The sequence below is a fragment of the Panthera leo genome, chromosome A2 (assembly GCF_018350215.1).
Source record: "Panthera leo isolate Ple1 chromosome A2, P.leo_Ple1_pat1.1, whole genome shotgun sequence".
NCBI lineage: Eukaryota > Metazoa > Chordata > Mammalia > Carnivora > Felidae > Panthera > Panthera leo.
Genome location: NC_056680.1, coordinates 10955773 through 11027861, shown reverse-complemented (window position 1 = coordinate 11027861; position 72089 = coordinate 10955773). Strand labels below are relative to the sequence as shown.

Here is a 72089-nt window from a genome sequence, read left to right as displayed (position 1 = left end):
GTAAGAGCGTAAGTTTGTGTCTTTTGAGCCTCAAGTGTGTTATTTGTTAGAGCAGAAATAAGAATGTAATATAGATATTCATGTAATAAAATTGTTTTGGAGGAAAGTGAATTTCATTCTCTCAGTTAATTCATTTTTCTTCTCTTGGGTGAGGGAATTTTGTGTTGAAATCCAACCTTAACTGGAGGGGAAAAAAGTCAATTTGGAGCTTCTGCTTCATTGCTTAAATGGAATGGAAAAAGTGAACTCCCCATTGCTAAAATATAAACATGACTCACTCACACATTCACTCACTCACTCACTCACTCACTCACTCCTTCACTCTATCTATCCATGCATCTATTTATTTATTTTAAACATAATTTCTATGCCCAATGTGATGTTTGAACTCATGACCCTGAGATAAGGAGTCACATGCTCAAGGCACCAAGTTGACTCATCCATGAATCACGTGACTCTTGATCTCAAAGTTGTGAGATCAAGCCTCACGTTGTGTGTAGAGATTACTTAAAAATAAAATCTTATAAAAACGAGGTACATATCCCACTAACTGAACCAACCAGGCACCCCTCGACTTTAGTCTTAAATATGAATTCTCACTTTGAGACCTTTGTGCTTTAAGATAAGAAAAAGTAATTCATTACTAAAGTTCATCCATTCTACTTAAAATTTTATTTTAATGTTTATTTATTTTCAAGAGAGAGAGAGCGAGCAAGTATGGTCAGGGGAGGGGCAGAGGGAGAGAGGGAGACACAGAATCTGAAGCAGGCTCCAGGTTTGGAGCTGACAGCACAGAGCCCGATGTGGGGCTCGAACCCATGAACTGTGAGATCATGACCTGAGCTGAAGTCAGACTCTTAACCGACTGAGCCACCCAGATACCCCTCACCCATCTACTTTAAATTTTGTCTAAATTTCTACATTGTTTTAATTCCATGCTAATTCAAACATTCACTGTTTTGATTTCTATCCTCTCCAAATGTCCTGTCAATATAAAAGATAGGGTTATTGTGTCTGTGTCATATATACATGTGTAAGAGTGTATTTGTATGAAGTAATGTACAAATGCATACATATGTACAGGTACATACACTCCCTACCTATGAAAGACTTGTTGGACGCACCAAATATTTCCAGACACTTATTTATTACTAACAACATCTACTTGAATTAGGTTTATAAACCCACATCACCATCAGAAAGAAGAAAACAGAGGTTTCAGGTTGATTACAGTCTTTACAATTATGTAACAGAGCTTTAAACGTTTGGGCACTTTCTTAAATTATATTTAAAAGGACTTATTCAGTATGTACTCTTAATTTTTGTATGATTCCTTTAATTCAGAAAATTTTGCATTTAGTTATTATTTTTTTTATGCTAAAAATGTTTACATTTTAGTTTTAAAGAGAGAGAGCAGGGGAGGGGCAAAGAGAGGAGACAGAAGATTTCAAGCAGGCTCTGTGCTAACAGCACAGAGCCCAATGTTAGGCTCGATCCCATGACCATGAGATCATGACCTGAGCCAAAATCAACAGCTGGTTACTTAACTGACTGAGCCACCTAGGTGTCCCCAGAAATTGCTGCATTTAAGTATGTTTAATTTATTGTATGTCATTGTATTTCAACAAATTATGAGAAAAAATCTGTTATAACCAATAAATGAATTCAGCAGGGCACAAAGTCAACATACAAAAATTGGTTGCATTTCTGTACACTAATAACAAATGACCAGAAAGAGAAATTAAGAAAACAATGCCATTTACTACTGCATCCACAAGAATAAAATATCTAAGAATAAACTTAACCAAGGAGGGAAAACACCTGTACACTGAAAAGTATACGACATTGCTGAAAGAAATTAAAGAAGACACACATAAATGAAAGGATAGGCCCTGCTCATTGATTGGAAAACTTACTACTGTTAAAATGTCCATATACCCACATTCATCTGTGGATTCGGTACAACCCCTGTCAAAATTCCAACATCACTTTTTAGAGAAATAGGACAAACACTTGTAAAATTTGTATGGAATCACGAAAGACCCCTAATATCGAAGCAAACTTGAAACAGAAGGGCAAAGCTGGAGGCATCATGGTCCCTGATTTCAAACTATATTACAAAGCTATGGTAACCAAAACAGAATGATATTGGCATAAAAAACACAGATCAGTGGAATAGAATAGAGACCCCAGAAACAAACCCACATATATATCATTAATTTGTTTACGACAAAGTAGGCAAGAATATTCAATAAGGAAAGAATAGGCTCTTCAGCAAATGGTGTTGAATAAACTGGAGAGCCTCAAGCAAAAGAACGAAACTGGACCACTGTCTTACATCACAGGCAAAAAGTAACTCAAAATGGACTGAGGACTTAAATGTAAGACCTGAAGCCATAAGGCTCCTAGAAGAAAACATATTGGTCTTGGTAATGATTTTTAGGATTTGACATCAAAAGCAAGAGAACAAAAGCAAGAATAAACAGGGTCTACATCAAACTAAAAACTTGTGCTGGCACAGGAAACCATCACAAAATGGAAAGAAAACCTCCTGAATGGCAGAGAATATTTGCAAATCATATATCTGATAAGAGGTAACTATCCCAAGTATATAAAGAACTCAATAGCAAAGAACAAACAGGGAGCCTGGCTCAGCAAGATGGCACCACCCATGCTGTTGTGTCCCTTCTCCAAGTTGCTGGATCTGGTCAGGCTCTTAAATGGCTCTTTAATACCATCAAAGTTCTATGTTCAGGAGCTGCCACAGGACAGACCTGACTGGCTGAAAGTTGGACTGACCTTGGGCACCTCCACCTCTTGTGGATCTATCTGATCAAACAACATAATAAAGATGGTTTAGAATATAAAAGAAGATGTAGGTTGGAATAAGTGATTGAAACACTAAAACAATATACTCCGTATAGTGATGGCACCAGTCCTTTTGGATTCACCAACCTGTTGAGTTGTGAACATGAGAGAAAATGTTGCATGTGGATGAATATCCAATTAGCATTTGTGAATGAAGAATAATGAAGTGAAAAAATAAAAACAAAAACAAACAACCTGATTAAAAAATGGGGAGAAGATCTGAATAGAAATTTTTCCTATGAAGACATACAGATGGCCAACAGGTACGTGAAAAGATGCTGAACATCACTAATCCTAACCTATACAGGATGCATCAGCCAGATCTATTATAGGTACATGAAAAGATGCTGAGCATCACTAATCCCCAGGGAAATAAAAATCAAAACTACAATGAGATATCAACCTCATGCCTCTTAGCATGGATAGTATCAAAAAAAACAAGAAACAACAAGTGTTGTTGCGGCTGTGGAGAAGAGGAATCTCTCATGCACTGTTGGTGGGAATGTAAACTGGTGCAGCCACTCTGGAAAACAGTGTGGAGTTTCCTTGAAAACTTAAAAATAGAACTACCATGTGATTGAGCAATTCTACTTCTGAGCATTTATCTGAAGAAAACAAAAACACAAATTTGAAAAGATATACACACCCCCATTTCACTGCAGCATGGTTTACAATAGCCACGACATGGAAACAAGCTAGATGTTCATTGGTGGATGAATGGATAAAGAAAGTGTGCGGTACTGGGTAATGTATGGAAGTGTCACTATACTGTATGCCTGAAAATAATATAACACTCTGTTAACTATGCTGGAATTAAAATAAGAAAGAAAATAGAATAGAAATTGTGATACACACACACACATATTTTTCAGCCATAAAAATTAGTGAAATCTTGGACAACTGATGGACCTTGAGGGTATTATGCTAAGTGAAATAAGTCAGACAGAGGAAGATAAATACCATATGATCTCACTTACATGTGGAATCTTAAAAATAAGACAAAACCAAATCAAGCTTATGGATACACAGAACCCATTGGTAGTAGCCTGAGGTGGGTAGTATCCTGGGGAGTGGATGAAAAGGGCACAAGAGTCACAAGGTACAAATTTCTAGGTATAAAATGAATAAGTCAAGGGGATGTCATGTACAACCTGGTGACTATAGTCAACAAACTATTATATATTTGACAGTAGCTAGAAGAGGGGATCTTGAAAATGCTCATGATGAAAATAAGTTTGTAAGTAAATACTGTGATAGATGTTAACTGAGTTTATTGTGATCACTTTGCAATGTATACAAATATTGAATGATTACATTGTACACCTGCAACTAATACAATGTGATGTCAATTACACTTTAACAAGATCAACAACAACAACAATGATGATGATGAGAGACAGTGCATCCATAACATTGGCGCAGGTATGAATCACAAGTATCATGGACCCAGATGTGTACTGCGGGCATTCTTAGCCTGTGGCATCATTGTCAATACATTGAGGCTTACGGGGACAATGATAAAATCAACGTTATCAGGAAGAGTGGTTAAGGAGTAAACAAGACTGATGACAGAGCCAAAGTGAAAATCGTGACTTCCTATTTTCCTCTATGGCAAAATTACATAAACGGCCTTAGATGCCAAGTGTAGTTTTATCCATCTGAATAAAACAACTCAGGATTGATTATTCCTTCAGGAAGTCTAGACAAATTGTACTTGGCATGATATATGTCATTTATGAAGTAACCGTTTTTCAGAAATCAAAGTTGTCCTGTAAAAGACACGGAAATTTTCAAATATGTCCGATCCAAAGTCAGAAAGAACTGTGGGAAGGTATGAAAATGGACCAAGGGAAAAACTTGTATGTGTCTTAGAGCAGAAAGCTTAGTAAACTGAGTTTTCTGAAATTGTATAGAGAAGCTGACTTCTAAGAAATGGAAATTTCAGGAAATACATAAGAGCAAATTCTGTGTCACAATGATCAAAGAATCATGGCTTTGACCCTGCAATCAAGGGCACTTCTTCACCAGCAGGACGATGGTCCCTTTTGTCCCTGCCATCCCGAAGGATCTCCTCAGAGCCCCCTTTATGTCTTTGTTCCTCAGGCTGTAGATGAAGGGGTTCAGCATGGGCGTGACCACCGTGTACATCACTGAGGCTGTTGCACTTGAGTGGGAGTTCTGGGTAGCAGAGGAGATAAGGTACCCTTCCAGGACCGTGCAATAAAATAAGGAGACAACTGAGAGGTGAGACGCACAGGTGGAAAATGCTTTATACTTGCCCTGAGCTGATGGGATTCTACGTAGAGAGGAAATAATCTTAGAGTAAGAGTAAAGGATCCCAGCAAGGGGACCACCGGCCAGCAACACCGTTGAAATATACATCACTGTGTCATTCAGAAAGGTATCAGAACAGGCAAGCTGGGTCATCTGATTGAGTTCACAGAAAAAGTGAGGGATTTCTGAGTTTGTACAGAAGGACAATCGCAGCACCATTAAGCTTTGTAACAAGGAATTCAGGACACTCGTGATCCAGGACACCAGAGCCAGCAGTCCACAGAGCCAGGGGTTCATGATGACCGTGTAGTGCAGGGGGTGACAGATGGCCACGAAGCGGTCATAGGCCATCACGGCCAGGAGAAAGTTGTCCCAGCCTGCAAAGAGTGTAGAAAAATAGATCTGGCTGATGCATCCTGTATAGGTTATAATTTTAGTCTGTGTCTGTATATTTACCAACATCTTTGGGATGATGGTAGAGGTGATACAAATGTCCACAAAGGACAGGATGGAGAGAAAGAAATACATAGGCGTGTGGAGGTGGGAGGCAGAGCTGACAGCCAGGATGATGAGCAGGTTTCCAAAGACACTGATCAAGTACATGGAGAAGAAAAGTCCAAATATGAGGGGCTGTAATTCTGGTTCATTTGATAATCCCAGAAGAAAAAATTCTGAAATTTGGCTGTCATTGCCTGGTCCCATGTGGTGGTGGTGGTGGTGGTGGTGACTAGAAATCAGGGAAAAAAGATTAATGTTAGCACAACCAGACACTAGTAACAGGGCAAAAAGGCTATAAATACAATGACATGTGGGAAAACAATCAGGCATAAAAGAAAGCGATGGGGTGTTTTCTTTACAGGGAGTTCAGAAAGATCTACGCACAAGGTGACATTTGAAGAGAGACCTCATTGAGAGAGACCATGTGGTTATCAGGCTTTTCCCACCTCCAGCTACAGTATTTAGGAAAGAAAGGGTATTAGTGAGGCTCTCGACATCAAGTTATCATTACCCTAAAGAAGATAGAAAAATATCCAAATTCCAATTGGTAAGATTCCTATGAACGTGTAAATGTGGCGTTCTATTTTAATATGACCATTCTGTCCTGAATTTAGAGAAGTATAAAAAAGCTCAAAAGGAGACAGAGGAAAGGAAGAGGGGGCAGAGAGATCTCATAAGCCCAGGTGGTCCCTGAGAGATCGTGATGACGAGAAATCTTCCTTGGTTCTCGCTGCTTTGTAATGCTATCAATAGCCACTTGATGTCCAAGATAACTAATAAAGCAGCAAAAACCAATTTCTCTCAAAGAGAGATGAGTGATATACTGATGGTGTCAAGACACCTTTACGTATGAACATCCACTTGAAATTTGAGTAAAAGGAATAAATCCCCAATGGACAATAGGAAATATACAGCATACAAATTAGTGGGGATTTATCAAGGTGAAATGGTGACAAACTTTCCTAAGTGATATTAGATGCACAATTTTGGAATCGGTAAATGAGCTTTGAATCTTGGATCTACCACGTTGGATTCAAACGTTAGCTGTTTGAATTTGGGAAGACGACTAGTTCATTCTAAAATGTTGATATTCTCACTGAAATAGTGGGAGTACTGGTATCTGTCCTCTTAACGTGGTTGACAGATTGAGTGACTATAAATAAAAAGTTCAGCATAGATCTTTCCTGTTAGCATATGAATGGTTATTCTCTTTGTTCAGTTGTGTGTGTATGCATGCATGTGTGTGTGTGTTTGTGTGTGTGTGCATCCACATGGATTTGCATGTTTGCATGTGCACACGTTTGATCATAATTCAAAGGCATGTCTATTGTGGACACTAACAAAAAATGGAATCCACTGCTATAATGGGAAAAATAGTTTTAGTAGAAGGCCATTGTCTGCTCATGTGGGAAAAAAGCAGTGTGAATGGAGAGTCCATTATAGGAGCCAGGTTGTCGAGAGAAAATGTAGTGAGTGTGGGTGCTGATGTTAAGTCAGACTCCAGGGAGCCCGGGCTGATGACTCCACTTGCCTCGTCATGGTATCCACCTCGGGCCCCTGACCTGATTGTTATTAATGTACCTATTCCCTGTCTATTTGACCACGCTTGTTTTTATGTGTCCCAACAGTGGATGTGGCTGGCCCTTTCCTCACTTTCCTTGGTGGTATTCTTTCCTTTGTTATCTTGGGATAACAACAATAAAACAACAATAAAAACACTCAGATCCCGGTACAGAAAAGCAACATACTTGCCAAAAAATTTGCATATAGGAAGTAAGTAGCTAACAAAGTCTAAAATCTATTCAGCCTCCTTGGTAATAAAATAATGGCTAAAATGTTCCTTGGCATAGCCCTTCATGCGTAGTAAGTCTATATATTTTTTTCTGTTGAATATCAATGGGAGAGTTGATACTGTGATTATATGTCTCACAACCTGCTGTCACAAGGGAGTATTTACCTTCAGGAGTGCATATCCTTCTGATAAATTCAGAACAAGCCAAATGCACCCCAAATGAAAAAAATTGTAAAATGCTCCCACTCCACTGCTCGTATCTCCAAGCCTATAGTCCGTTTTGCTACCTCCGTAGCTACAAAACTCCTTGGATATGTTTTCATTTCACTGGAACCACTTTATACCCCTCCCCCCATTCCTTCCTCAGTCTCATCCAACTGGACTTCCACTCTCACCACTCATTGTCAACAATGATCCTTGTATTGCTGAGTCCAATGAACACTTATTTTAAAAAATCTTTTAAGTATAAAAAATAAAAAGTAAAAATACAACAAAAATGAAAAAAGGGGGCTCCTGGGTGGCTCAGTTGGTTGAGTGCCCAACTCTTGGTTTCAGCTCAGATCATCAACTCACGGTTTGTGAGTCAAGTCCTGTGGTGGGAATTTTCTCTCTCTCTCTGCCCCTCCCTGGCTCACTCTCTCTGTCTTTATCTCAAAATATATAAATAAACTTAAAAAATTTTTAAAAATAAATTAAGTAAATTATTTTCAAATTTCGTAGTCAACCTAGTAAAGAAAAATCTCTCGGCCCTGGGACATGCTGGTTAGGCTCTCAGGTGACCTCAGGGAAAGGTCTCAGGTTCCATTCTCTCTGACGCTTTCCTGAAATACCTGCTGAGCTCTTGGACTCAAGAGTCTATAAGAAGAGCATCTCTGATTGGAGGTCTGGAATTTTCCCTGGATGGTCAATGATGGAAACCAAGGCTCTGTTCCCAGACAGGACAGCAGGAAGGAGCGAAGCATTGGTCCCCCAGCCAGACTTAGGAATCCGAGAGCAACAACCGTGTCCTGTCCTGCACAAGGATCACCATGGTTAGGACGGCAGAGGAGATATTTACAGCTCCCTGTGTCTGCTCATTAGGTGCTGTTTCCATTGTTAGTCCCACGCTGGTGCACCTTGTTTCCCTCTGGGCCACTGGTCTGGACAGAAAAGAATTTTTTTTCCTACTAATTCTCTGTTCCCAGGAGACCAGATTAGAAGTCAGGTGAATCTGGCTTTTGTAATGTCTTCTCCATGCTCTTGCCGCCCTTCCAGAGGTCTGACCTCCTTACACCTTACCCCAATTTTGAGTTAACATTTTTCTCCAAATCTAAGACTGAGGGACCTGTCTAAGCAGGTCTCATGGACCTCCAAAGTATTGTCTTATGGCAGAGATGACTTCCCGGTTTCTCTAGAAAATTGCTATTCTCCTCTCAATAAGAGAGAGAGGTATGTTAATGTGCAATAAGCAAATGGTACTGTGCTCTTGTGTTCATGATGTTTTTGACTAACCAATGAAGTGATTCATGATGGTGACACAAATTGAGAGCTGCCATTTGGTGCTCCACGTAAAAGTTTGTTAATTATATGATATATTTAGATCTTTTTATGCACCATACACTGAGCTCAGGAACCTATGGGGATTCCTTATTTCATTTTTACAAAATCCACTCTTCTTAAAAAAAATAGATTTTTTTAGTTCACATACAGTGTAATATTGGTTTCAGGAATAGAATTTGGTGATTCTTCACTTACATACAACACCCACTGCTCATCTCAAAGCGTCCTCCTTCATCCCTGTCACCCATCTAGCCCATCCCCCACTTTCTTCCCTCCTTCATCCCTCATTTGTTCTCTATAGTTAAGATTCTCTTCTGGTTTGTTTCCCTCTCTTCTCTCCCCAACCCAAATGTGGATGGAGCTAGAATGCATTATGCTGAGCAAAATAAGCCAATCAGAGAAAGACAAATACTGTATCATTTCACTCATGTGGGATTAAAGAAAAGTCCACTCTTATTAAAGTACAGTTGTAAAATTGGGGCTCAGAAGTGTGGAATGAGCTACCCAGAGTTATGAACTAGGGCAGAAAGATCTTTGACTGGAAATCCACCAAGATATTTCCAGTTCTCAAGCGCTAGGTCAGTGGCTCTCAACCAAGGGCGATTTTGCTTTCAGACAACAATTGACAAGGGAGAAATTTTTGGTTGTCGTAAGTAGGGAGGTCCCACTGGCGCCTAGTGGGTTCAGGCCAGGAATGCTGCCCCATGTCATACAATGCACAGGACGGCCCCCACCACAGAGCATTATCTAGCACAGTGTCAACAGTGGAGAAGTTGAGAGACACCACTCTAGACCAGAACTTCTCCAACATTAATGTATTTATGAATCACTTGGGGATCCTGTTCAAATCTGGACTCTGATTTGGCGGGACATGGGTGGGGCTCAGAGATCCTGTAATTGTAACCATTTCTCAGTAGGTACTGATGCCACCCATCTGGTCTGTGGACCCATCTTTGAGTAGTAAGGCTGTGGTTCAGTGTTTGAGTCAGGGGTAGGTATTTTTAGACCTTTCCTACCAAGAACTGGAGCTCTACCTCAGGTCTGAGGTTAGGTGGTCCAATGATGGACTCAGTAGGTGAGCTTGTGCATGCTCAAGTTTATACGTGTCTCTTGAGTATTTCCCTCGTGAGCTGTGCTGCCTTTGGGGAGAGATGATGCCAGATAGAAGAGATGCACAGGGCAAGGTATGGGGAGAGGGTGTGGAGCTTCCATTCCTTCTCCAGGCATGCCACTCTACCTGTCTCCATGTGTTCACCAACCTGAAAGCTCTCTGAACCATCCTTTTGGGTTTTATGGAAGCTTCTTGATGTAGACACAACTGATTATATCATTGGCTATTGCTGCTTAGATTCAGTCTCCAGAGACTCTCCCATCCCTAGAGGTCAGGGGGTGGCATGTGAAGTTCATCTTCTAATCATATGATTAGTCCTCCTGGCAAGCAGCCCCTCTCCTTAGATGTTTTCCCAAAGCCACTCCATTATCCTGACAGAAGACATCTTTCTTTTAAAGTTTATTTATTTATCTTGATGGAGAGAGAGAGAGAGAGAGAGAGAGAGAGGGAAAACATCCTCATGTTAGAGGGGCAGGGGCAGAAAGGGAGAGGGCAAGGGAGAATCCCAAGCAAGTTCCACACTGTCAGAGCAGAACCCGATGTGAGGGTCCAACTCTTGAATGGTGAGATCTTGACCTGAGTCAAAATTATGAGTTAATGCTTCACTGACTGAGCCACCCAGGTGCCCCTCTGATGGAAGACGACTTTATAACTCTCATCACTTACGATATTGGAAGAATTTTAGGAGCTATGGATCAGAAATGGGGATGTAGACCAGAGATATATATATATATATATATATATATATATATATATATATATATATATATATATATATATATATAATTTTTTTTTAATTTAAATCCGAGTTAGTCGGCATATAGTATAAAAATGATCAGAAATAGAATTTAATGATTCAGTATTTATATAGAACCCCAGGGCTCATCCCGGCATTGCCCTCCTTAATGCTCACCACCCATTGAGCCCATTGCATCACTCACCACCCCACCAGCAACCCTGTTTGTTCTCTGTATTTAAGACTGTCTTTAGTTTTGTCTTGCTCTCTGTTTTTATCTCATTTTTGCTTCCTTTCCCCTATGTTCACTCATTCCACATGAGTGAAGTTATATGATATTTGTCTTTCTCTGACTGACTTATTTTGCTTAGGATAATACCCTCTAGTTCCATCCACGTTGTTGTAACTGGCAAGATTTCGTCCTTTTTGATTGACGAGTAATATTCCATTGTATATATATACCACATCTTTTTTTATCCATTCATCAGTCAGTGGGCATTTGGGCTCTTTCCATACTTTGGCTATTGTCGATAGTGCTGCTATAAACATTGGGGAGCATGTGCCCTGGAACTTTTGAACCCTTTGGATAAATGCCTAGTTGTGCAATTGCTGGGTCATAGGGTAGTTCTATTTTTAATTTTTTGAGGAATCTCCATCCTGTTTTCCAGAGGGGTTGCACCAGTTTGCATTGCCACCACCAGTGCAAAAGTATTCCTCTTTCTCTACATCGTGGCCACCAACTGTTGTTGCCTGAGTTGTTAATGTTAGCCATTCTGACAGGTGTAAGGTGGTATCTCATTGTGGTTTTTATTTGTATTTCCCTGATGATGAGTGATGTTGAGAATTTTTTTCATGTGTCTGTTAGCCATCTGGATGTTTTCTTTGGAGGAGCGTCTATTCATGTCTTTTGCCCATCTCTTCACTGGATTATTTGTTTTTTGGGTGTCGAGTTTGATAAGTTCTTTATAGATTTTGGATACTAGCCCTTTATCTCATACGTCGTTTGCAAATATCTTCTCCCATTCCATCGGTTGCCTTTTAGTTTTGTTAATTGTTTCCTTCACTGTGCAGAAGTTTTTTTTATCTTGATGGGGTCCCAATAGTTCATTTTTTCTTTTGTTTCCCTTGCCTCCAGAGACATGTCAAGTAAGAAGTCGCTGCAGCTGAGGTCAAAGAGGTTGTTGCTTGTTTTCTCCTCTATGACTTTGATGGCTTCCTGTCTTGTGTTTAGGTCTTTCATGCATTTTGAATTTATTAATGTGTATGGTGTAAGAAAGTGATCCAGGTTCATTCTTCTGCATGTCACTGTAGAGTTTTCCCAACCCCATCTGCTGAAGAGTCTCTCTTTTTTCCAATGGATATTCTTTCCTGCTTTGTCAAAGATTAGTTGGCCATACATTTGTGGGACCATTTCTGGGTTCTCTGTTCTGTTCCATTGATCTATGTGTCTGTGTTTGTGCCAGGACCATACTGTCTTGATGATTATAGCTTTGTAATACAGCTTGAAGTCCGAAATTGTGATGCCTCCAGCTTTGATTTCCTTTTTCAGGATTGCTTTGGCTATTTGGGGTCTTTTCTGGTTCCATACAAATTTTAGAATGGTTTGTTCTAGGGACACCTGGGTGGCTTAGTTGGTTAAGCATCTGACCTCGACTCAGGTCATGATCTTGCAGTTCATGGGTTCGAGCCCCACATTAGGCTCTGTGCTGACAGCTCAGAGCCTGGAGCCTGCTTCAGATTCTGTTTCTCTCCCTCTCTCTCTCTCTCTCTCTCTCTCTCTCACACACACACACACACACACACACACACACACACACACACACACACTGTCTCTCTTTCAAAAATAAATAAACATTAAAAAAGCATTGTTTGTTTAACTCTGTGAAGAATGCTGGTGCTATTTTGATTTGGATTGCATTGAATTTATAGATTGCTTTGGGTAGAATTGATATTTTAACAATATTTGTTCTTCCAATTCAGAGGCATGCAATTTTTTCAGGTTTTTTTTTTTTTGTGCCTTATTCAATTTCTTTCATAAGCTTTCTGTAGTTTTCAGTGTATAGATTTTTTTACTTCTTTGGTTAGGTTTATTCCTAGGTATTTTATGGTTTTTGGTGAAATTGTAAATGGGATCAATTCTTGATTTCTCTTTCTTTGGCTTTATTATTGGTGTATAGAAATGCAACTGATTTCTGTACATTGATTTTACGTCCTGCGACTTTGCCGAATTCATGTATCAGTTCTAGCAGTATTTGGATTTTCCACATGGAGTATCATGTCATCTGGGAAGAGTGAAAGTTTGACTTCCTCCATGCGCATCTGGATGCCTTTTATTTCTTTGTGTTGTCTGATTGCTGAGGCTAGGACTTTCAACACTTTTGAATAACAATGATGAGAGTGGACATCTCTGTCATGTTCCTGATTTAGGGGGAAAGCTCTAAGTTTTTCCCCATTGAGGATGTTATTAGCAGGGGGTCTTTCCTGTATGGCCTTTATGATATTGAGGCATGATCCTTCTATCCCTACTTTCTTGAGGGTTTTTAACAAGAAAAATTCTGTAGTTTGTCAAATCTTTTTTTCTGCATCTATTGATAGGATTATGTTTTTTATCCTTTCTTTTATTAATGTGATGTAACACATTGATTGATTTGTGGATATTGAAGCAGCCCCGCATCCCAGGAATAAATCCCACTTGATCGTGGTGAATAATTCTTTTAATGCATAGTTGGATCTGGTTTGGTAGTATCTTGTTGAGAATTTTTTCATTGATGTTCATCATGGAAATTGGTCTCTAGTTCTCCTTTTTAGTGGGGTCTTTGTCTGATTTTGGAATTAAGGTAATGCTGGCTTCATAGAAAGAGTTTGGAAGTTTTCCTTCCATTTCTATTTCTTGGAGCAACTTCAAAGGAATAGGTGGTAACTCTTCTTTAAATGTTTCATAGAATTCCCCTGGATAGCCATCTGGCCATGGACTCTTGTTTGTTAGTATATTTGTGATTACTGATTCAGTTTCTCTACTGGTTATGGGTGTGTTCAAATTTTCTATTTTTTCCTGTTTCAGATTTGGTAGTTTATGTATTTCTAGGAATTTATCCATTTCTTCCAGATTTCCCAATTTGTTGGCATATAATTTCTCCTAATATTCTCTTATTATTGTTTGTATTTCAGCAGTATTGGTTGTGATCTCTCCTCTTTAATTCATGATTTTATTTATTTGGGTCCTTCCCTTTTTCTTTTTGATCAATCTGGTTAGGGGTTTATCCATTTTGTTAATTCTTTCAAAGAACCAGCTCCTAGTTTCATTAATCTGTTCTACTGGTATTTTGATTTCTATGTCATTGATTTCCGCTCTAATCTTTATTATTTCCCTTCTTCTTCTGGTTTTGGGCTTTATTTGCTGTTTTTTTTCTTCCCAGCTCTTTTAGGTATAAGGCTAGGTTGTGTATTTTAGACCTTTCTTCCTTCTGTAGGAAGGCCTGGATTGCTATATACTTCTCTCTTATGACTGCCTTTGCTTCATCCCAGAGATTTTGGTCTGTGGTGTTTTCATTTTCATTGACTTTCATGTACTTTTTAATTTCCTCTTTAATTTCTTGGTTAATCCATTCATTCTTTAGTAGGATGTTCTTTCATCTCCAAGTATTCACGGTCTTCCCAAATTTTTTTCTTGTGGTTGATTTCGAGTTTCATAGCATTGTGGCATGAAAATATGCGATGTATGATCTGGATCTTTTTGTACTTGTTGAGGGCTGATTTGTGTCCTAGTATGTGACCTATTCAGGAGAATAGGTGTGTACTTGAGAAAAATATGTATTCTGCTGCTCTAGAATGAAATGTTCTAAATATATCTGTTAAGTCCATCTGGTCCAGTGTGTCATTCAAAGCTATTGTTTCCTTGTTGATTTTCTGCTTACATGACCTGTCCATTGTTGTTATTGGGGTGCTGAAGTCCCCTACTATTATGGTATTCTTATCAATGAGTTTCTGTATGTTTGTGATTAATTGGTTTATATATTTGTGTGTCCACGATGGGGGCATAAATAGTTACAATCGTTAGATCTTCTAGGTGGATAGACCCCTTAATTATGGTATAATGCCTTTTTTTCAACACTTGTTACAGTCTTTATTTTAAAATCTAGTTTGTCTCATGGAAGTATTGCTGCTTCAGCTTTCTTTTGACAGTCATTGGCATCATAGATTGTTCTCCATCCCCTTACTTTCAATCTGCAGGTGTCTTTAGGTCTAAAATGGGTCATTTGTGAGCATCATAAAGAGGGATCTTGCTTTCTTACCCATTCTGATACCCTATGTCTTTTGAATGGAGCATTTAGTCCATTGACATTTAGAGTGAGTATTGAAAGATATGAATTTAGTACCATGTGTTGCCTGTAGAGTTGGTGTTTCTGGTGATGTTCTCTGGTCCTTTCTAGTCTGTGTTGTTTTTGGTCTTTTTTTGTTTTGTTTTGTCTTTCTCCAGTCAAGGAGTCCCCCTTAAAGTTTCTTTCAGGGCTGATTTAGTGGTCATAAACTCCTTTGGTTTCTGTTTTTCTGGGAAAATCTTCATCTCTCCTATTTTCAATGACAGCCTTGCTGGATAAAGAATTCTTGGCTGCATAGTTTTCCAATTCAGCACATCAAATATATCCTGCCATTCCTTTCTGGACTGCCAAATTTCTGTGCATAGGCCTGATGTGAACCTGATCGGTCTTCCCTTATAGGTTAAGGACTTTTTCCCCTTGCTGCTTTCATAATCTTTTCTTTTCTGTGTATTTTGCAAATTAGACTATGATATGCCTTGTTGATGGTCGGTTTTTGTTGAATCTAATGGGAATTCTCTAAGCCTCTTGGATTTTGATGTCTGTGTCTTTCCCCAGATGAGGTAAGTTTTCCATTATAATTTGGTCACATAAACCTTCTGTCACTTTTCTCTCTCTTCATCTTTTGGGATTCCTGTGATTCGGATGTTATTCTCTTGTAATAAGTCACTGAGTCTTGTATTGTGATCTTTTGCCTTTGTTTCCCTCTTTTTTTCTGCTTCATTATTCTCCATAATTTTATCTTCTAAATAGCTGATTCCCTCTTCTGCTTCATCCATCCTTGCCATCGTGGCATCCTTTTGAGATTACTTCTCATTATAGCTTTTAAAATTTTAGCCTGTCTAGATTTTGTTTCTTTTATCTCCACAGAAAGGGATTCTCTGGTGTCTTCTATGCTTTTTTCAACACCAACTAGTATTCTTATTGTGGTTCTAGATTGTAGTTCAGACATCTTTCTTATATCTGTATTGATTAAGTCCCTGGCTATCATTTCTTCCTATTTTTTGTTTTGGGATGAATTCCTTCATTTTTTCATTTTGGAGGTAGAAAAAAATTAAAAGATTAAAATGAAAACATTAAAAACAAAACAAAAAACCAAATAAAGAAAGTTAGATCCTAGTGTGTTTTGGTTTGCTTATTGAAATAAGCTTGATAGAATAGAGATAAGTGGGAAAGGAAGTGGAAAAAAAGGTAAGAAAAATGAAAAATTTAAAAGCATTTATGTAATAGAATAGAATAAAGAAACGGAAATAGAATAAAAAATTTAAAAAATAAAAAATAAAGTAAAAAATAATTTCCTTTCTTTATCCAAGTTATAGTTAGAAAAGAAAGAATAAAAAAAAAACAATTTAGACAAAAACGGAAACAAAGAAAATGAACAAACAAATGAACCAGCAAATAGAATGAAACCCAAATGGGGTTTCACCTAGTTTCCCCTAGAACTGAAACTAGGAAGTACTCTATAGTCTGTACACTAAGCAGGTGGAGTGACTGGGGGATGGGCTTGGAGGGTGCAGTTGGCAGAGCTTTTTGTAATGTCTTTGTTCTCCATTAGGTTGTGATGCTTGGCTTATTGTGGTGGATCCAGGTGTGAGAGATGGAAATTGTTTCCACCTGCTTCCCTAGTTTCTGTGGCAGGAACTTCGTGCTCTCATCCACCTGCGATCAAGAACCTCTCCTTTCTCAGGCCTCTGCCCACTCCTCCTCTCTGCCCTGTCCCTGTCCAAGCTGCCTGCCTGTCAGGCAGCACCTCCCTCCAGAGTTTTGTCTCAGATGGGGTGGTGTTTCAAAACTTCACACTTTAGAGACCCTTGTGCCTTTGACCCACTCTGACTCTCTGGGGGAGGATCTCACTGAACAATGACTGGGTGCTGGTTTGTCTCACAAAATGTTCATGTGACTGTGCAGTGATAGAGTTTCAGAGATTATGGCAAATCACAACACACAGCTGGTGCCAGATGTCACTGCACTCTGGCGTCTTTGTCCCAGTACCAGCAAATGTGGCTGCTCTCCAGGTTCTGCTGGGACCTTTGCCTATGGGGAGGCTGTATGGCCCCTACCAAATGCACTCCAAGCAGGGGGATGACTTCTTCCTGTGTGTGACACCCCTTAGGCCCACTCCTGATCCTGGGGATTCATCTTGCTTCCTCACCAGAGCACCCTCAGACACTGAGCTCCAAAACTTCAGACTCTGCACTCCACTGTATACAGAATCCTGATGGTACCAAAACCCTCTCTTTTCTTTGTGTCAATAGTTCGATTGTCCATTCCCCTGAAAGTGTTTTCACTCTTTCTCTCTCTTTCTTTCCAGCTGCTTTTCTTGCACCATCCTGATATGCTGTTCTCTTCCCATTTCCCTTTTTCTCTCTGTCTTCTCCCTGCAAATGGCTCCCTACCCTCTGCAGCTTTTTTTTCCTCCCCCGGTTCACCTCTCTGCCCCACGCACTTGCTGAGTTCTGTGGCTCAAGTCATGCAGACTGTTGTGTTAATCATCGGATCCATTTCCTAGGTGTTCAAAATGGTTTCGTGCTGATTTAGCTGTGTTTCAGGGATGAGACAAGCTCAGGGTCTCCATGCTGCTCTGCCATCTTAACTCCTCTCCCCAAATATATATTTTTTATTACAAATCCTAAGACCACAGTTATAAATGTAATACTGGATGAATCCTTAATTGGATTTCTCTCATGATACTTCCACTTCTCAAACCTCAGCACCATGGTTTTCAATCAGGCATGATTTTGCCTCTGTGGATATTTGGCCGTGTCTTAAGGGATGCTGTCAAACCTCTATAACCCAAAGGACAGCACCCAGCACAAATATTTATCCAGCTCCAAATGTCAACAGTGAGTAGGTGAAAAATACGGCTCTATCTTCATTGTGTGTACAAACCACCAAAGTTTGTAGTTAAAATGCCCTGACCTGATTCATCAGGTCTCCGGGATTCCAGGGAGTTTGTCCTTCTACAAACAACCAGGTGGTGATGATATTGCATGTTCTGATCTATGGATCACAGGTAGAGAGCAAGTCTGTGCTCCTGTGTTAGAGTCGCATGTAGGTAGTTTTAGGTCTTCTCCACCAAGAATCTTCTGTGTTTGTCATTTTGAAAGAAAAATTGTTTTCTTTTAATATTTATCTTTATTTTGAGAGAGAAGGAGAGAGAGAGAAAGAGAGAGAGAGGGAGAGAGAGAGAGAGAGGTTGTCATCATAGAGACAGCTGTTGGGCTTGATTTCACTAACCATGAGATCATGACCTGAGCCAAGGTCAAGAGTTGGACAGTTAACTGACTGAGCCACCCAGGTGCCCCTGAAAGAAATGTTTTTCACACAATTCTATAGGTGTTGATGAATTCTATGGTCAATCAGTGACATCAATTATTTTATATTTGAAAAAAACACTTTGTAGGCTTCCAAAGGTGTCCCAATCCAAAGAACTTTCGAAAATATTTGTTACAGAGAAAGGGGAATGTGGCCAGTAGATGGCATAAAGCTGCTAATCACTGATCTTTATATAAAAAAGATTGGCCTGGATTATCTGGATGGAACTAGTGTAATCACAGGTGTCCTCCAAATGTGGGAAGGGGAGGAAAAAGATTTGGAATCAGAGAGACATTTTCAGACTCTATGCTGTTGGCTTTGACGTTGGAAGAAGGGCCATAAGACAAGAAATGCAGGTAGCCACTAAAAAGGGAAAAAGGAAATGGAGTGAATTCTCCTCTAGAGTGTCCAGAAGGATCACAGCCCTGCAGACCTCTTGATATTAGCCCAATGAGACCCATTTCAGGCTTCTGACCTTCCACAAACTTCGGATAAATCTTTGTGTTAAGCCACGAGTGTGATCATTTGTTTCTGCAGCAACAGGAATTGATTACAGACATTTGTTTGGAAAAATATTGCTTGTAGGAACAGAGTTTGAGCATTTCAGCTCATTCAGTGAACTTTCCCTTGGGTCAAGGCGTTTGGTATGGACATCCCACATTAAATGGAAAGAGAAAACTAGTTTTAGTTTGGAGATATATTGCCTCATTCGCTGGACAGTGATATCCCACTGCATAAATGTAAACGTGGTTTTGACTTGGAGGCCTTTGAAAATTTGAGATAGAAAACATTTCCCTATTAAAATTAAGGTCTTTCACTCTACTTTAAACTTTTGTGTCAAAATTCTACATTCTTTCTATTTTATGTTGGTTCGAATGTTTATTCTTTTCATTTTTATCCCCTCCAACTTTCAGGTTTTCTTTCAACATAACAGATGGGATTTCAATAACTCTCTGATGTCTACCCATATGTGTGTGGATACATTTATTTGACAGAAACATGTATACAAATGTACACACACATATACATACTCAGACTCCTAACCTCGAACATTTTCTTTGGACTCGACAAAGTGCTTCTACACGTTTCATTTATTCCTGACACCACCTGCCTGAAGTTAGGGTTCATTGCCCCACATTCCCTTCAGAAATAGGGAAATTGAGGCTCAGGGTGATGAAATGTTAACAATAACATGACAAAGCAGTTAAAACTTACTGTGCATCTTTTTGAATTATACCCAAAGGGAGTCATGTAGTACATAATCTTTTTTTTTCTTTAACATTTCACCTTTTATTAAGGCGAGTGTGTGCAAATAATTTCATACAACCAGATCTCTTCATGAACTTTCAGCTTAAAACATTTTTACAAAAAAAGGTGTTTTATAAAAGTTTAAATTTTATTTGAATCCAAGTTAGTTAACATATAGGGTGATAATGATTTCAGGAGTGGAATTTAGTGATTCATCACTTACATATAACACCCAGTGCTCATCTGAACATGTGCCCTCCTTTATGCCTATCATTCATTTAGTCCACCCCCCCACCCACCTCCCCTCCAGCAACCCTCAGTTTGTTCTCTGTATTTAAGAATCTCTTATGGTTTGCCTCCTTCTCTCTTTTTATCTTATTTTTCCTTCATTTCCCTTATGTTCATCTGTTTTGTTTCTTAAATTCTACATATGTGGAACCATAGGATATTTGTTTTCTTCTGAATTATTTTGCTTAGCATGGTACTTTCTGGTTCTGTCCACGTGTTGCAACTGGCAATATTTCATTCCTTTTGACCGCTGAGTAATATTCAATTTTATATATATACACACACATATACACATATACACATATATATGTGTATATATATGTTTATATATATATAGCTATACATATATGTATATATATGTATATCTATGTATATATATGTATATATATATACACACACACACACATACGACACATCATCTTTATTCATTAAACAGTTGATGGGCATTTGGGCTCTTTCCATAATTTGGCTATGGTTGATTGTACTGCTATAAACATTGGGATGCATGTGCCCCTTTTAATTAGCATTTTTGTGTCCTTTGGATAAATACCTCATAGTGCCATTGCTGGGTTGTAGGGTAGCTCCAGTTCTCATTTTTGAGGAATCTTCATCTTATTTTCCAGAGTGGCTGCACCAGTTTGCATTCTCACTAGCAGTGCAAAAGCATGCCCCTTTCCAGGAAATCTCTTTCAAGAAGGCTTTGGGAGACACCTGGGTGGCTCAATCAGTAGAGCGTCCACTCTAGCTTAGGTCATGATCTGACAGTTTGTGAGTTCGAGCCCCACATCGGGCTCTGTGCTGACAGCTCAGAGCCTGGAGCCTGCTTCGGATTCTGTGTCTCCCTCTCTCTCTCTGCACCTCCCCTGCTTGCGCTGTCCCCCAAATAAATAGATATTAAAAAAAGAGAAGTTTCTGGGATCACCATTGTCACCTCTCCTATATTGAAATGCAACTGGACTCAATTCCATGAAACTTTCATCTCCTTCATAAGTAGTATGTCACTCTTCTGTTCCATCTCCTGGTCCTACTTGGCACTCATCAAGTGGGTTGTGGGATGCCCCTCAGGAGGGCATCTGCAACAAGGACAAAGTGTGAGCAGTGGCACAGAGGCCAGGGTGTCCCCTTTCTGTGTCCTTCGCTGCAAGAGTCTCACCCCTCGCCCTGCAGAGACAGTCCCATGTTTCCCTATAAACTTAATTTTTGTATGCCTCCCATAATTCAGCAAATTGTATACATTAAATATATGCAGCTTATCGTATGCAATTGTACTCCAGTGAATCATAGTTTTAGGGAGACATGGACGTTTTCAGGAAGAAACAGAAACACAAGGAAATAGGAAACATAAGTATGCAAATGATTTTTGGCCCCAGTGATAGACCCCCTGACACATGGATGCCAGTCTCACATTGTCAATAAGCAAATGTGTAGCAGGAAAACATTCGTTAGCATAGTAACAGATGCATGACTGAAATTTTGCTTCATCTCTGACTCTGTGGCCATATTATGTCAAATTATTTCTTGGAATTTGTGTTTCTATGTAGATTACACCTGGAGACATGTATCTGATTATCACTTTTGCTAGTGATTACGTGAACACTGAATAAGAAAACAGTATCCTAAGGAGGAGAATAAAGCCCAATGACTTGTTATAAAACACACCATAGGTTAAAGTCTACATTTTCAGGAAGAACAGATATCTCAAGGAATGATGGACACAGAAGTGGTGAGTTGTGCTTTCAGACTTTTGTCTCTTATGGAATTTTATAATTTGGGCCAAATGTGTTTTTTCTCCATCGTGTAGTACAACTCATGATTATTTTTTAGTAAAAGAAAAGAAAAACTGCTCAGGATGATATATTTCACTTAAGAAAAGGGTATTCTTAACAAATCTGTAGAATCTCACAGAATAAATGGGAATTTCCAATATCATCCAAAATTGGGAATGAATTCAGAAGAGGAGGAAAACAACTAAGGGAAACACTGTTAAACACCAGAGCGCAGAAAGGGTAATACAGTATGTTACCTAAAGTGTACAGAGACATTGATGTCGAAGAAAGGGATGTTCCAGGAAATCAACAGAAGTAGCAACTTCTACTTCCACAATCTGATCAAAGAATTGCCATTTCTGGCTCTCAAGCTTTGAGTTCTGCCATCAGGTGCAATTGCCCCAGGGCAATTGGTCCTTTCATAGTTTCCTTTCCAAAGGATTTTTTCAGAGCCCTCTTTATGTCTCTGTTCCTCAGGCTGTAGATGAAGGGGTTCAGCATGGGCGTGACCACCGTGTACATCACCGAGGCCGTGGCACCCGAGTGGGAGCTCTGGGTAGCAGCGGAGCTAAGGTACACACCTAGGCTTGTACAGTAAAATAAGGAGACCACAGAAAGGTGGGATGCACAGGTGGAAAATGCTTTATACTTGCCCTGAGTTGATGAGATGCCACATATGGAAGAAACTATCTTAGAATAAGAGTAAAGGATCCCAGCAAGGGGGCCCCCACCCAGCAACCCAGCTCCAAAATACATCACCATGTCATTAAGAAAGGTGTCAGAACAGGCAAGTTGGACCACCTGTTTAATTTCACAGAAGAAGTGAGGGATTTCCAAGTCTGTACAGAAGGACAGTCGCAGCACCACTGAGGTTTGTAACAAGGAATGCAGGATACTCATGATCCAAGACACCAGAACCAGCAGCCCACAGAGCCGGGGGTTCATGATGACCATGTAGTGCAGGGGGTGACAGATGGCCAAAAATCGGTCATAGGCCATCACAGTTAGGATGTAGTTGTCCAATCCCGCAAAGAGTAGGAAAAAATACATCTGGGTGATGCAGTCCTCATAGGTTATGACTTTGCTCTGGGTCTGGATGTTCCAGAGCATCTTCGGGACGGTGGTGGAGGTGAAGCAGATGTCTACAAAGGACAGGTTGGCCAGGAAGAAGTACATGGGTGTGTGGAGGTGGGAGTCAGAGCTGACGGCCAGGAGGATGAGCAGGTTGCCAAACACAGTGATCAGGTACATGGAGAGGAAAAGCCCAAATATGAGGGGCTGGAATGCTGGTTCCTCTGAAAATCCCAGAAGAAGAAATTCTGAAATGGCTGTAAGGTTCCTTGGCTCCATGGGTTGGAGATGACTACCAGGATACAGAGAAATAAATGACTAATTTTCACACAAGCTAGTAACCTAGCGTGAGTACTACCATTTATACTTTAGAGTCAGGAAATTCGTTTCTTTTAAAAAATTTTTAAATATATTTTATCCTCAAATTGGTTTCCATACAGCACCCAGCGCTCATCCCTACAGGCGCCCTCCTCAATGTCCATCACCCACTTTCCCCTCTCTTCCACCCCCATCAACCCTGAGTTTGTTCTCTGTATTTAAGAGTCTCTTATGGTTTGCCTCCCTCCCTTTCTGTTTGTAACTTCCCCCCCTGCCTTCCCCTATCCCATGGTCTTCTGTTAAGTTTCTCAAGATCCACATATGAGTGAAAACAATATAGGTATATGGTCTCAACCCCATTAGGGCATCCCTAGCACCATTTCTTATTAAAAATTCCATTTCTACTCTCAATCGGCTCCTTGAGCATAATGTATGGTCTTGTTTTATGGAGAATAATTTTTACCCCTTTAAAGAGTACATACTGATTATTGATCACGTTCAAGGCACTGTATACGCAATGAATATAGGGTGCTGAAAAACAAAATTCCTTATCATCCTAGAATGGGGAAAGAATGATAAGCAAATAAAAATAATCAAATAACACGTCAGATGGTGACAGGGGCTGTGAAGAAAAGGAAAGCAGGTATGAAGGAGAGAGTTATGGGGTGTTATTTTTTTACTGGATGTTTGCACATAACCTGCAAAGAAGGTGACATTTGAAGAGGACCTCGAGGGAGATAGGAAGGAAGTTGAGGTGATCTCAGAAAGTGTGTGCCCAGCAGGGGCAAAGGTCTGTGCAAAGGGCCTGAGGAAGGGGCTTGTTTCAGAAAATCATGTGTCAAAAGAAAGCCAGGTGTCAAGGGGAAAGAGCCAGAAGGAGTGTGGTGAGAGGTGGTGGCAGTGTGTGTTAAGGAATGGAGAGGCCAGACCACAACAGCTGACACTTAAAGACACAGCAAATCCCTCACTTAGGAGTTTTTTGAAGGACTTTATTAATTTTGTTATAAAAGTGTCTTGTGAGTTGAAATGGACATCCCTATTAATAACTTCTGTTGACTGAGTTCTGGCCCCTGTCAATAATAATTACCTTGGAATATGCGAGCCCTGGCATCCCTGCTCTGAGGATTAACCTCAGTTCACAACACACACACACACACACACACACACACACACACACACACACACACCATGGCCCACTATGGCCTCGTGGGCTACTGACTGTCATGCCTTTATCACACCCAGCTACACTAGTTAGGCCAGCAATAGATACACCTCAAGCTGGCCAGATCTTGTTATCTGTCCCCTACAGAATGCGGAAATGGTACCCAGAAATTCCTACGGGCAAATAAACTTGGGGCTCCCCACCAGTATGCTCATTTTCTACTTCACATAAATTCAAAGAAAACATGGGCAATCTGTTCAGTAAACACAGAGAGAAAAGAGAGAAATGAAATGGGCATGAGGAGGAAACCACAAAAGACTCTTAAATACAGAGGACAAACTGAGGGTTGCTGGAGGGGAGGTGGGTGAGGGGATGGGCTAAATGGGTGAGGGGTATTGAGGGCGCTTGTTGGGATGAGCGCTGGGTGTTATATGTAAGTGACGAATCCGTAGTATCTACTTCTGAAACCAATACTACACTGTATGTTAACTAGTTCAGAAGTTGGGCTTTTTTGAAATCAAGGAGCTGAAGGCTTGCTTTCCTTCTGGCTGGTCTGCATGTATTTGACCGATTGATTTATACGGCCTGGTTTTGGATGAGGCAAGTTTCTTTCTCACTCTTCTTATGTGGCACCTTTTCTTTGTTATTCCCGTTCTTTGGGTTTTTATCTGTTTTGACAAGACACTGTAGAGCGTTTGAGAAAATAACAAGAAGGATTTACCTTTCACACCCATCTCCCAGGAAAGCCTGAGATGGGCTGCCATGTTGATTGGGGACGGAACTTCTTAACTGGCAGTGAAAGGGGCACTCTCTAATCATGCTGGCAGAAATGGGAAGTGTGGAAAGATGGGGAAGCAATCTGAAGGCAGCTATAAATATTCAAAGTACAGATTTTCTTCAACTTAGGGTTTCTCAATCTGTGCTCTGCTTGACATTCTGGGCCACATCCTCCTCTGTGGTGGTGTCTACCTGGGAATTCTACGTTGTTTAGCAGCATCCTTGACGGCCGCCTGCCCCTCCCAGCCTCACAGTGACAAATATTGCATATCACTTCAGCGTTCCCTGGGGGACAAGATTGCCCCAGGTTGAGAAGCATGGTCTTAACTTAATAGTCCCCAAATATTTTCATAGCAGTGATATATTAAGAAAAAATATGAATGACCGTTGCATGTGTGAGTTGCACAGCAACGTCTTGAAGGTGACACAGATGTTGAAATAAGGAGCCAGCATTATATTAGTGGATGGGAGGCAAGTCCACGAAGAATTATTAAGAAAGGAGGAAAAAGGGGGGGGGGTGCCTGGGTGGCTCAGTCAGTTAAGCATTCAACTTCGGCTCAGGTCATGATCTCATGGTTTGTGAGTTCGAGCCCCGCATGGGGTTCTGTGCTGACAGCTCGGAGCCTGGAGCCTGCTTCGGATTCTGTGTCTCTCCATCTCTCCGCCCCTCCCCTGCTCATGCTCTGTGTCTCTCTGTCTCTCAATAATAAATAAAAACGTTAAAAAAATCAAAAAATAAAAAAAAAGAAAGAAGGAAAAAGGGACACAAGGTAGCAGAAAAGGCCGCACTGAAACATAAAGATGTGCATAGCATCTTATTGAAGCATTTGTATGCAAGTGTATATGAATATACAAGTGAATATGTATACATGCATAAAGTGGAAAAGAAATTGTAAAAGAAACTAAGAACTTCTGGAACAAAGATTATCCGTGAGAATGACATTCTGTTAAGTCTATTGTTTCTTTTTCTTTTTTTTTTTTAAACACGTATTCATTTTTGAGAGACACAGAGAGAGCACGAGTGGGGGAGGGACAGAAAGAGAGGGAGACACAGAGTCTGAAGCAGGCTCCAGGCTCTGGGCTGTCAGCATGGAGCCCGATGTGGGGCTCAAACCCACGAACCGTGAGATCATGACCTGAGCCGAAGTTGGACGCTTAACCCACTGAGTCACCCAGGTGCCCCAAGTCTATTGTTTCTAAACAACTGTATTGAATGAAAACAACAAAATGGAATGAAAATCTACTACTAAGTTACGTAAAGACGCACAAGAGCAACAACGTAATGGCCCCAACATGGGTCACTAATTCCAGATTAAATTGCCAAAGACTTGGAAATAAAAAGGTATATCAGAAGGGCATTTACCTTGTGGGAGGAAGTGGTAAGTTGTGATTTCATCTTACATAAAGATACACGGATTCAAATAGGCTTATAGAATGGAAAGGCGATCTTTAGTCAATTGGTAAAGAAAAATACCTTCCAGATGATGGCCAAAGGTGATGCAACCTTCAGAAATAGATCTAATCCCCAAAGGCCAAAAAGAGAGTGAAAAGATTTCACATGTCTTTTAGCAACAGAGATGTGAAAACAAGTCAGAAACATGCATAAAGGGTAATTTATTACCGCTAAGAATGAAGCACTTTCTTCCTCGTGTATAGCAAGAACTGACACATGAAGAATATTGATGGGCCTGCCCCACTTTGTTCATAAGAAAATGAAAGAGAGGGGCTCCTGGGTGGCTCAGTTGATTAAACATCCTACGCTTGACTTCAGCTCAGGTCATGATCTCATGGTTCTTGAGACCGAGCCCCATGTCTGGCTTTGCACTGACAGCACAGGGCCTACTTGAGATTCTCTCTCTCCTCTTTCTCTGCCTCTACCACTGCTCGTGCTTGCTCTCAAAATAAGTAAATAAACATTAAAAAAAAAGAAAAACAAAAAGCAATGCCTGAGATGTAATGGACAGAACTGATGATACAGTTAATAGTGTATCACGTGTTGGAAAGTCACTAAGAGAGTAGATCTTATTTTTTTTAATTTATTTTTAATATTTTATTTATTTTTGAGACAGAGAGAGACAGAGCATGAATGGGGGAGGGTCAGAGAGAGAGAGAGAGAGAGAGAGAGAGACAGAATCTGAAGCAGGCTCCAGGCTCTGAGCTGTCAGCACAGAGCCCGACGCGGGGCTTGAACTCACGGACCGTGAGATCATGACTTGAGCCGAAGTCGGACGCTTAACCGACTGAGCCACCCAGACGCCCCGAGGGTAGATCTTGAAAGTCCTTGTCACAGGAAAATATTTTGTGACTATGCACAGTGACAGGTGTGGTGATCATTTTGTGATATATACAAGTATGGGATTATTATGTTGTATGCCTGAAACTAATAGGACGTTGTATGTCAGTTATACCTCAAGAAAAATTTTTAAGCAATTGAGAGAGCCCGATATGACTGACTGATAGATTTGACCACACAAAATTCATAAACTTTCATACATTCCTCACAAATACATTTATACATACATAAAAGAACTAAATGGCCAATAGTTTGTATAAAAACTCCAATTCTTTGTTACGAGGTGTCAAATTTTTATTTTTGTTTTTTTCAAGCTCTTATTTTCAAGCAATCTCTACATCTAACGTGGGGCTCAACCTCACAGCTCCAAGATCAAGAGCTACACACTCCATCGACTGAGCCGGCCAGGTGCCCCAAGGATTAAAAAGAAATATAAACACTTGTAGAACACCATCCAAAAGGAAAGGATTTGCACAATTTTTAACAGAGAAGCTGTCAAACGACTAACAAACCCACAAGCACATTCAGCCTCACAGGTTATAAAATAATGCAAAATAAAGCTCATTAGCAAACCTACTTCCATGTATTAATCACAATTTTTTTCCAATACCCAGAATGAGAGAAGATAATGTGTGTATGTTTCGTGCACCACTATTGCAAGGATGTATTTGCAATTGTTCCTTGGTCTGGATCTTTTCATCTATATGGAAGCATAGTCTAAGATGTCCCATTAAAATAAAAAGAAATGCCCTTGCTTCACTGCATGTCTCTCTACAGCCAATACCCTGTTTGTGTACTCCCATTAATTAATAAGATCCTTGTACTTATGTTCTACTTTTCCTGGAAGCACTTTGTGCCTTCTTCATTCCTTCAAATTGGGCTTCCATTAATATCATTTTAATTACCAACATGGATCCTTGCATTTCTGATTGCAATATCCACTTTTTTAAAGCATCATAAATAAACAAAGTAATTTTTTTGGTAAAGCCAGCCAACAATGACAGTAATCTCTGGCATCTGGGCTATGCTGGATTTTTCTCAGTGACCTCCAGTACGAGTTCTTGCCTTCCATTTGCTTTGATCCTTTCCTGCAGTGTCTGTTGGGCTCTTGAACTCACCTGCATGTGAACTCACAAGGCAAGTTCTCCCTTTGGAAGTCAAAATTCCTCCCTGGATAGTTGACGATGGACATCAAACTCAGTCCCCAGACAAGTCACCAGGGAGGCATCGAGCAATGGTCTCCTGGCCAGATTTAGGACTCCAAGAGCAACAACCATGTTCTGTCCAGTGAAAATGCACATGCTGAGGTTCTGCAGCAGAAGAGATATTTACAGCTCCCCACATGTGCTCACGAGGCATTTTTATCTCTTGGTGCTCCAGCCTTTAGGTGCATGATGTCTCCTAGGGATACTGGTGTGGACACAACGGAAATATTTCTGGCAGATTCTCTGTTCCTAGGAGACCACATTGCGTGTCAGGTGAATTCAGTTTTTATTACATTGTCTCCATTAGTTTTCCTGTTTCCGGAGGTCTAAACCTCCCAGCACCTCATTACAACCCTGGCTTCAAGTTTTCTCGAAAATCTAACACAGAGGAATTCATCAGACTACTTCCCTTAGGTATTCAATGCATTGATTTGTGGAGATACACCCCTGATATCTTTAGAAAATTACTATTTCCTTCTTCAAGAAGGGGGAGAAATTTGTTCCTTTAGTGTAAAACCTTGGGTACTACACTCCTTGGCTTCATGATAGTTTAGCCAAAACAATTAGGAATTTCATAGATCACAGGTTAAGAACTGCCATTTAGTCCCTCACTCTAAAGTGTTTATTAATTATTAGAGACACATTTACATTTCCTGCACCATAACCTAGCTTACTTAGCACATTATAGGGAGTGTCAATTTTTTTTTTTAAACGTGCTTTCTGTGAGGCTATACTTTTAGGAACGCCATTCTCGGTTGTAGAGATCAGGCTCAGAGAGATTTAATGTGCTGCTTTAATGTATAGAGCAAGTAGGGAATGGAGTTTTGATGAGAATTATGTTAGGGTGCTTTCAGTTCTGAAATTCTGGCCCAGTGGTTCTCAACCAGAGATGACTTTGCCCTGGGATATTTGGCCATGTCTGAAGGGATGCTCTCAAACTCCTCAACCCACAGGACAGCACCCAACAAAAGTAATTTATCCAGCAGTCAAAAGTGCAAATTTTGGGGGTGCCTGAGGGCTCGGTCGGTTAAGTGTCTGACTCCTGATTTCAGCTCAGGTCATGGTCTCATGGTTCGTGGTATGGAGCTCTGTGACGGGCTCTGTGCTGACAGCATGGATCTTGCTTGGGACTCTCTCTCTTTCTATCTCTGCCCCTCTCGTCCCCCCCCTCCCCCCATGCACTCTCTGTCTCTGAAAAAAAAATTAAAAAACAAATTCCAGGGGTGCCTGGGTGGTTCAGATGGTTGAGCGTCCTACTTCGGCTCAGGTCACGATCTCGTGGTTTGTGAGTTCGAGCCCTGAGTCGGGCTCTGCGCTGACATCTCAGAGCCTGGAGCCTCCTTTGGGTTCTGTGTCTCCCTCTCTCTCTGCCCTTCCCCTGCTCACCCTCTGTTTCTCTCTCTCTCTCTCAAAAATAAACACTAAAAAAATTAAAAAAGAAAAGACGCCAATTCTGATTCATCAGGCCTCTAGTGGGCCCAGGGACTCTGCATTTCTAACAAGCTCCTGGGTGGGTGGTATTGACGCTGGGGATCCCGGTCTATGGGTCACAGTTAGGGAGGGAAGCTGGTGTCCTGTGTGAGATCCACGTGTAGGTGCTTCTAGGTCTTATCCACCAGGAATCTATCTTCCTTGCACGTATTTTTGAAAGAGTAGTATTTCACTCACTCTTTGGGCGGTGAAAAATTCTGTGCTTGAATTTTTAAATAGAAGGGCTCTTGAGGGATATTAAATAATATATGAAAAGGAAGATTTTGTGGTAGGCGGAATAAGGGCCTCCAAAAGATTCATCTTGAAGAACGTTTGAAAATGTTAGCTTACGTGGCAGGGTAATTAAGATAGCAGATGGAGTAAAGCTCTGAATCATTATCTGAGGGTAAGAAGATCAGCCTGGTTGGGGGCGCCTGGGTGGCTAGGCTGGTTAAGTGTCTGACTCTTGGTTTTGGCTCAGGTCACAATCTCATGAACTGTGAGACTGAGCCCCGCATCAGACTTCTTGCTGACATTGTGCAGCCTGCTTGGGATTCTCTCTTTCCCTCTCTCTCTGCCCCCACCCCCCACACTGCGCTCTCTGTCTCTCCCTCTCTTTCAAAATAAAGAAATAAACTTAAAAATAAAGAAGCTTAAAAAAAAAAGGAAGAAGATAAGCTTGGATTTTCCACACTGGACTGGTGTAATCACAACGGTCCTCTAAATGTGGAAGAAAAGGAAGAAACATGGAGTCAGAGAGACATTGGAAAGTACTATTCTGTTGGTTTCCAAGATGGGGGAAAGGCTGTGAGGTAAGAATTGTGGGCCCTGTAGACTGTGGAGCAGGGAAAGGGGCTGTTCTCCTCTGGAGCATCCATAAAGATCGCCACCCATGGACATCATTATTGTAGCCCAGTGAGATCCCTTTCATGCTTCTGATCTCTAGAACTTTCAGAGAATTATTTGTTTTGAGACATTAGTATGACAACAGCAAAAGGAATCTAATCCAGATATTTATCCAATAAGATATTGTTCACAGGAACTGCGTTTGAGCTTCTCAAATCATTCAGTTAACTTGCCTTGGACCAAGGTATCAAGTGTTGAAATCCCACATTGAGTAGAGACATAGAGTTCATTTGGAAGTATTTGGTCCACTGCATAAATGTAAATATGGTTCCAATTTTGAGGTCTTTGAGGCATTAAGATAGGAAGAGTAATTCATTATTAAAAATAAATTACCCGAGGGGCGCCTGGGTGGCTCAGTCGGTTAAGCGTTGGACTTCAGCTGAGGTCATGATCTCCCGGTTTGTGAGTTCAAGCCCTGAGTCAGGCTCTGTGCTGACAGCTCAGAGCCTGGAGCCTGCCTTGGATTCTGTGTCTCCTTCTCTCTCTACCCCTCCCATGCTCATGCTCTGTCTCTCTCTCTCTCAATAATAAGTAAATGTTAAAAAATTTTTAAAAAATAAATCACCCTAAGTTTTTTTTTTAAATTAAGTCACTCATGCTACTTTAAAACTTTGTGTCCAGGGGGTCCTGGGTGGCTCAGTGAGTTAAGCGTCCGACTCTTGATTTTGGCTCAGCTCATGATCTCACAGTTTGTGGGACCGAGCCCCATGTTGGGCTCCACACTGACAACAGAGGGTCTGCTTGGGATTCTCTCTCTCCCTTTTTCTCTGCTTCTCCCTCTCTCTCTCTAAATAAACTTTAAAAATAAATTAATTTTTTGTGTACAAAATGCTACATTCTTTCAATTTCACATTGATGCAAACATTCCTTTTCATTTCAATATTCTGCAACTTTCTCTCAAGTTTCCTTTCAACATAGTAGATGGGCTTATAAATGAGTCTGTGTATATGTGCAAATATGTGGGTGAGTGTGTTTATTTGAAAGATGTATGCGTGTGCACACACTCATGTACATACACAACCTCTTCACTCTTAAATGTTTTCTTTGGAGTTGACCCGATGTATCCAACACTTTATTTAGTCCCACAACATTCATTTCGAGTTCCACGTTACCTTCAGAAATTGACCTTCAGATGAATTGCATTTTTAATAATAACATAAAAATGCAGATGAAGCTTACTGTGCATCTTCTCAAGTTCTTACAAATTGACCCATGCAGTATGCACTCTTAATTCAAGTATGGCTCCTTTAACTTAGCAAATTGTACATTTAAAATATGTGTAGTTTAGGGGCACCTGGAGGACTCAGTCGGTTGGGCCTCTGACTCTTGATTTCTGCTTAGGTCATGATCCCAGGATTGTGGGATCAAGCCCCATGTTGGGCTTTATGCTGAGTGTGGAGCCTGCTTAAAATTCTGTCTCTCTCCCTCTCTCTCTCTGTCCCCTCCACCCTTTGCTCCCTGCTGGCATTCTCTTTCCTTTTAAAACAATAAACATTAAAAAAATTAAAATATGTGTAGTTTATGGTATGTAATTATATTCCAATAAATTAGTTAGGATTTAAAATTCTAATGGTATGTGACCATTGGATCAAGAGTACACGTAGCTGAGTCCCACCTGACAGGTGGGACAAATGTCTTATAACTGGGAAGAAGGCAGAGTGTCATATATGGATATAGAAGTAGCAAAATTAAATTAAGGCAATTTACATTTGATAAACTATTTTTTCCATAAATGATAAGATTAACCTACATATACAAATGGAGTAAATATCATGTATTAGTTGAAGAAGGAAGTGAACTACAGCTCCACACACCTTTGTGGATGATCTTTAGAAATACAATGTAGAGGGGCTCCTGGGTGGCTCAGTTGGTTGAGCGTCTGATTCTTGATTTCTGTTCAGGTTGTGATCCCAGGGTCATGGGATCAAACCCCACATTGGGCTTCAGGCTAATCCTGGAGTTCGCTTGGAATTCTCTCTCTCTCTCCCTCTGCCCCTCTCCCCTGCTTACATGGTTTCTCTCTCTCTAAAATAAAAAGAAATTTCTTTTTATAAAAAAAAGAAAGAAATGCAATGTAGAAACTGTGAAGCAGTTCAGAATAGATCAGAACAACTCCCCAGAAGACAATCCCATATTATTGCCAATTGTAAAGGCAATATAGTAAAACACGTGTTTTCAAGAATGGCTTGTTTCACAATGGCTTGATCCAATTGCTTGTATCCTAGCAAACAGGTATATAATTATAAAAGCCACCAGAACTGAGAGAAATTATGATAATCTGCATCTTCCCATTCTAGGCATTTGTGCTGATGTTTGGGGACAGAATTCATGAGTACTCTGCCATTAAAATGTCTTTCAATGACCTGATTAAAAAGAGACTTTATTAGGGTTCCATCCAGGTAACCAAGAGATGTTGGAAGGGCATACCTCTTTGCACCAAAGTTGTGACCTGAATCATATGGCTGAACAGGAATTCAATCTCTTTAATGAGTCATCTTTTGATCATGAGGATATACGTCTGATGTACAATGGATGATATCGATATCATTCAACCAGAAGCCCATTTCATGGTTATGGCAAAATTTAGAAAAGAGGAGATATTTCATTCAGAGCAGTGGAGAGAGTCCTATTTGTATGTAGCAGAAAGAGGAAGGTGATTCAGTAAAAACACCATAAATATGCCAACCAATTCTTCACTCCAGTGGAAAAAACCCAAGTCTCGTACAAGGACACCAAACTCCATACTTCAATAGGTAGACGGGCTGTATGAAATGAAATATTTTGCTCAGTAATACAAAGTATAATTTCAGTTTTTCTTCATTATATGTAAGATCTTCCCTGGATCAAAGACCATATGAAGTTTATTTATTGAAATATATGTTTCTGTGTAGATGCCACAGGGAGACGTGTATTTGGTAATATTTGTCAATCACTGTGGCAGCATACACCTGCATAGGACCACATGATTATAATAAGGAGAATGGAACCCAATGGCTTACTATAAGATGAACTATAAGTTAGTCTACGTTGTCAGAATGACAAGTCAAGACAGTGATGTACAAAATATTGATGTGCACAAGTGAAAAACTGCAGTGTCATACTTTCCTGTATTATAAAATTATACAAATAGCCTTGGTTATCAAAAGTAGTTTTTTTCTCTATGAATAATATAACTCATGACTATCCTTTTAGTAATACAGGAGAAAAATTACTTGGGATGGTATATGTTGTTTGAGTAGAAATTATTCTTCAGAAATCCATGTTACCCCATGACATAAATGGGAATTTACAAATATTTTTGGTCAAGGCTAGAAAAAACTTTGAAAAAGTAGGGATTGTACAAAGAGGAAACTGTATGTCAGACAGAGCAGAAGCTTAATAAAATGGGTTATTTAAATTGTATGGAGAAGCTGAATTCAAATAAATGGAAATGCCAGGAAATAAACAGGAGGAGCACATTCTACTCCCACAATCTTATCAAGGGATAACAATTCCTGGCTCTGAGGCTTTGAGCCCTGCAATCATGGGCACATCTTTAGCCCCAGGAAGATTGGTCCTTACATCGCTGGAATCCCAGCGATTCTTTTCAGAGCCCTCTTTATGTCTCTGTTCCTCAGGCTGTAGATGAAGGGGTTCAGCATGGGCGTGACCACCGTGTACATCACCGAGGCTGTCGTACTTGAGTGGGAACTCTGGGTAGCAACAGAGCTAAGGTACACTCCGAGGCCTGTACAACAAAATAAGGAGACAACCGAGAGGTGAGATGCACAGGTGGAAAATGCCTTATACTTGCCCTGAGCTGATGAGATCCCACGTATGGAGGAGACTATCTTAGAGTAAGAGTAAAGGATCCCAACCAAGGGAGCACCACCGAGGAGCACAGTTGCAAAATACATCACCGTGTCATTAAGAAAGGTCTCAGAACAGGCAAGCCTGAGGACCTGATTGAGTTCACAAAAAAAATGGGGGATTTCCATGCCTGTGCAGAAGGACAGTGGCAGCACCATTAAGGTTTGTAACAGTGAGTTCAGAACACTGATGATCCAGGATACCAGAACAAGCAATCCACAGAGCTGGGGGCTCATGATGATGGTGTAGTGCAGGGGGTGACAGATGGCCACAAATCGGTCATAGGCCATTGCAGACAGGATAAGGTCATCCAACTCTGCACAGAGTATGAAAAAAGACATCTGGCTGATGCAGGCTGCATAGGTTATGACCTTGCTCTGAGTCTGGATGTTCAGAAGCATCTTCGGGACGGTGGTGGAGGTGAAGCAGATGTCTACAAAGGACAGGTTGGCCAGGAAGAAGTACATGGGGGTGTGGAGGTGGGAGTCAGAGCTGACGGCCAGGATGATGAGCAGGTTTCCAAACACAGTGATCAGGTACATGGAGAGGAAAAGCCCAAATATGAGGGGCTGCAGTTCTGGTTCCTCTGAAAATCCCAGAAGAAGAAACTCTGAAATTTGTGTATCATTGCCTAGTTCCATGTGGTGGAGTTGACTACTAGGGAAGAAAAAAAATAACGTGATTAATTTTCAAGCAAATAGGTTTTGTTAACTTATTGCCCTTTATTTCTTTTTTATTTTTTAAAGTTTTTATTTAAATTCCAGTGGGTGATGGGCATTGAGGAGGGCACCTGTTGGGATGAGCACTGGGTGTTGTATGGAAACCAACTTGACAATAAATTTCAGATTAAAAAAAAGAAAATAAAAATAAAAAAGTAAGAAAACAAAAACAAAAATAAATTCCAGTTAGTTAACATACAGTGTAATATTAGTTTCAGGTGTACAATACAGTGATTCAACACTTCTATACATCACCTAGTGCTCTATACATCAAGAGGGTGCTCCTTAATTACCCCCATCAGCTATTTTACCCGCCCACCCCCACCTCCCCTCTGGTAAGTTTGTTCTCTATAAAAGAGTGTGTTTCTTGATTTGTCTCTCTCTCCCATTTTCACCTTTGCTCATTTGTTTTGTTTCTTAAATTCCACATACGAGTGAAATCATATGGTATTTGTTTTTCTCTGACTGACATCTCACTTAGCATAATATGTCCTAGTTCCACCCATGTCATTGCAAATGGGCAAGTTTTCATTCTTCTTGATGGCTGTATTTCATTGTATATATATACCACAGCTTCTTTATCTATTCATCAGCCAATGGACACTTGGGCTATTTCCATAATTTGTAAATAATGCTGCTATAAACATCTGGGTGCATGTATCCCTTTGATTTTTTATTTTTGTATTCTTTAGGTAAATACCTAGTAGTGTGACTGCTGGGCCATAGGGTAGTTCTTTTTTTTAAAACTTTTTGAGGAATCTTCATACTGTTTTCCATAGGATGGCACCAGTGTGCCTTCCCACCAATAGTGTGAAAGGGTTCCCCTTTCTCTACATCCCCACCAACATCTGCTGTTTCCTGTGTTAAGTTTAGCCATTCTGACAGGGGTAAAGTGATATCTTATTGTATTTTTGATTTGCATTTTCCTGATGATGAGTGATGTTGAGCATCTTTTCTTGTGTCTGTTAGCCATCTGGGTATCTTCTTTGCAAAAATGTCTATTCATGTCTTCTGCCCATTTTTTAACTAGATTATTTGTTTTTTGGCTGTTGAGTTTGATAAGTCCTACATATATTTGGATGTTAACCATTTATCAGATATGTTTTTTGCAAATAGCTTCTCCCATTCCATAGGTTGTATTATTAAATACTTTCCCAAAGGATAGAAAAATACTAATTTGAAGGGATACACGCATCCTGATGTTTATAGCAGTATTTTCTACAATAGTCAAATTATGGAAAGAGGCCAAATATCCATTGACTGATGAATGGATAAGGAAGGTATGGCGCACACACACACACACACACACACACACACACACACACTAATATTACTTACCCATAAAAAAGAAGGAAAAGAATGAAATCTTGCCATTTACAATGATGTGGATGGAGCTAGAGAGTATTATGCTGAACAAAATAAGTCAGTCAGAGAAAGACAAATACCATATGATTTCACTGATATGTGGAATTTATGAAATAAACTAAACATGGTGGGGGGGGGGGAGAGAGGCAAACCAAGAAACAGACTCTTAACTCTAGAGAACAAACTGAGTGTTGCTGGAAGGGTGGGGGTATGGGTTAAATAGGGGATGAGGACTAAGGAGGGCACCTGTGATGAGCAGGTATGTAAGCGTTGTATGTAAGTGTTGAATCACTAAATTCTACACCTCAAACTAGTATTACACTGTATGTTAACTAGCTGGAATTTGAATAAGAACTTGGAGAAAAAAAAAGAAAAATCCATACAATCTAAGTCCATACAGCTCCCAGTCAGATGGTGACAGGTGCTGTGAAGGAAAAAAGTGGGCATAAAAAGGAGTGGATGGGGAGGGCTCTTTTTTTAAATAGGTGTTTAGGAAGACTGCAAAGAAGGTGACACTTTAACAGAGGCTTCCAGAAAGATTTAGCAGGAGGCAGGAGGATATTGGGGGAAGCGTGTGCCCTGCAGGGAAAACAGAGCCAAGACCCTGGAGAAGGCGTTTAGTCCAGATATTCAAATCTCAAAATGAAGTCAGCATGGGGAGGGAATGACTAGGGATGAGAGGTGTTGGCAGAGAATGCTGAGGGGCAAGGTGGCTCTCCCACCACTGTTGAAACTTCAAGACACAGGGAGTCCTTCCTTCCATGGTGTGCTTGGCATTTTATTAGTTTTGTTCTAAGGTATTCTGTGAATTGAGATAGATCCCTTCCTTATTTCCATCTATGCTTAACATCCTGGCATTTAAGGGTCACATATTGGAGTATATGAACTCATTGCCCTGAGGACTGCTGTACTCCACAACACACACTGCACACACACGAACACACAAAAATACAGAGTGCACTATGGACTTCGGGCACTGCGTTACTATCATGCTTTTCTCACCCCCAGCCATCATAATTTTAAAAGAAATGATACAAGGCAAACTCAACATAAGATTACCTTTACCCTAAAGAATGCATAAATAGTACCTAAATTCTAGTTAGTAAGCTTCCCATGGACACGTAAACATCAGGCTTCATTTTAATATAATCATCATGCATCCTGTATTTAAAGAAACATAAGGAAGCAGTTCCAAAAACACTGGGAGGAAAGAAATGGACACAGGGGAAAAAAAGATCTAATAAGCTCCAATTGTCCCTGAGAGACTGTGATGAGGAGAAAGCTTCCCTGATTCTGGCAGCATTCCAGCCCCAGTTACATACCCTTGATGCCAAGAATAATTAACAAAGCTGGAAAAAAAACCAGTGTGTCTTAACAAGAAATGGGTGGTATTTTTTTTTTTTTACTATTTTTATGATTGAATATTCCTCTAGAAAAATGTGCAAAGGGAATAAACCTGAGTATGACAAAAGAAATTATACAATGTATAATAACCAAAGGGGATTTTTCAAAATGCAATAACAAAAGAGTTTTCCCAATGATCTTAAGTGCAAAACTTTTGGAATCAGAAAACCAGGTTTTGAATGTTAGACCTACCACATATAAGCTGTTTGAACTTGGGAAAGACAATGAATCCATTCCAGATGTGAAGATCCTTACTCAAATAGTGGGGATAGCACTGTCCATCCTCCTAAGGTGGTAGACAGCGTTAGTCAGTGTATGTAAAAAACTTACAATACTTCCTTCTCGTTAGTAAATGAATGATCGCCACTGGTGAAGAGATTGGCTGAGTTTTTTCTTCTACCTTGAACAAATGTCTTCCTGGTTTCCACATCTCTCGGTAATGAAGAATCACAAAGTAAAGCTTGTTAGCATACCCCCTTTTGCATATTAAATATAATTTAATATGCAAATATTTGATGCAAAAGATGATGCTGAGAAATGTGTGTCTCAAGAAGTGCTGTTGCAAGGAAACAGCTACCTCCATGGCTCTGGGTCTTTCTATAAATACAGAACGTGCTCAAAAGCACCACGTCTTAAAAAGCTCATGGCACATGCCTCTAAGCCTAATACTCTGTTTTCCTACTCCCCTTAGCTGCAAAACTCCTTGGATATGTTTTAATTTCACTGGAACCACTTTATACCCCTCCCCCTATTCCTTCCTCAGTTTCATCCAACTGGACTTCTGTTCCCATCACTCATTGTCAACAATGATCCCTGTATTGCTGAGTCCAATGGACGCTTCTCTTTTGGACATATTACATAAATTAATTATTAATGAGTTTGCCTGGTCTCAGGGGACCTCAGGTAAAAGAGCTCAGGTTCCATTTTCTAGAACCTTTCTGGAAATACTTGCTGAGCTCTCGGACTCACCTGGAGGGAGTCTATAAGATGAAAGTCTCCATGTGGAGGTCCAGATTCCTCCATGGATGGTTGATCATGGAGACCAAAGCTCTGTTCCCAGACAGGACAGCAAGAAGGAGTGAAGCATTAGTCCCTTCTCCCCCAGACTTGGGGGCCCCAAACCAACAACCATGTTCTGGCCAATCCAAGGTTTCACATGCTGAGGTTCTGCAGTGGAGGAGATATTTATAGCTCCCTATGTCTGCTCATTAGACACTGTTACCATTGTTACCATCACCTGGGAGCACATCATTTCCCCATGGGCCACTGGAGTGGACAGAAAGGAAAAGTTTCCTGTTGATACTCTGTTCTTGGGAAATCAGATTAGAAGTCAAGTGAATCCAGTTTTGTATTACTCACTCTCATGAACTTGCCTGCCTTCCAGAGATCTAACCAGCTTACACTTTACCTTCACCTTGAGCTGATTTTGAATTCATCGAGTTGAGGATTTACTTTACCATTTATAGCTTTGAAGTAATTTTAATAAACAAGCCACATGATCCTCTTCACGTATGGTTTTGAAGAAAAAGTCTAAGGACTCACTCTAAAGTCTGAAATAAAGTCTGTGTTTGATTCCTTAATCTGAGAGACCCCTGAGTTGGCCTCAAATATAACCCTGAAAAAGACTTAGTAGGCAGAATAACATCCCCCCAAATATTTCCACATTTTAATTAAAGACTCTTGGGCTATGTCTTGTGTCATCACAAGCAAGAATTATGTTTGAAAATGGTACCTACATTTCCAGTCAGTTGGCCTTAAGATAAACTTGTTCTGATTATCCAGGTGGGCTCAATAGATCACAAGGGGCCTCCAAATGTGGAAAATGGAGGCAGAAGAGTTGGAATCAGAGAGATTTTGAGATGCTATGTTGCTGGCTTTGAAGATAAAGGGAGGGACTGTGAGCCAGGGAATACAGGTGGCTTTAGGTCTCCCAGACCTCCTTCTCTGCAGAGTGCTTTTTAGCCCAGGAAGACTTATTTCAGACTTCTGACTTCCAGAACTATCAAAACATAAATTTAATTGTTTTAAGCCAGCAGCATGGTAATTTTTCACAACCTCAAAAATGTCTATTTATATATAAGTGCATATGTACTATCTATATTTAATAGGCACAGTTTAATGTATATAAGTATATTCCAATGATATAGTTAAAAGGAAAAAAGTCTAGTAGAGCATGGCAGAGGGTAGGATCTAGAGTATTGGGAGCTGATTCACATCAAATGGGGAGGGGGGGGGAAGATCTCTCTTCTAACTAAAAAGAAGGCAAAGTGTCTATATGGATACATGACCAGTGAAATTAAGTTAAGGCAATTCACATTTGATATGCCTGGTCTAAGTCACTATCAGGTACTGATTTTATATTCAATGTACTCATTCCTAAAGAAAAAAAAGCCCAACGTGAGTAGAATAAAGGAAATAATAAAGATCACAGCAGAAATAAATGACACAGAGACTAAAAAAAAAATCAGTGGAACAAAGTCAGTGAAACAAGAGCTGGTTCTTTGAAAAAAATAAACAAAATTGACAAACTCTAGGCAAATTAATCAGGAAAAAAGAGAAAGGACCCAAATAAATAAAATCAGAAATGAGAGAGGAGAAGTAACAACTGACACCAGAGAAATACAGAGAATTGTAAGAAAACTATGAAAAATTATATGCCAACAAAGTGGACAACTTAGCAGAAATGAATGAAGTCCTAAAAAACATACAATTTTCCAAAAGGGAACAGGGAAGACATAGAAAATCTGAACAGACCAATTAACAGTAAGAAAATTGAAATGGTAATCAAAAAGCTACCAAAAACTAAAAGTTCAGGACCAGATGGATTCACAGGTGAATTCTACCAGACATTTAAAGAAGAGTTAATATCTATTCTCCTCAAACTCTTCCAAAGAATAGAAGAGGAAGGAAAGCTTCTAAATACATTCTGTGAGGCCAGCATTATCCTGATACCAGAACCAGACAAAGACACCACAAAAAAAAGAAAACTACAGGCCAATATCCTTGATGAAGATAGATGCAAAAATCCTCAAGAAAATATCAGCAAACTACCTACAACAATATATTAAAAAGATCATTCACCATGATCACATGTGATTTATTTCAGGGATACAAGGATGTTTCAATATTTGCAAATCAATCAATGTCATACACCACATCAACAAAATGAAGGATAAAAATCATATGATCATCTCGATAGATGCAGAAAAAGCATTTGACAAAATTCAATATTTGTTCATGATAAAAACTCTCAATGAAGTGGGGTTAGTGGGAACGTACCTCAACATAATAAAGGACATATATGAAAAATCCACAGCTAACAAACATCATACTTAATGGTGAAAGCTGAGAGTTTTCTCCCTAGTGTCAGGAACAAGACAAAGATGTCCACTCTCACATAGTATGGTATTCAACATAGTACTGGAAGTCCTAGCCTTAGCAATCAGACAAGAAAAGAAATAAAAGGCATCCATATTGGTAAAGAAGTTAAACTGTCACTATTTGCAGACAACATAATTCTATACACAGAAAATTCAGGAGCGCCTGGGTGGCTCAGTTGGTTGAGTGTCTGACTTCCACTTAGGTCATGATCTCATGATTCATGAGTCCGAGCCTGGCATGGAGCTCTGTGATGACAGCTCAGAGTCTGAAGCCTGCTTTGGATTCTATGTCTGCCTCTCTCTCTCTGTCCATTCCCTGCTCACACTCTGTCTCTCTCAAAAATAAATAAACATTAAAGAATAGAAAATTCAAAAAACTCTACCAAATAATTACTAGAATAAGTGAGTTCATTATAGTGCAAGATACAAAACCAATACCCAGTAATCAGTAACATTTCTATACACTAAGAATGAAAGAAAAAAAAATAAAACACAATTGCACCAAAAAGAATAAAATACTTAGGAATAAACTTAACCAAAGAAGTGAAAGACCTATACTCCAAAAACTATAAAACACTGATAAAAGAAATTGAAGATAGCATAAAGAAATGGTAAGATACTCCATGCTCATGGTTGAAAGAATTAATATTGTGAAAATGTCCATATTACCCAAAGCAACCTACAGACTCAGTGCAATCTCTATCAAAATACAACAGTAGTTTTCACAAAACTAGAACAAATGATCTTAAATTTGTATGGAATTATGGAAGGCCCTGAGTATCCAAAGTAATCCTGAGAATGAAGAACAGAGCTGGAGGTATCACAATAGTAGATTTCAAGATATACTCCAAAGCTATAGTTATCAATGCAGTATGGTATTGGTGCAAAAATAGACACATAGGTCAATGGAACAGAATAGAGACTCCAGAAATAAACCCATGATTATATGGTCAATTAATCTATGACAAAAGAGGTGAGAATATGGGGAAAAGACAAGGTTTTTCAATAAATGGTGCTGGGAAAACTGGACAGCTATGTGTAAAACAATGAAATGGGACCACTTTCTTACACCATACACAAAAAGAAGCTAAAAATGGATTAAAGGCCTAAATGTGAGACCTGAAACTATAAAAATCCTAGAAAAGAACACAGGCATTAATTTCTCTGACATCAGCTATAGCAACATTTTCCAGCTAAGTCTCCTAAGACTAGGGAAACAAAAGTAAAAATAAACTGTTAGGACTAAGTCAAAATTAGAAGCTTTTACATAGCAAAGGAAACAATAAAACAAAAAAAGGCAACCTAGTGAATGGGAGAAAATATTTCAAATAATATATCTGATAAGGGGTTAATATCTAAAATACATAAAGAACTCCTACAACTCAACACCAAAAAACCCAAACACTCCAATTAAAAAATGGGCAGAGGATATGAATAGACATTTCTCTAAAGAAGACATTCAGATAGCCAACAGACACATGAAAAGATGCTCGGCATCACTCATCATCAGGGAAACACAAATCAAAACCACAATGAGATATCACCTCACACCTGTCAGAATGGCTAAAATAAAAAAACACAAGAAACAACATTTGGTGAGAATGTGGAGAAAAGGCACCCTCAGGCACTGTTGGTGGGAATATGAACTTGTGCAGCCATTCTGGAAAACAGGATGGAGTTTCCTCAAAAAATAGAACTACCTTATGACACAGCAATTGCATTGCTATGTATTTATCCAAATGATACAAAAATGCTGATTCAAAGGAGCACATGCACTCCAATATTTATAGCAGCACTATCAACAATAGCCAAATTATGGAAAAAGCCCAAATGTTTGTCAACTGATTAATGGTTAAAGATGTGGTATACATACAGAATGGAATACTACTCAGTGATGATAAAGAATGAAATCTTGCCATTTTCAGCGATGTGGATGGAACTAGAGGGTATTATGCTAAGTGAAATAAGTCAGCCAGAGAAAGACAGGTATCATATGATTTCACTGCTGTGTGGAATTTGAGAAACACAACAGATGAACATAGGGGAAGGAAAGGAAAAATAAGATAAAAACAGAGAGGGAGACAAACCAGAAGAGATTCTTAAATGCAGAGAAGAAGCTGAGGGTTGCTTAAGGGGAGGTGGGTGGGAGAATGAGTTAAATGGATGATGAGCATTAAGGAAGGTGCTTTTTGGGATGAGCACTGGGTGTCATGTAAGCAATGAATCACTGAGTTCTACTCCTGAAGCCAAGACTATACTGTATGTTAACTAACTTGAATTTAACTAATAATAATAAAAAAATAGAAGTTAGGATGAAGTTTCAGGGAGGATCTTATTTGGGATGGATGTGGTCAGGCAACATAGCCATATCTCTGAATTGGACAAGGGAGATCCAGTCACTCAGCAGCTCAGAGGCTCACGGGGTGGTGTATTTGATGTGCCCACATAAGAGGTTACATGCATGGGAGAGATGTCCACTCCAGGGGAGATGGATCCATTGGTGGAAAGGGAATATGCACCTGACTCCCAAGGTGGACACATGGGGACTGAAATGGCAGAAAAGTTTCCTTTATTTATGGTCCCTTGGCTTCTGATAAGCTAAATTGCTTAGAGAATTGAGCCCCACTAAGGGAATACAGGCAATATGGGGCTCTGAGAATTCAGCCTCTGAATTCCCTCTGCAGAGCTCACCTGCTGCTCATCAGCCATAGGCTGAAAGCATCCTCACCATATCCCTCCTAGATGTCCAACTAATCCAAAGAACCAGCTCCTGACCATCCATTTCTTGCCCTTTCTACATCAATTGTCCCTGGAAGGAAGGACCAGTAGAGCCAAATCCATTGAGTGATGCATCTGGGAAAGCCAGAGTAGTCCAGTAAGTACTCCAGAAAAGTGGTGTGGAAGGCAGGAAGGCTTTTCTTAACCATGCCTTTCTTAACCACTGATTCCAAATCCTTCTCATTTCAGTCTGAAGAAGACGCTTCATACCTTCTCAGATCCATTCTTCTCACTTCTCTTCTCCGAGCGTCATTCCAGGGCCTCTCTCTTTCTGCAGCAGGAACTGTCCCTCCCTTATGTCTGTTCACCTGTCTCGGGTTCTGCTTTATTCCCAAGTTAGCCTTTCCTCTTGTTTGTGAAGCACTGAATGTGTGAGGCAGCCCCGCAGAGTGAGAAGGGCATTGAGTTGGAGTCAGGCAGATGTGAGTTGGAATTTCCCCTTTCCATCCAGTGCCTGATAGACCTTGGAAATGTTTCCTCTATTCTGTGTATCCTTTTTCATCAGCACAAGAGAGAGTAGAAGGAGGTGTCACAGTATGCTTATGGGAGGACTGATAATGATGGGTCAAGTGTCCAGGACATGGCGCCATCTGAAAAACACCATTTCTTTATTCACTTACTCATTCGCATGACACATTCCAAAAGAATTTTGGGGAAATTACACAATACTTAGGACAAAATGCCTTAAGTGTATATGACAAGAGAAATAACGTGGCCAAAGGAAAGGAGACCCAAACCCAGAGGAATAATTACATGAGTAAGTGAAATATCTACCACGAAATGTTACCATGGGTGCCAAAATTCGGCTCCTGATATGACTCTGAGAATTCCATTGAAGACAAACGACTCTTTTTGTGCTGTTAGGGTTAAATCTGGCTGTATAAATGGAAAGACTAAGAAGAAAAAGGGTTCATATTCAATGAGGGGTATTTATCTCCCCTCTTCAAGGAAGTGGCACGACGACTTTATGCTAACATGAGGAACAAGGGTTCATTCCATCTCTGCTTCCACATCCGTGGTGTGTGGTTTTCCAAGATATGTTAGCTGTGGGGTCATGTGTGAATTCTAGGCAAGGAAGAGACAGAAAAGAGAAAGTCTTCTAAAGAGCACTCCAATATTCCCACTCAATAACTTCTCATACTTTCCACCAACTATCCATGATTGAATGAGAAGGTGGGAAATACAGCATCTTAGCTGAGCGTATGACCACCTCCAAATAGAGTCAGGTTCCAACAACAGGAAAGAAGAGAATAGATGTGTTAACATAGGCAATCTCTGGCACAATGATTAATTACAAGATTCATATTATCCATAACATTAAAATAAAATTGTTGATAGAACCTGACCCTTCTTGATACTAAGGCAAAAAGACAGTGATCTCCCCAATTCTCATGAAAGTCACATTGTGTGATGGAAAGAGCAATGCCTCCAGCCAATTCAGGTTCTTGAAATGTTTCTGAATATAGGCTAGAAGCGTCACACATGGTAATAGCCACACCGTAGGATAGGTGAGGCAGGAACATTGTTATCATGGCTCAAGTATTTCGTCCCTCACACTTGAAATGATTTCCAGTTTTTGGGTCCTCCCTCAGTGGATCAACAAAAGAGACATGGCGATGCTCTTGGGATTGTCTTAGGTGATGTAGGGCACAGTCAGGGGGATATCCCCATATCTCTGAAGAAAGGTAGCAGAATTTCAATGGGCCTCAAAACAATGGATATCTCATTCCTTCTGAGTGTGGAGAATCTCCAACTCAGGGACTCTGGGATTATTTCTTTGGCCATCTTTCAGAGTGGAGGCCAAAGCTGAAGAAAGAAGTGCTCCTTCTAAGATAAAGAACCCCTGTGCTTATGGATTCACCTAAGTAGTGAGGGAATTTAATGAGTAACCAACTAAACCATCAACTACTTTTTAAAATTCCTGGTAAAGTTGATGCTGACAATATTCCTCAGTATTTTCAGTGCTTTTGTGAAGTGTTGGGCCTATGGAGTTCTCTGCTCCATCATTTTTTCTGACATCAATTATTTTGTAAGCTCTTTTTAAAGATTTTATTTATTTATCTATGTATGTATGTATGTATGTATGTATGTATGTATGTATGTATGTATGTATTTAGAGAGACTGTGATTGGGGAAGGGGCAGAGGGAGAGAGACAGAATCCTAAGCAGGCTCAACACCCAGGGTAGAACCCAATATGGGGCTCGAAATCAGGAACTGTGAGATCATACCTAAGCCGGAATCAAGAGTTAGATGCTTGGGGCTCCTGGGTGGCTCAGTCAGTTAAGCATCCGACTTCAGCTCAGGTCATTATATCATGGCTTGTGGGTTCGAGCCCCATGTTGGGCTCTGTGCTGACAGCTCGGAGCCTGGAGCCTGCCTCGGATTCTGTGTCTCCCTTTCTCTCTCTGCCCCTCCCCTGTTCATGTTCTGTCTGTCTGTCTGTCTGTCTCTCTCTCTCTCTCTCAAGAATAAATAAACATTAAAAAAATTTTAAAAAGAGGGGCACCTGGGTGGCTCAGTCGGTTAAGCATCCGACTTCAGCTCAGGTCATGATCTGGCTGTTCATGGGTTCGAGCCCCGCGTTGGGCTCTGTGTTGACAGCTCCGAGACTGGAGCCTGTTTCAGATTCTGCGCCTCCCTCTCTCTCTCTGCCCCTCCCCTGTTCACGCTCTCTGTCTCAAAAATAAACATTAAAAAAATTAAAAAAATTTAAAAAAGAGTCAGATGCTTAACTGGCTGAGCCACCCAAGCACCCCATTGTTTCAAATATTTTAATTAATTAATTTGTTTGCTTATTTATCTGGAGAGAGAATTTTGTAGGTTCTCTTTAAAGTGCATGTGTATATATGTATGCGGGGAATAAGCTTAGGAATTCCCTGGGCTTGCAAGGATGGGTTAACAAGGCATCAAGAATTAGAACGCCACAGGATGCTCACAACCAAGTTTGGGTAAACAAGATTAGGTACATAGGTATAGAGAGGGCTGGGCAGAGACCCCAGTATAGAGAGGGCGGGACAAAGTCCCCAATACAGAACAAAGGTATATGAGGTAAACAAGATTAGGTATTCAGGGAGGAAGCGCCCCCCCCCCCCCAAATTTAGTACAATAGCAGAAAGCTGCTTTCCCAGGAAGGAAGGACCAAATTAGGTAAACAGGTAAATAGGGCTATAGACCTCTGCAGGGTGAAGTTGCCCAGAAGTTGCCCAGAGGAGCTAATTAACAAAAGAAAGGTGCCTTGTTGATCCTGAGGTAGCATGCTCTGTCTTTCTTGTCCTCTAGACCAATTTTGGTAAACAGAGGTGGTGCCTCATGTCTGTTGTAAACAACCTTCCACCCAGCCTCCCGGGGCCAGGGTTTTGTTTTGTATTAACCCAAGCCCCTAACCCCACATATCTTCAAAACCCCCTTTCCCTCCTGTCCATGAGTTAATGTTCACAGTTTCATTGTCTCTTTATGCACGTCCATCACCATGTCTGTAAGCCTTCTGATCCTAATAAAAACAGAGCAAGGACCCTTAATCGGGGCTCTTGTCTTGTCCCGGACATTAGCCATCTCTCGCATTTTAATCCTGCATCCCGCTTTCTTGCGAGACAAGAACTTTAGAGCCACAGTCTACAACATATGTATGTGTATAAAAGCTCTGAATCTTAACCTTAAAAACAAAAAATACCCAAATGTAACATCAGCCTAATATGCGGTGCTTGTATACCTTTTATAGATATTTGCATTGAAAAACTAAATTCAGGCTTCATAAGCAGTGTTTGGAATAGTTAAGGCCAATGAATGAAAGTATGAACTCCACACGGATGGCAGAAAAAAGCTCTATTAATTGGGCTCCAATTTTTGCCTACATATTAAGTAAGGAGGTTTGACACAAGATGTAGAAGAAAATAAAAGTGGGGAGATAAAAGTTGAAGGACCTGATGCCACCGAGGTTCTAGACCAACACTACACAGTCATGAATGAACAGGTGAGACTCTGCGACCTTGTTGCAGTGTAGCTTCTGATTCGGCAAGGTGAATGTGGCCTGGGACTCGGCATTCACATAAGCTCTTGGGCAATGTTGATCCTGCTGATCCATGGACCACACTGAGTAGCCAGGCGATGAAGGGGGACAGCTGCTTTGGAACGAGGATTACATTTCCAGCGAGTAGTGGTACAAAGGAAGGATGAAAGCATTTAAAACTCCCCAACTGAGGCAATGATATAAGGGGCAGTACTTTATTAATCCATTCACCTGAAATCGAAGGCAACCACATTTCTGTGCCATCAAAGTGATGGTAATTGAATGTTGATTTTTTTTCCCCTCTCTTTCCTGGTAGTGGTTTCATCCACATGGAATCAGGAAATCAAACACATGCTTCGGAATTTCTCCTCTTGGGATTTTCAGCAAAGTCAGATATTCAATTTGTGCTCTTTGGGCTGTTCCTGTCCATGTACTTGGTCACGGTCACTGGGAACCTGCTCATCATCCTGGCCATCTGCTCTGACTCCCTCCTCCACACCCCCATGTACTTCTTCCTTTCCAACCTGTCCTTGGCTGACATCTGTTTTACCTCCACTACTGTCCCGAAGATGCTCTGGAACATCCAGACTCAGAGCACAATCATAACATATGAAGGCTGCCTCAGCCAGATATTTTTTTTCATTGTGTTTGGATGCCTGGACAACTTACTCCTGACCGCGATGGCCTATGACCGCTTTGTGGCCATCTGTCACCCCCTGCACTACTCAATCATCATGAACGGCCAGTTCTGTGGGCTGTTGGCATTGGGATCCTGGTGCCTCAGTATCATGGGTTCCCTGCTCGAGACCTTGACCCTTTTGAGGCTGTCCTTCTGCACAAACATGGAAATCCCACACTTCTTTTGTGATCTTCCCGAAGTCCTAAAGCTTGCCTGTTCTGACACCTTCGTCAATACCATGGTGGTGTATTCTGCAACTGGCCTTCTGGCCATGATTCCTTTCAACGGAATACTTTTGTCCTACTTTCAAATTGTTTCCTCCATACTCAAACTTTCCTCAGCTACTGGCAAGTACAAAGCCTTTTCCACGTGTGGGTCTCACCTCTCAGTGGTCTTCTTGTTCTATGGAACAGGTCTTGGGGTCTACCTCAGTTCTGCAGCGACTTCATCCTCTAGGACAAGTCTGGTGGCCTCAGTGATGTACACAATTGTCACGCCCATGCTGAACCCCTTCATCTACAGTCTGAGGAATAGGGACATGAAGGGGGCTCTAAGGAGACTCCTCAGCAGGGTGGTGCCTCTCAGCAGTGGGGTCTCTGGAGGAGTCTTATGGTAACTGGGTGCACAATATGGAGGCCCAGAAATCCTGGCTTGCTTCATCCAATATCTTTATTTTTTCCCCAGTTATACCTGTTTTAAAGCAGTACTTTCCTGGGGTCTTCCCTGCCCTCTCGGTTTTTCTTCAGGCTATATCTTGAGTTCCCTTTTTCACTTTATAACCACTCATTTTAACTTGGTGTGAACAGAACCTGATATTTTCTCAGTTATATTTGGTAATGGTTTGGATTTCTTTAAAAAAAATGAATCAAATCTCATGTATTTAATATCTATCCTCAGAGGGATGGGATGTGTGCCTATTTTGGAAATGTCCTGAAAACTCATTTACAGAGATGTTTTCTCAGGTCACATGAATAAAATGAACCCAAAGATTTGATCCCCTCCACGTTTTTTTCCTGATCTACTTTCCTTCCAGTCCCATCAACGTTATTAAATTTCTCAACTTGTCCACTCTACAGATTTCTTGAGTTTCAGAACTGTCTCTTACCTATCTTTACAGTGCCTGGTATAGCTCTAATGACAGAGTTTTAAATCCAAACCCTACACTGAGGTTTATTAAGTTTTCCTTAATATTATAATTTTACTTCATTTGATTGTTACAAAGTTTAGCACATTTTCAAGTTTGTATATTTATTTGCATGTTTTCTTCCTATATTTTTGGTTTGCATCTTTAGACCATTTCTCGGGTATTTTTATTCTAATTGGGTTAAAATAATTTTTTATATGTCTACACTTCATGCTTTGTAATATCCAACGTGTTCTAAATATTTTCCCTAGTTTTCCACTTGTTTGTAAATTTTCTTTATTGTTGGACCTACAGATTTCAAGGCACTGGAATCCATTGATTATGTTCTCAGTTCTTTGCTTTTTCTTCCATCTGGTTTATGCTCAGAGGATTAACCTAATCTTTCTTCTAGATGTCCACTGCTATGTTTTTTCTACAAGTTCACTTTATTCATTTTGCTTTTCTACATGTTCACTCTCTTTATGCCAACAAGCGGATGTCATTAAGATAGAAATTTAATGTTATTTTGCTTCTAACTAATAACAAATTATCCAAACACCTCTTATTTCAAAAGCCTTGCTTCCCTCATTGGTTTTTTTTATTCCACTTTTATAATATGCCAGATTTTATGGGTCGCCTGGGTGGCTCAGTAGGCTAAGCATCCGGCTTTGGCTCAGGTCATGATCTCGTGGTTCATGGGTTCGAGCCCCATGTCGGGCTCTGTGCTGACAGCTCAGAGCCTGGAGCCTCCTTCAGATTCTGTGTCTCCCCCTCTCTCTTCCCCTTCCCCAGCTCACACTCTGTCTCTCTCTCAAAAATAAATAAACATTAAAAAATTATAATATGACATATTTTATTTTATAGGATTTGTGTTTTCTTATTCTCCCGTCAATTTCACAGTTTGGTGAAATGGAAGTTGATTACAGGTTCTAATCAAGAACAGAGGCTATGTTTCCTTTCCAATATTGATTCTCCCCTTTTTCCTAGTAGCAGGATATTGATGGGGGTGGCAAGATACTCAAAACATTAATAAAGGGGTCATCATGTGCTTTGGCTTACTGTTGCTGTTGTAACCAGCGACGGCAGACTTGGTGGCTTAAAAAGAGCACAAAGGTATTAGCTTACAGTTCTGGAGATCAGAAGTACAAAATGGGTCTCCCTGGGATAGAAATCAAGATGTCTTCACAGCTGCATTCCTTTCTAGAGATTCCAGGAGGATAACCCCCTTTCTTGCCTTCTCTAGCTTCTAGGGAACATCCTCCTCCCTTGTCCTATGGCTCCAGCCTGTGTCTTCAATGCCAGCAGTGGCTGACTGAGTCTTTCCCTTCTCTCATTTCCTGGACCCTTAAGCTGCCTCCTTTTTCTCTTCATGGACCTTTGGGATTACAAGGGCTTCATCCAGTTAGCCCCAGATAACCTCTATCTTAAGATCAAGTGATGAGCAAACTTAATTCCTTCTATAACTTTAATCCCTTTTCCCTTGTAACCTAACATTTTCACAGCTTCTGAGGATTGGGAAGCAGACATTTTTGGAAGGCCATCATTCTGCTGACCATACCATGTGACACAAGTTTGCCCAAACATATGAGTTGAAATCTGTTAGTGGAGCTTCTAGAAAACATGTATTTTCCCAATTAAAAAAACAGATCGTCAAAACGGTGAAATTGGAGTTTTCTCACATCTTTTCCCTAAGAAAAGACAGTAATTCATTGCTGAGAGTATCTTCATGGAAGTCCAGGGGCCTGATGAAGAAACTCAAGCCCAAAGTTGGAGCAAAAAACACTCAATATTGAACGCATTGAGGAGAGTAAGAGGAACAATTATACTTTACCCACATAAGCTCTATCCCAAGGGAGCACGCTTAGTGCCCCAGGAGATCTCAGCCAGGGACTTCACCCAGGGATGAATGTAAGAGTGTGCCAGTGAGTGCCTGGGCCCCCAGTTGTGTTGGATGCTGCCATCTACACCCACTGCCTTCCCAACCCACCCAAAAAACTGCCCCTGAAGCAGAATAATCCTGGACTCACTTCCTGTCCCAAGAGACTTTTTTGGAGGGGCGTGTCATCATCAACTTAGTCAATGTGGAACTTAGAAGGTCACAGTAGCCCCTGTGGATTGAGCACCTTCTCTGTGCCAGGTAATTCCCTGTGAGATCTAAAAAATTGCTAACTTCTCAGGGTGCCTGCATGGCTCAGTTGGTTAAGCGTCCGACTTTGGCTCAGGTTATGATCTCACAATTTGTGGGTTCAAGCCCTGCATCAAGCTCTGTGGTGACAGCTCAGAGCCTAGAGCCTGCTTTGGATTCTGTGTCTCCCTCTGCCCTCCTCTACTCATGCTCTCTCTCTCTCTCTCAAAAATAAATAAACATTAAATTTTTTAAAAAGATATTACTAACCAAAAGGATTCTCACACCAAATGCTTAGATGGAATTTCTCTAGTTTACAGATAAAGGAACAAAGGCTTGGAAGATTCATTTCCTGTCATGAGGAAAAAGAGACACCTGCAAACTTGTGTATAAAGAAGCTGAACCACTGAGTCCCACATTTGACTGCCTAAGGTCAGACCTGAAGTAGGTAGGGGGATTCTTATAGAAGAAAACCCCAAAATACTCACACTTGATTCTACCACTGGACCACAGTCTTAATATGCAAAGGTTGTCTACAGACCAAGATTGTCAAAGTAACAACAGGGAGCTAGTTACAAGGCAGAATTTCTGGGCCACCCTGGGCATGTCAAATTAGCAGGAGCACTTCCTAAGCTATGACAAACAAAACCTTCTCCAGGTATTTTCAAGTGTCCTTTGGAGGCAAAATCATCCCTGGCTGAGATCCACTGGTCTAGAGCAAGAGAACTCAGCATTCCAATAGAAGCACATCAGTTCATAATGGTCCAGTCCATAATTCTGGGGTGACCACTCAACCCTTCCAAGTCACATCTCTGCAAATGTGGAATGAGGCTCCTAACATTATGGCCCTCATAGAGTGGCTTTTGAAAAAAATAAATGAGACAATACATATACAATTTCAAGCTCAGCCCATGGTGCCTGAAAAGATCTTTTTTTAAATGTTTCAAGCTTTTTTTAAAAAAATGTTTATTTATTTTTGAGAGAGAGACAGAGAGAGAGAGAGAGAGAGCGAGCACAAGTAGGGAAGGGGAAGAGAGAGAGGAAGACCCAGAATCTGAAGCAGGCTCCAGGCTCTGAGCTGGTCAGCACAGAGCCCGACATGGGGCTTGAACTCAGAAACGGTGAGCTCATGACCCGAGCTGAAGTCAAATGCTCAACTGACTGAGCCACCCAGGCACCCCTCAAGTTTTTATTTAAATTCTTGTTAGTTAACATGCAGTGTAATATTTGTTTTAGGAGTAGAATTTAATGACTCATCACTTACCTACAACACCCAGTGCTCATCACAACAAGTGTGCTCCTTAATCCCCATCACCCATTTAACCCCTCCCCTGCCCACCTCCTCCCCGGCAACCCCTAGTTTGTACTCTATAGCTAAGAGTCTCTTATGGTTTACCTCCCTCTCTCTATTTTCTTCCTTCCCCTATGTTCATCTGTTTCATTTCTTAAATTCCACGTGTGAATGAAATCATATGGTATTTGTCTTTCTCTGGCTTATTTTGCTTAGCATAATGCACTCATTGCAAATGGAAAGATTTCAGTCTTTTTTATGCCTGAGTAATAGTCAATTGTATACATAAACCACATCTTCTTTATCCATTCATCACTCAATTGGCATTTGGGCTCTCTCCATTATTTGGCTCTTGTAGATAATGCTGCTATAAACATTGGAGTGCATGTGCCCCTTTGAATCATTACTTTTCTATCCTTTGGGTAAATATCTAGTAGTACATTTGCTGGATTGTAGGATAGTCTTATTTTTAATTTTTTGAGGAACCCCCATACTGTTTTCCAGAGTGGCTGCACCATTTTGCATTCCCACTTACAGTGTAAGAGGGTTCCCCTTTATCCACATGCTGACCAACACCTGTTGTTTCCTGCATTGTTAAATTTAGCCATCCTGACAGGTGTGAGGTGATATCTCACTGTGGTTTTGATTTGTATTTCCCTAACGATGAGTGACATTGAGCATCTTTTCGTGTGTCTGTCAGCCATCTGCATGTCTTTGGAAAAGTGTCTGTTCATGTCTTCTGCCCAAATCTTCACTGGATTATTAATTTTTCAGTGTGGAGTTTGAGAAGTTCTTTATAGATTTTGGACACTAACCTTATATCAGATATGTCATTTGTAAATATCTTCTCCCATTCTGTAGGCAGCCTTTTAGTTTTGTTGATTGTTTCCTTTTCTGTGCAGAAGCTTTTTATCTTGAAGAGGTCACAATAGTTCATATTTGCTGTTGTTTCCTTTGCCCCCAGGCATCATGTCTAATAAGAAGTTGCTGCAGGGGAGCCTGGGTGGCTCAGTCAGTTAAGCATCCGACTTCGGCTCAGGTCATGATCTCACAGCTCGTGAGTTCAAGCCCCTCATCGGGCTCTGTGCTGACAGCTCGGAGCCTGGAGTCTGCTTCAGATTCTGTGTCTCCCTCTCTCTCTGCCCCTCCTCCTTTGCTCGTGCTCTCTCTCTCTCTCTCAAAAATAAATAAACATTAAAAAAAAAAGAAGTTGCTGCAGCTGAGGGCAGAGAGATTGCTGCCTGTGTTCTCCACTAGGATTTTGATGGTCTCACATTGAGGTCTTTCACACATTTTGAATTTATTTTTGTGTTTGGTGTAAGAAAGTGGCCCAGTTTCACTCTGCATGTTGCTGTCCAATTTTTCAACGCCATTGTTGAAGAAACTGTCTTTTTTCTATTGGATATTCTTTCCTACTTTGTCAAAGATTAGTTAATCATATAGTTGTGGGTCCATTTCTGGGATTTCTATTCTGTTCCATTGATCTATGTGTCTGTTTTTGTGCCAGTACATTACTATCCTGATGACTATGCTTTAAAATGTAGCTTGAATTACCAAATGTTTCATAAATGTCAACTTTTAACCTGTATTAAAGATACAAACTCTTAACTGATTTGTCAAAATAATTATGAAGCCAAGGATTGTTGTACCCATGACTGTATAGGAAAGGAACACACCTTTGCTTGTTGAAGAAGGAATAGGGATTTTTCTAGAGCTATCAGGAGCTGTGTTCCCACCACAAGTCATTGTTTTGGAGAACCAAGGGACATAGTCAAGACAAGTTCCTGAGTTTTAGATTTGGAAAAAAACCTTTCACTTAGGGCTGTGAAAAGTTTCAATGTTAGAGCTCCGGAAGCCAGGAAAGTTCAAGGAAGGGTAATAAAAATTGGATATGCCTGATTCTAATCTGATCTCTTGGGAACAGAGAATCTACAGGAAAAAATTCCATTCTGTCCATATAAGTTCCCCTAGGGAGATGTGCTCAGGGGTTGGAGTAATAATGGGAAATGTGTCTAATGAGCAGGTATAGGGAGCAGATACAGCAAACATAAGGAGCTATAAATGTCTCCTCAGTTGCAGCCCCTGACCTCCTGCTCCAATCTTAAGCTGGAGGACACATGGTTTTTGCATTTGGATTCCTAAGTCTGGCTTGGGGACCGATGCTTCACTCCTTCCTGCGGTCTGGGAACAGAGCTTTGGTTTCCATCATCAACCAATGGGGAGGAATTTGGACTTCCACATGGAAACCTTCCTCTCAGAGACCCCATCCAGGTGGGTCTCAGATCTCAGCAGGTACTTCAGGAAAGGTTCAGAGAGAATGGAAGCTGAAAGCTTTTACCTGAGGTCACCTGAGAGCCTAACCAGCCTAGTCTGGAGACAAGCTGGTGTGGTGAATTCATTCATTTATAATCAATTTATTTAATATGTTTAAAAAAGAAATGTCTGGTGAACTTGGAGATGCAAGGACTATTGTCCACAATTAGGTGGTGGGAATAAAAGTCCATTTGGATGAGACTAAAGAAGGAATGGGGATACTGACTCCCAGGAAAATCTGAACACTTCCAAGGAGTTTTGCAGTTAAAGGGAATATGAAAAAACACTATTAGGTATGGAGAGCATTGCAGTGCAGTGAGAGAATTTAAAAAATATTTTTAAGATGGGATATATTGGAGCATATTCTGTATCCATTAGAAAGATCCAGACCAATGGAGAGAGCCACAATCTTGCAACTGCAGTTCTGAAGACATACATTTCACAGAATCTTCTCTCACATTAGGTATTCATTTAAAATTTTTATTTAAAAGACAAACAGGCATATGCTAGAGGGCTTTATTTTCCACTTATTTCATTACCTGGAGCCGGAAAATATTTCTGGGTTCGTTAGCCATTTACTTTCTCTGTCGTAACTTATTTGGGAAAGTTCTTTGCCTTGTATCCTGGGGTCTGAACATTCTTATTCCTGCTTTCGTTTGTTTGTTGTTCTTGCTGAATCATTTTCCTTTTGCTCTTTGATTGCATTCTTTCAACGAATAATTCTCCTCCTACAACCGATATTAAACTATATGCTAACCAACTAGAATGTAAATAAAAACATGAAGCAAACAAAAGAAATAATTGCAAAATTTTAAGCCAAGTTTGCTATCTGCTGTTTAATTCTTGTATGTATGTACAGATATATTTTCTGGGTGGTGTGAGAGTTTATAAACTTTGAGTGGTCAAGTCTATCAGTCATATTTTGTCTCCCACCCATTGCTTTTTATGTGCCTTGTAGTAATAAACTGCCTTTTGTATGTATTGCCACCTTCCCTCACATCTGTGATTCCTCACTATCTTTTGCTTCTTGTGATTAGATCCGTTCTCAGAGCTAGCAATCATCCTTCTACCATCCTGTGGAGACATGAATTCCTCTTGCATTCAACTTATATCTTTCTCACAAGAATGTGTGACTCCACTTATGTTTATATAGGATGAAATTATAATTTTAGATAATGCTCCCTGCACTACTTTTAAATGAATGATAGTTATAAATTATATTTTCATATCTGCTTTTGGTTGTTGCCCATGCCATTTTGATATAGAGACCTGTGTTAATGCGATGAAATTATTGTTATTTTTAACCTTTTCTTGCAGAAGACAGTCTTTTAAAATTCAATTTCAATTAACAAGGTTGTTTTGAATCCACTATGTTTATCCTGGTTTTCTTGTTCCTGCTGTTCTTTTTATTTTATAAACTCCACTTTCTTTTTTTTAATTTAATTTAATTAATTTAATTTAATTTAATTTAATTTAATTTAATTTAATTGTCGAGTTGGTTAACATACAGTGTGTACAATGTGCTCTTGATTTTGGGGGTAGATTCCCATGATTCATCGCTTACGTACAACACCCAGTGCTCATCCCAACAAGTGCCTTCCTCAATGCCCATCACCCATTTTCCCCTCTACCCTGCCCTCCTACCTCCCATCAACCCTCAGTTTGTTCTCTGTATTTAAGAGTCTCTTAGGGTTTGGCTTCCCTCCCTCTCAGTTTGTAACTATTTTTCCCCTTCCCTTCCCCCAAGGTCTTCTGTTAAGTTTCTCAAGTTCCACATACGAGTGAAAACATATGATACCTGTCTTTGACTGACTTATTTCACTTAGCATAATACCCTCCAGTTCCATTCATGTTGCTGCAAATGGCAGGATTTCATTCTTTCTCATTGCCAAGTAGGATTCCATTGTATGTATACACCGCATCTTCTTTATCCATTCATCAGTTGATGGACATTTGGGCTCTTTCCATAATTTGGCTACTGTCGATAGTGCTGTCGATAGTGTAAACATTGGGGTACATGTGCCTGTATGAGCCAGCACTCCTGTATCCCTTGGATAAATTCCTAGTAGTGCTATTGCTGGTTCGAGGATGTGGCAAAATGGGAACACTTTTGCACTGTTGGTGGGAACGCAAACTGGTGCAGCCACTCTGGAAAACAGTGTGGAGGTTCCTCAAAAAATAAATTCCATTTTCTAGAAGGGTGCTTCTATCTCAGTGCACACCTTTATCAAATGGCAAAAATGAACAAAGGAGGTGAGGTCCTGCTCATTTGGATCTTAGATTAAATGAAGAAAGTAGACTGGGTGACATAAATGTGTGTGCGACATAATGCACTCAGGGATATACAGATGAAGAAAGGAAATAGGTTTTTGAGGCACGTACAGGATTTTATAGGGTAGACTGTAGGGATGCCTACACACGTTGGACAAAAATCAGAAACAGGAGGAGAGTTGCCCGATGAGTTTGCCAAAAAAGAGATTAAAACCCAAAGCCCAGGAATTACAAAGGAATGTGAGGGAAGGGCCAGCTTCATCTGTTCCTGGGCCATATGAGAATAGATTTGTTGGTATTCCAAGTTCAAAGAGCAAGTATGTGTAGATTCCAAATTTGAAACTCAAGTTTCTGATTATACAAGTTTGGAATTATATATTTTTTAGAAAAAGTTTTTTTAAGCAAATAATCTTTGAAAATCTCCCATTTTTTTGTACTCTGTGCATTTCCTTTTGTGAATTGTTGGTGTCTTTCCTTGCTTGATATTCTGGTGGGATGTCTTGATAACATGAAGACATTCATACATTTTCTTTTGGATAAATTGTTTTTGCTGCTTTATTATTCTAGGCATCAAGGAGATGTACCTGGGGTTGGGGTGTCACCAGAACCAGGGACACCTTTCTCATCACCATCGCTAGGGGCCACCTGAGCTCATCAGATCTTTCTCCCCACTTTTCTTGCTCTCAGTTTTTGAATTTGATTTTTTAGTTTTCTTTAAACACTGGACATGAAATGATCTTATTAAAATGAAGACCCATGTTTACATGCTCATGGAATTTGGACACATTTTTACATCTTTAGAGGAAAGACAATCTGATGTTGACAGCCTGCCTTGTATCATTGTTTGTATAATATTGTGGCCATAGGTGAGAATAGCTATAGGAGGCTATAGCGTGTGTGTGTATGTGTGTGTATGTGTGAGTGTGTGTGTGTGTGTGTGTGTCCATGTGCGACATAGTGGTTCTCAAGGAGAAGTCCTGAAACCCATAGCTCTAATACATGACCCTTAAAATACAGGTGCCAGATTACTACCAACATATGAAGCTAAGAAGGCCCATTTCTATTCAAAGATTCCTTGGAAACGAAATTAATAAAGTGCAAGGAACACCATGTGAAGGAGGGGTTCCTTGTGCCGGGAAGTTTCATCAGTGTCCGGGAGGCCACCTCATTCCTCCACATTCCCTGCCACCACCTCTCATCAGTCTTCCTCTCGCTCCCTCCCCTGGACACACTGGCTTTCTTTTGAGCCTGGGTCTTTAACACAATATGCAAACAACAAAAGGCAGCATGGTGAAGGGGAGTGGGAGACACTGGCTTCCGGTTAAGGAATTCCTTCCATGTTCAGGAAGGGGACACTCACAGGAGTGAAAGGCCCAGCGGAGGGAATACTGTCAGTGATGCTGTCACAGGCTGTGTGGTGACAGATGGCAGCTCCAAGCATGGTGAGCAGGGCGTAATGTTGACACTTGTCGAATCACTGTGTGGCGCCCCCCAAACTAACGTGACCTGGTGTGTCGACCACCCTCATGCTTTAAAAAATTAATTTAAAAAACCCACGTCTTTCCTCAGAGCCGTCGCACTCATAGTTCCCTCCGACGGGCACGCTCTTCCCCAGAGGACCTTGTGTCTCCTGTCTCCTCGAGGGCTCTGTTTACATGTGTGCCTGTGTGCCCGAACAACCAGGAAGAGCCATCCCTCCATCCACGCTTCCCTTTACACAGGCTTTGTTTTTCTTCACATCACCTGTCACCTCCTGACATTTTATCTGGTCTCCTTTGCTTATCCCCTTTCTCCATCACTGAACCCTCCAGGCTTTTGTTTCTAGACACTTATACACTTTGCGTGAAGGTTAGTCAGTGCTCAAGGTTATTCCTCAAATGCATGACAGAATTTCTCATTAAAAGTAAAGAAAACACGAGCACTTGGGGAAAATGTTAAGTGTGGGAAGTGAATACCTATTCAGAGCTGGCATGGAGATGCTGAGCGGGGACAAGTTCCATACAAAAACGATGGATATTCACTTTTGAGTGCAAAATAAGAATTGTAGCATTTCAATGATATTTGCAATGTTCATTATTGAGAAAATTAGTCATGGTTTTTTTTTGTTTTTTTTTTTTTTTTTGTTCCCTGGTAGTCACCTCCAGTACATGAAACCAGGAAATGATACACAAATTTCAGAATTTTTTCTTCTGGGATTTTCAGAGGGTCCAGAACTGCAGCCCCTCATATTTGGGCTTTTCCTCTCCATGTACCTGATCACTGTGTTTGGGAACCTGCTCATCATCCTGGCCATTAGCTCTGACTCCCACCTCCACACCCCCATGTACTTCTTCCTGGCCAACCTGTCCTTTGTAGACATCTGCTTCACCTCCACTACTGTCCCAAAGATGCTGGTGAACATCCAGACTCAGAGAAAAGTCATAACTTATGCAGTCTGCATCACACAGATGTATTTTTTCCTACTCTTTGCTGGATTGGACAACTTTCTACTGGCTGTGATGGCTTATGACAGATTCATGGCCATCTGTCACCCTTTGCACTATGCGATCATCATGAAACCCACCTACTGTGGACTGCTGGTTCTGGTGTCTTGGATGGTGAGCACCCTGAACTCATTATTACAAACCTCAATGCTGTTGCGGCTGTCCTTCTGTATAGAGGTGGAAATCCCCCACTTTTTTTGTGAACTCAATCAGATGATCCAACTTGCCTGTTCTGACACCTTTCTTAATGATATGGTGATGCATTTTGCAGCTGGATTGTTGGGCGGTGCTTCCCTAGCTGGGATCCTTTATTCTTATTATAAGATAGTTTCCTCCATACGTGGGATCTCATCAGCTCAGGGCAAGTATAAGGCATTTTATACCTGTGCATCTCACCTGTCAGTTGTCTCCTTATTTTACTGTACAGTCCTAGGAGTGTACCTCAGCTCTGCTGCTACCCAGAGCTCATGGTCAAGTGCAACAGCCTCAGGGATGTACACAGTGGTCACACCCATGCTGAACCCCTTTATCTACAGCCTGAGGAACAAAGACATGAAGAAGGCTTTGAAAAGAATCATTGGGGTTCCAGTGATGTAAGGGCCCATTGTCCTGGGGCTAAATATGTGCCCATGATTGCAAGACTCAGAGCCTCAGAGACTGGATGGAACTGCTGTTCCTTGATCAGACTGGGGAAGTAGAATCTGTTTCTTCTATTTATTTCCTGGAATTTCCATTTGTTTGATTTCAACCTCTCTATGTATTTAAGTAACTCACTTTATTAAGCTTCTGATCTGTCTGATATACAGTTCATCCTTTGTCCATTTTCATAAGTTCCCAAAGTTTACCCCATCCTTGGGTCACAAATGCCTAGAAATTTCTGTATCTTACAATGGGAAAGTTGGATTTCTTTTTCTTTTTCTTTCCAAGATTTTATTTAAATTCATGTTAGTTAACATATAGTGTAGTATTGGTTTCAGGAGTAGAACTTAGTGATTCATCATTTACATGCAACACCTACCACTCATTACAAGTGCCCTCCTTCATGCCCATCACACATTTAACCCATCCCCCAACTCACCTCCCTCCAGCAACCTTCACTTTCTTCTCTATCATTAAGAGTTTCTTATGGTTTGCCTCCCTCTCGTTTCTATCTTTTTTATTTTTCAGAAGTTGGATTTCTTAAAAATATTTTCATTTCAAATGACTTCTATCATGTCAGGTAGATTTCCCAAAAGAATAATCATTCCTCATATGGAAGAAAACTACACTTGGCCACTAAGCCCTTTACATAATTCTATTGTCTGGGAGAATACAACACCACAGTGTTCACCTTGATTCTGTCAATCTTTTTATATCATTACCTTAACTACTTTTCCTGAGAATGTGGACTCTAACAGTGTTCATTTTAAGCCTCAGGCTATTGACATCAATGCCTAAGCTAGGAAAGCCCAGGCACTCTCCTATGCCCATGTGCTTATGAACATTCCCACAGACATTTCCCTGACCAGAGCCTATGCTGTGACTGCAGTGGCCCTTGGGGTATCTACTGTGATTGCAAGGCACCCCTCCACAACACCCATCTGGGAACTCTAAAAAAACAAGGTTTATTACTTATAGTCTCTGCAAGGAATAGGCAGAAAGGTCTGGAGGGACCGTACAGAAATTCAGAAGGAGAGAGAGAAAGGCCACAATGGCAGGCCCTGCCTTTATTGGGGTCTCTGGTCAGAGTGTCTAGGGGTTCGCAGGTTCCCTCTTTGTTGACAAATTTAAAACAGAAATTCTGGCACAGAAAGGGAAAATCAGGGGGACTCATGTGTCACTATGTAGGTTACCCACGGCTTTCTGAAGAGGTGCTTCAGGCTGGGTGTGTTCTGAGTAGTTCTCTGGTGAGTAGAAGCATTCACCTAGGTGTCTAGAATGCCACCACCACTACTGGCAAAAATTGATGATCAAATATAGATCTCCCAGTGGAGTGTACTTAGAAAGACAAATTTGAATAAATAGATTGACATAATATATTCGTAGTGTCAGAGATGACCATAAATATGAGGATGCATTTTCTTTGGGTTAATACCCAGTAGTGAGATTACTGGATCGTATGGTAGGTCTATCTTTAATTTTTTGAGGAATGTCCATACTGTTTTCCACAAGCTGCACCAGTTTGCATTCCTACCAACAGTGTGTGAGGGTTCCTTTTCTCCACATCCTTGCCAACACTTATTGTCTCCTGTGTTTTTGATTTTAGCCATTCTGAAAAGTGTGAGGTGATATCTCATTGTGGTTTTGATTTGCGTTTTTCTGATGATGAGTGATGTTGAGCATATTTTTATGTCTCTGTTGGCTGTCTGTATTTCTTTTTTGGAGAAAAGTCTGTTCATGTCATGTGGCCATTTTTTAATTGAAAAATTATTAATTTTTTGGTGTTGACTTATATAAGTTCTTTATATATTTTGGATATTTATCCCTTGTTGGATACATCATTTGCAAGTATCTTCTCCCATTCAATACGTTGTCTTTTTGTTTTGTTGATTGTTTCCTTTCTTGCACAAAAGATTTTAATTTGATGTAGACATTTACAACAACATGGATGGATCTAGAAGGTATAAATTAAGTGGAATAAGTCAGTCAGAGAAAGACAAATACCATATGATTTCACTCATATGTGGAATTTAGGAAACAAAACAAAGAAATAAAGAAAAAAAAAGATACAAACAAAAAACCAGACTCTTAAATATGGAGAACAAAGTTGTGGTTTCCAGAGGGAGGTGCGTGGGGGATGGGTGAAATAGGTGATGGGAATTAAGAATACACTTATCATGATGAGCACTGAGTAATGTATAGAACTGCGGAATCAATGTATTGTACACCTGAAACTGTTATAAAACCGTATGTTAATTATACTAGAATTAAAAAAAAAAATTTAAGAAATACGAGGGTACAAAATTTCAAACTACCCATTTTGTTACTATCCGAAGTATTTCTTGTTCATGCTGTGCATCTAATTATTGAAGTGTGGAAGATTGGTGCCCACAACTAAGGGGGTTTATTCATTGGGGTGCAGGAATGTTTAGTGTCTTCTATGTTTTGTCACCAAATTATGTTCCTGTTTCTGCTTGAAAACTTCCAATGCTACCTGCTAATATGACTCTATTGTTACACAAAAGGATTCCTTTTCCTAGTATTTGTCACCAATGTGAAGGGATGGCAAATGAACAGTATCAGCCTCATCCATTTCGTACCTCCTTCCTGCACGGAAATCTCTTCCACCTGCATGACCAGAGGATGCTTCACACGAGAGCTGGATGTTCTGACAGTCATCTGATTCATGGTCACCAGTTCTTCTGCACAAATATGCATGTCCTTCAAATGCTCCCAGTTACCCAGAAGGGAGCCCAGGTTTAGTCACTTGTTCATAAAGTCATTGGAAATAAACTAGAATAACAGAATGATCATGACTGCGCTCCTCAATTGTCAGATCAGGTGCCACAAATAAAAAGCAGCATCTTCTGAGGCCACTGGGTGGCTCAGTTGGTTTAGCACCCGACACTTGGTTTCAGCTCAGGTCATGATCTCAAAGTTGATGAGATCGAGCCCCGCATTGGCCTCCGCTGCTGACAGCATGGAGCTTGCTTGGGATTCTCTTTCCCTCTCTCTCTGTGACTCCATCACTCTCCCCCACCCTCCCTCTCTCAAAATAAATAAATAAACTTAAAAAAAATCACATTTTCTCAGGTCAGAACTCAGGTCTGTTCGCTTGCGTTATTGTGTCAGTCAGCTATTGCTGTATAACATGCTGTCCTTGTCAAATGAGATATCATTATACCTTTACAATCAAACGGAATCATATGCTGGGGAGCGTTTCTGATCTCTGCTGGGCTCCTCATGGGTCTGGGGTCAGGTGTGAATCTCTACATTGTGTTTCTAAGGCTCATGTGTGATGTTGTGTTTGGCTGTAGTGCTCTTCTGTCTTCAGTCAATTTACGGGCTCTTGTTACTACATTTGTACATGGAGGTTAATCTACTTATAGAAAAAATTTGTTTATTGTGGGAATTACTTAATGTAATTCCATAGTTCATAGACCCATATTAACACTTGGCTTACTTCCTCGTTAGAAGTGCTATCTCCCACCCCTCTTAAGTGAGAATCAGCTACCTGGTCTCCAGATCCTACCCTTAGCTATGCACCATTAGATTTTTTCCCACTGAATTAAATCTTTGGAGTATAATTGTACACACTAACCTGCATATGTAAAGTGTACACTTTGGTGAATTAAAGGAACTACACAAAAATGAAGAGTACTCAGTGCAAGTTTCTATTTGGGTATAACTTAAGACTGTTACATAGGCTTTAACTGCTTTGTTAGGTAATTACTAAAAATTTAAGCATCCCGAGCATCATATTCCCTATTTTTGATGGTAATGTGGGATTCGAAACATACCTGCATATGGACATTGCTGGGAATGATAAAATATGTGGAACTTCTTTTTTGACCTCAAAGAAAACATTTTAGGGTAATGGTTGTGTCTTGGGTATGTGTGTGTTTGCATACATTTTTCTTGCAAGTAAGTTCAGTCGTCGCATATGCACACACACAGATGCATTTATGATTTCATCTTTTATGTTGGAAGGAAACCTGAGAGAGAACTGGGGAAGATGGCACTGAAAAGAATCCACATGAAATGGTTGCATCACATGAAATGAAAGGATGCAGAAATACAGCCAAAGATTGAAATGACAAAGAATGACTTTAAGTTTGATCAGACTTCCTTCCTGTCTCACTGGCTCAAAGGCCTCATAGACCATACCCACATTTATGCCCTGAGGAATTAATTCACTCTACCAGCTAATGGGAAAGAATATCTCCAACTCGATTTAATTTTTCCTTTCTACCTACTGTGTTTTTGATATCCATTGCCCTTATCCAAGGGAAGCTGATGAGAGAATTGAGTCTTAAACTCAGTTCCTGCAAAGAATTTTATTGACTATGTCCCTATGAGGTTTCTACTGCTGCTGTAAACTATCCCCATGCTAGCTGCTTAAAACAAACACATACACACTCTTACAGTTTTGGAATCAGGGCTTGAAGGGAGTCTCATCGGGGTAAGAGCAAGATGTCTGCAGTGTTGAGATCCTTCTGGAGGCTCAGAGGAGAATCTATTGCAGTCTCTGTTGCTGGCCACCTCTTCCTCCACCTTCAGAGCCAGCGGGGTAGCATTTTCAAAGTCTCTGTGACGCCAACTTTTTGTCTCCCTCCGCAACATTTGGAGGACCTTTATGGTTACCTTAGTCCCACCTGGACAATCACAGTTAACCTTTCTATCTTTTTGTCTTTTTAAAAAATCTATTTTCCCTCAAAAATTTTTTAACCAAAGTGTAATTAACATACAGTGTTTTATTAGTTTCAGTGGTACAATATAATGATTCAACCATTCTATACATTTCTTAGTACTCATTAGGATAAGTGTACTTTCTTTTTAAAGTTTTAAATTCCCTTTCATTAACATACAGTGTAATATTAGTTCCACGTGTACAATTTGGTGATTCAACACTTCCATAAAATACCAGGTGCTCATCCCAACAAGTGCAATCTTCAATCCCCATTTCCTATCTCCTCCTACCTCCCCTCTGTTAACCCTCAGATTGTACTCTATTATTAAGAGTCTGTTTCTTGGTTTGCCCCCCTCTCTCTCTCTCTTTTTCTCTCTCTCTCTTCCTTTGCTCTTTGTTTTGTTCCTTAAATTCCACATATGAGGGGCACCTGAGTGACTCAGTCATTTGACCTTCCAACTCTTGTTATAGGCTTAGGTCATGATCCCGGGTTGTGGGATTGAGCCTGCATTGGGTGCTGTGCTGAGTGTGGAGCCTGCTTAAGATCCTCTCTGTTTCCTTGCCCCTCTCCACCTCTCATGCTCTCTCTCTCTCTCTCAAATAAAAAAATTCCACATATGAATGAAATCATATGGTATTCGTCTTTCTCTGACTGACTTATTTCACTTAGTGTTATCCTCTCTAGCTCCATCCAAGTCATTGCAAATGGAAAAATTTCATTCTTTTCTATGCCTGAGTAATATTCCATTACACACACACACACACACACACACACACACCTCTTCTTTATACATTCATCAGTTGATGGACACTTGTGTTGCTTCCATAATTTGGCTATTGTAGCTAAAGCTTCTAAAAACACTGGGGTGCATGTATCCCTTTGAATTAGTATATTTGTATATTCTTTGGGTAAATACCTAGTAGTGTAATTGCTGGATCATAGGGTAGTTCTATTTATAACTTTTGAGGGCTCTCCATACTGTTTTCCACGGTGGCTGCAACAGTTTGCATTCCCACCAACAATGCAAGTGAGTTCCCCTCTCCCCACATCCTCACCAATGCCTGTTGTTTCTTGTGTTGATGAACTACAAAAGACCCCGAATGGCCAAAGTGACCTTGAAAAAGAAAAGCAAAGCTGGAGGCACCACAATTACAGACTTCAAGTTATATTACAAAGCTGTAGTGATCAATACAGTATGGTACTGGCACAAAAGCAGACACGTAGACAATGGGACAGAATAGAAAACCCAGAAACAGACCCACAACCTGTGGTCAGTATTTGACACAGCAGGAAAGAAAATGCAATGGGAATGAGAGAGTCTCTTCAACAAATGTTGCTGTGAAAACTGGACAGCAACATGCTAAAGAATGAAACTGGGCCACTTTCTTACACCACATGCAAAAGTAAATTCAAAATTGATGAGAGACCGATATGTGAGACAGGAAACCATCAAAATCACAGAGGAGAACCCAGGGAGTAACCTCCTTTGTCATCAGCCTTAGCAACTTCTTTCTAGATGTGTCTCCTGAGGCAAGGGAGACAAAAGCGGAAATAAACTATTACGACTTCATTAAAAAAAAAGATAAGTGCCCCCTTAATCTCCTTTATCTTTCTCACCCATCCCCCTGCACAACTCTTCTGAGGAAGCCATCATTTATTCTCTATATTTCAAGAGTCTGTTTCTTTTGTCTCTTTTTTTTCTGTTTTGTTTTTTAAATTCTACTTATCAGTGAGATCATGTGGTATTTGTCTTTCTGACTGGCTTATGTCAATTAGCCTTATACCTTTTAGGTCCATCTGTGAAAATGGCATGATCTCAATCTTTTTTTGTAAATGAGTAATACTCCATTGTATACTATATTCCACATCCTCTTTACCCATTCATCTATTGATGGACACTGGGTTGTTTGCATATCTCAGCTATTATAAATAATGCTGCAAAAAACACAGGGGTGCATATATCTTTTCCTATTAATGTTTATGTTTTCTTTGGGTGAGTATCCAGTAGTGCATTTACAGGATCATATGTTAGTTCTATTTTTAATCAATATTTCATTCCATGAGGCCTCACCAATATACATTTTCACCAACAGTACACAAGGGTTTCAATTTCTCCCACCATCACTAATCTTTCTCTCTTACTGTAAGTTGATTAGCAATCCTGTTCAATCTGCCACCTTAATTCTCCCTCGCTGTAAAAAATAACATGTTGATAGGTTCCTGGGGATTAGGGAGTGCACATATTTGAGAGGCCCTAATTTTGCTTTCTAAAAAGTGTTTTCAGAAGTGTATTAATTTGTGTCACCCAAGGATCTGTATATGAAAGAAGCAAACAGAATTTACACAGCCTCTAAAATGAGTGGGTACATTATTCCCTCAAAATGAGACGCAATGATGATCTTTGGTGCGGAAGACCGAAACTTCCTATGCCTATCTCTAACACAGGATCCCAGGCTTGCTCATCAAAGAGTGGTCTATAGACCAGGATTCATGCATCAATGTCACCTAGAAGCTTGTTCTAAAGGCAGAATCTCTGGGCCACCGGGACTTGTGATTCAGCTCCTGCATTTGTAGTGGGATCGTGTAGAATCATGGACACCTTGCAGACCAGGTGAAGTTGGAGAAGTGTTGGTCTAGAATAGGTGTTCTCACTTATTAACTTTGACATCTGGGACAGCATAATTCTATTTGTGGAGGGTGTTTTCTTGTGGACGTGGGTGTTGAGAGCATCAGGCATTACCAGCCATGCCCAGGGGAAAATTCATTTCTGGTTGAGGACCACTGTCCCCAAGCTTGAGAACTAGAAGCATCCTGACAGAATCACACTCATGGCCCATCGAACACTTGAGCAACGACTTCGGGCAGATCACTACATGCCACCAAGTGCTATTCCTGCATGGAGAAGGGAGTTCAGAAATGTTGCTCCTCAGGGATAACATGTTTACAGAAAACTGAATCAAATAATCCCCATAAGGTGCTCATTACAGTGATAGCACATACAAAGACCTAAGAATATATCTTATAATTAACAAACACTTTATAAGTGGGACCAAGGGACAGCTTTTAGCTTGAGATAAAGTAAGAAATTCCTAATTGTAATGGCAAACGTATCTTGAACCCAATGTGCGTAGTGCCCAAGGTTTATTATCAGAAGAACCAAGTTCTCCACCTCATTTAAAAGAAGAATAAACATGTCTGGAGATCTCTGGATCCCCACCACAAGTCAGTGCCTTGAAGATAAAGAGACCTAGCCCTAGCAGGTTCCTCAGTCTTAGACCTGGAGGAAACTACAACTGGGAGCTGAGATAAGGTCCTAGGAGATTATCAGGAAGGAGGCAAGTTCAAAGAAAAGGAGTAAAAAAAAATCCACCACAGTTTCGCCTTGAGACTGTCGATCATTTTATATCACAACCTGCATCATTCCTCCTGATGATGTGGACTCTAACAGTGTTCAGTTTCAGCCTCTGGCTATTGACACGGTGCTCTGGCTATTGAAAGCCCAGGCACTCACCTGTGCCCATGTGCCTGTGGACATTCCCATGCACATTCCCTGGCAGCCTATGCTGTGACTGCACTGGCCCTTGGGTTCTTATTGTAAGTGCAAGAAACACCTCAGGAACACCCATCAGAGAACTCTAAAAATGCAACGTTTATTACTCAGGGATCCTGGAGAGCCCGTGGGACACCCTAAGGCCATTTGGGGAGGTGTCAGTGGGAGAGGGAGACATTGAGAGGGAGGGAGAGAGAGAAAGAGAGAGAGAGAGAGAGAGAGAGATAGCACTGCTGAGGCATCTGGTTTATTGGGGTCCATGGCCAGAGTGACTAGGGTTTTGTGTCTCACACCTTAGTGGACAATTATATATGAGTAGATTTTGACTACTGAAGGGGAAAAGCAGGTTGATTCATGGGAAGTTATTTGAGCTTGCCAGGGCTTTCTAAACAGGTACTTCATGGCAGGGGCAGTCTAAGTAATTGTATCACACACCTGACAATATATTTATTCAACATGGTTGTCTTTGAAATGGATGCCTCAGAAATCAAAAGCTTAATTTCAGGCACTTACTCTTACCATGCTACTGTGTTTCATAACCGGTCTTCTGGTTTATTCTGTTATTCAGCTCGGTGTCCAGAGAGCCTACCATAGCCACTGGCAAACCTGATTAGCATAAGGTAACTCCCAGTCGAGTCTTCGGGGAAAGACACACTTGAATAAACAGATCAACCTGTTATTTCCTTAGTGTCAGGATGACATAAATATGAGGCCAAATTTCAGAACACGCATTTTGTTACTAAACAAAATTTTCTTTTCTTTTATTTTTTTCCTTTTCTCTTTTCTTCTTTCCTTTTTTCTTTTCTTTTCTTTTCTTTATTTTCTTCCCTTCCCTTCCCTTCCCTTCCCTTCCCTTCCCTTCCCTTCCCTTCCCTTCCCTTCCTTTCCTTTCCTTTCCTTTACCATCAGAGTTCAGGCTGTGCATCTATGTATTAAAGATTCGTGTCCACAACTGATGGGGTTTATTCATTGAGGTACAGGATTGCTTAATGTCTTCTATGTTTTATCACTGAATTCTCTTCCTGTTCCTATTTGAGAACTTCCAATATTACCTGCTAATATGACTCTTTATGGTGTATATGAAATAATTTCTTTTCTTAATATTTGTCATAAATGCTAAGGGATCCAAATGAACACCATCAACATCATCCATTTCGTACCTCCATCTTGCCCTGAAATCTCTCCCACCTGCATGACCAGAGGATGCTTCACACGAGAGCTGGATGTCCTGCTGGCGTGTGGTTCAGGGTCCCCAGTTCTTCTGCACAAACGTGCATGTCCTTCAAACTCTCCCAGTAACCCTGAGGGGAGCCCACATGTAGTCACTTGTTCATAAAGTCATGTGAAGTAAACTTGCATCTCAGGATGATCATGACTGCTCTTCTTGATTGTCAAATCATATGTCACAAATCAAAAGCAGCACATGTTCTGATCGCCTCAGTCTGTTCACTTGGATTATTGTGTCAGTCAGCTATTGCTGTATAACAGGCTGTCCTCGTCAAACAGGATATCATGATGATGCGAGGTCACCAAGCACAATGGTGAAGAAAGAATTCTTGAGACATTTTATGGTGCACAATTATGCTTTTATTATGGCTTGTGGACAGAATCTGTGGGCAGAAAGAGCTACACTTGGATTGTGAAGAGTGACTGATGATATACTTTTAAGTTTGTGGAGGGGGGAGTAGAGATAAGGAAGTTTCTAAGGAATTTCTGTAAGCTGAAAGTGAGGTTGACAGGACCTTGGTGGTCTGGTTCTTTTCAAGATAAGGTTGCTGTCAATCTCTAATAAAACATAAACATGAAGGCAGCCATGAGTTCCTGTAGAAGTGTCACACTTTACATGTCTTATGAATTTATCAGTGGGCTGCAAGTTGACATTGACTTTTAGCTACATTTCTCTTGCTTTTGTTTTTCTCATTAATAATAGCTTTACAGTCAAACGGCATTATATTCTTGGAAGCATTTCTGAACTCTGCTGGGCTCCTTATAAGTCTAGAGTCGGGTGTGAATCTCTCTGTTGTGTTTCTAAGGCTCATCCATGATGCTGTGTGTGGTTGTAGTGCTCTTCTGTCTTCAACCAATTTATAATCTTATTACTAAATTTTTATTTTTATTTTTTTAAATGTGAAATTTATTGTCAAATTGGTTTCCTTACAACACCCAGTGCTCATCCCAAAAGGTGCCCTCCTCAATGCCCACCCCCACCCACCCTCCCTCCTACCCCCCATCAACCCTCAGTTTATTCTCAGTTTTTAAGAGTCTCTTATGGTTTGCCTCCCTCCTGCTCTAACTTTTTTCCCCCTTCCCCTCCCCCATAGTCTTCTGTTAAGTTTCTCAGGATCCACGTAAGAGTGAAACCATATGGTATCTGTCTTTCTCTGTATGACTTATTTCACTTAGCATAACACTCTCCAGTTCCATCCATGTTGCTACAAAAGACCGTATTTCATTCTTTCTCATTGCCAT

General features: G+C 40.4%; 5 protein-coding genes and 1 pseudogene across 5 annotated transcripts; 3 read left to right on the top strand and 3 right to left on the bottom strand.

The window, feature by feature from the left end:
• Nucleotides 1-2659: 2659 nt before the first annotated feature.
• LOC122213337 lies at nucleotides 2660-2889 on the top strand (annotated as a pseudogene).
• A 1986-nt stretch (nucleotides 2890-4875) lies between these two features.
• Nucleotides 4876-5745, bottom strand: LOC122213092 (olfactory receptor 7A17-like). Its single transcript, XM_042927297.1, has 2 exons — nucleotides 5391-5745; nucleotides 4876-5105 (listed from the first exon to the last, which is right to left on the bottom strand). The coding sequence occupies exons 1-2, from the start codon at nucleotides 5743-5745 to the stop codon at nucleotides 4876-4878; spliced, it is 585 nt and encodes a 194-aa protein (XP_042783231.1).
• A 16527-nt stretch (nucleotides 5746-22272) lies between these two features.
• On the bottom strand, nucleotides 22273-23101 carry LOC122214083 (olfactory receptor-like protein OLF4). Its single transcript, XM_042928727.1, is given in 2 exon segments — nucleotides 22273-22326; nucleotides 22328-23101. Coding segments are annotated over 2 exon segments (828 nt in total).
• An 11409-nt stretch (nucleotides 23102-34510) lies between these two features.
• On the bottom strand, nucleotides 34511-35495 carry LOC122213336 (olfactory receptor 7A17-like). Its single transcript, XM_042927456.1, has one exon. It carries the CDS (start codon nucleotides 35441-35443, stop codon nucleotides 34511-34513), a length of 933 nt encoding a protein of 310 aa, XP_042783390.1. The 5' UTR covers nucleotides 35444-35495.
• A 13289-nt stretch (nucleotides 35496-48784) lies between these two features.
• On the top strand, nucleotides 48785-49750 carry LOC122213091 (olfactory receptor 7C1-like). Its single transcript, XM_042927295.1, has one exon. The coding sequence runs from the start codon at nucleotides 48785-48787 to the stop codon at nucleotides 49748-49750; it is 966 nt and encodes a 321-aa protein (XP_042783229.1).
• A 10636-nt stretch (nucleotides 49751-60386) lies between these two features.
• On the top strand, nucleotides 60387-61337 carry LOC122213335 (olfactory receptor-like protein OLF4). The gene has a single exon (XM_042927455.1). It carries the CDS (start codon nucleotides 60405-60407, stop codon nucleotides 61335-61337), a length of 933 nt encoding a protein of 310 aa, XP_042783389.1. The 5' UTR covers nucleotides 60387-60404.
• Nucleotides 61338-72089: the final 10752 nt, after the last annotated feature.

Coding starts and splice junctions, on each gene's coding strand:
- LOC122213336 (XM_042927456.1), bottom strand. CDS start 35,443: ATGGAACTAGGCAATGATACACAAATTTCAGAGTTTCTTCTTCTGGGA.
- LOC122213092 (XM_042927297.1), bottom strand. CDS start 5,745: ATGTACTTGATCAGTGTCTTTGGAAACCTGCTCATCATCCTGGCTGTC. Junction 5,106..5,390: donor TCTGGTGTCCTGGATCACGA/GTGTCCTGAATT, acceptor CTCACCTCTCAG/TTGTCTCCTTATTTTATTGC.
- LOC122213091 (XM_042927295.1), top strand. CDS start 48,785: ATGGAATCAGGAAATCAAACACATGCTTCGGAATTTCTCCTCTTGGGA.
- LOC122213335 (XM_042927455.1), top strand. CDS start 60,405: ATGAAACCAGGAAATGATACACAAATTTCAGAATTTTTTCTTCTGGGA.